General features: G+C 38.6%; 1 protein-coding gene across 1 annotated transcript in view; it reads right to left on the bottom strand.

Moving 5' to 3' along the window:
* Window positions 1-70,235: 70,235 nt before the first annotated feature.
* LVRN (laeverin) overlaps window positions 70,236-72,089 on the bottom strand; it is a 350,458-nt gene continuing 348,604 nt past the window's right edge. The window contains exon 20 of the mRNA XM_053701576.1: window positions 70,236-71,223. Coding sequence (XP_053557551.1) covers window positions 71,065-71,223 — 159 coding nt within the window. The 3' untranslated portion in view covers window positions 70,236-71,064. The remainder of the gene's footprint in view (window positions 71,224-72,089) is intronic.

The following is a 72,089-nucleotide window of genomic DNA, read 5'->3' as shown; positions in this document are numbered from 1 at the left end:
CTAAGGTAGTTACTAACAGGAATATCAATCAAGAGATTGTTGTTCCTTCTTTATGCCCAAATCCTTCTTCAAAGAAGGAACGTCTACTGCACAACCTGGATGTAGTCCGTGCTCTAAAATTTTACTTACAGGCAACTAAGGAATTTCGACAAACGTCTTCTCTGTTTGTCATTTACTCTGGGCAGAGGAGAGGTCAAAAAGCTTCCGCTACCTCTCTTTCTTTTTGGCTTCGTAGCATAATTCGTTTAGCTTATGAGACTGCTGGACAGCAGCCTCCTGAAAGAATTACAGCTCATTCTACTAGAGCTGTGGCTTCCACTTGGGCCTTCAAGAATGAGGCCTCTGTTGAACAGATTTGCAAGGCTGCAACTTGGTCTTCGCTTCATACTTTTTCCAAATTTTACAAATTTGACACTTTTGCTTCATCGGAGGCTATTTTTGGGAGAAAGGTTCTTCAGGCAGTGGTTCCTTCTGTATAAAGAGCCTGCCTATCCCTCCCGTCATCCGTGTACTTTTGCTTTGGTATTGGTATCCCAGAAGTAATGATGACCCGTGGACTGATCACACTTAACAGAAGAAAACATAATTTATGCTTACCTGATAAATTCCTTTCTTCTGTAGTGTGATCAGTCCACGGCCCGCCCTGTTTTTAAGGCAGGTAAATATTTTTTAATTTATACTCCAGTCACCACTTCACCCTTGGCTTTTCCTTTCTCGTTGGTCCTTGGTCGAATGACTGGGAGTGACGTAGAGGGGAGGAGCTATATGCAGCTCTGCTGGGTGAATCCTCTTGCACTTCCTGTTGGGGAGGAGTAATATCCCAGAAGTAATGATGACCCGTGGACTGATCACACTACAGAAGAAAGGAATTTATCAGGTAAGCATAAATTATGTTTTTACAGGCAAAAGAGCTGAATTCTTTGGGGCATGCCCCGCAAAGGGCCCTGTTCAGGGCTGGTAAGGTAAAAGAGCTTTGAACTTTAGTAATTTAGAATAGGGTAGGGCATTTTTTTATTTTGGGGGTCTTTGTTATTTTATTAGGGGGCTTAGAGTAGGTGTAATTAGTTTAAAATTGTTGTAATATTTCTAATGTTTGTAAATATTTTTTTATTTTTTGTCACTTAGTTCTTTTTTATTTTTTGTACTTTAGTTAGTTTATTTCATTGTATTTATTTGTAGGAATTGTATTTAATTTATTTATTGATAGTGTAGTATTAGGTTTAATTGTAGATAATTATAGGTATTTTATTTAATTAATTTATTGATAGTGTAGTGTTAGGTTTAATTGTAACTTAGGTTAGGATTTATTTTACAGGTACATTTTTAATTATTTTAACTATTTTAGCTATTTAATAGTTCTTAACTATTTAATACCTATTGTACCTGGTTAAAATAATTACAAAGTTACCTGTAAAATAAATATTAATCCTAAAATAGCTATAATATAATTATAATTTATATTGTAGCTATATTAGGATTTATTTTACAGGTAAGTATTTATCTTTAAATAGGAATAATTTATTTAATAAGAGTTAATTAATTTTGTTAGATTAAAATTATATTTAATTTAGGGGGGTGTTAGTATTAGGGTTAGACTTAGCTTTAGGGGTTAATACATTTATTAGAATAGCGGTGAGCTCCAGTCGGCAGATTAGGGGTTAATAATTGAAGTTAGGTGTCGGCGATGTTAGGGAGGGCAGATTAGGGGTTAATACTATTTATTATAGGGTTAGTGAGGCGGATTAGGGGTTAATAACTTTATTATAGTAGCGCTCAGGTCCGGTCGGCAGATTAGGGGTTAATAAGTGTAGGCAGGTGGAGGCGACGTTGTGGGGGGCAGATTAGGGGTTAATAAATATTATATAGGGGTCGGCGGTGTTAGGGGCAGCAGATTAGGGGTACATAGGGATAATGTAAGTAGCGGCGGTTTACGGAGCGGCAGATTAGGGGTTAAAAATAATATGCAGGGGTCAGCGATAGCGGGGGCGGCAGATTAGGGGTTAATAAGTGTAAGGTTAGGGGTGTTTAGACTCGGGGTACATGTTAGAGTGTTAGGTGCAGACGTAGGAAGTGTTTCCCCATAGGAAACAATGGGGCTGCGTTAGGAGCTGAACGCGGCTTTTTTGCAGGTGTTAGGTTTTTTTTCAGCTCAAACAGCCCCATTGTTTCCTATGGGGGAATCGTGCACGAGCACGTTTTTGAGGCTGGCCGCGTCCGTAAGAAACTCTGGTATCGAGAGTTGCAGTTGCGTTAAATATGCTCTACGCTCCTTTTTTGGAGCCTAACGCAGCCATTCTGTGGACTCTCAATACCAGAGTTATTTTAAAGGTGCGGCCAGAAAAAAGCCAGCGTTAGCTACGCGGGTCCTTACCGACAAAACACTAAATCTAGCTGAATGTGTTTACCATGTAACTATTTGCATTTAAACTTACTCAGCTTTAAAAAAAAAACACCAAAAAAAACAGGACATAAAATTAAAAAAATCCACCATTTTTATAAAGAACTTCCTTGTCTTTAAAAAGAAAGTATGCTAATGATGATTGCAATAATAATAACTTAAATAGCAAAAACATTCTAATTGTATTTGTTTTACTAGTGTATGAGTTTCCTGGTTTATCAATGTGATTTCAGATTTACATAAATCCCTATACAGAAAATAATTATAAACATCCTTAAAAGGGACATGATACCCAAAATGTATTTAAAGGGACATGAAACCCAATTTTTTTCTTTTGTGATTTAGAAAGAGCATGTCATTTTAAACCACTTTCTAATTTACTTCTATTATCTAATTTGCTTCATTTTATTGATATCACTTGCTGAAAAGCATATCTAGATATGCTCAGTAGCTGCTGATTGGTTGCTGCACATAGAGGCCTTATGTGATTGGCTCACACATGTGCATTGCTATTTCTTCAACAAAGGATATCTAAACAATTGAGCAAATTAAATAATAGAAGTAAATTGGAAAGTTTTTTAAAATTGCATGCCCTATATGAATCACGAAAGTTTAATTTTGACTAGACTGTCCCTTTAAGTCCTTTGTCTTTTGTAAAATGTGCTTTCCTGTCCTGAATACACCAGCCCTTTCTGTGTGAGTCTCTGTCTGCCAGTGAGCAGAAATAGATACCAGGTATTACTTGCACTTCCTGTTGGTTTCACTTAAAATGTAAACAGATTTTATTTAACCTTTCTGAGACAAAAAAAAACAACAAGTTTAACTGCTCTTCTATATACAAGACAGAAAAAAACTACAGTCTTTTTTACACAGGCTTAGTGAGCCAACCTCTGGAACAATATATTCCAACTACAGTTACAATGATGAAGCTGCGCAGGTTTGAGTATATTCCCTCTTTAGCACAGGCGATTTATTCATAATGGACCAGGCACAGTCTGCAGCATAAATAAATAATCCAATAAACAGCAGTGAGTATTACAATACATATATGTGTTGTATAAGAGGTAACATCTTCTGACACTACATATATTGGCAGTCAGCAGCCTGTGTAAAACTGTATTATTTACTGATCTTCCCAGGCTGGAGTTGTGAAACAATTTTCTAAACCACGTCTCAATCAAAATCTTGTTGCACTTGAAATGTCCCCTTGAAATGTAGCTCTTTAAAAATGTCGGGAGCAAGATTACATATACGGCGCTGGCTTCAGCGTAACTGCTGAAACCCGCGTCGCCCGTAATTTCCCTTTGCACATCGGGGAATCACATAAACCCCGCCGGCAGTTCATAAACTGCCGTAAATCGATGTCCAGAGATGTGCATAAATACAAATTTCTGGAGTTGCCAGTGATTTATGGCATGTTAGAAACTGCTGGCGCCTAAGAAAAAAAAAAGTTAAATCTCCAGGAAAAGTCTAACACGTCTCCCAAAAAGAAACTCGACACATAAAAACCCCTATATCCGTAATCCCCCCACATCGCAGCTAATAATAAAAGTATTAACAACTAAACGACAACCCCCACAACGCAATATGCCTAATTAAACTGTTAACCCCTAACCCGCCATTCACCCACATCGCAATCTCCCTAATATACGTATTAACCCCTAAACCACCATTAACCCACATCCCAATTAACCTAATCTATTAACCACTAAACCGCCAAACCCCCACAACACAATTAACCTATTTAAATTACTAAGCTCCCGAACCTAAGACCCCCTAAATTAACCCCAATTACCTAAATTAAAAAATACTAAATTACAATTAAAATAAAAAACCTACTTTAAAAATAAAAATCTAAATTGAAATTAATCTTAAATTACAAAAAATAAAATAATCTAACATTACATAAAATAATAAACCAAATTATCAAAAATAAAAAAATTAAACCTATTCCCAATGAAAATAAAAAAGCCCCCCAAAATAAAAACACCCCCAATCTAAACTAAACTACCAATAGCCCTTAAAAGGGCCTTTTGTAGGGCATCACCCTAAGTTAAACAGCTCTTTTACCACCCACCAAACCCCCCAAAATAGGTACTCACCGTTCCAGAAGTCCAGCAGAGAAAGTCTTCTTCTAAGCGATGATACCTTCTTCCATCGCAGTGACGTCTTCTATCTTCATCCAGGACCAAGCCGACGCAGAGATGAGCGCGGAACAGAAGACCGGGGACCGCTGAGCCATCGAGCGTGGAGATTCTCTTGGTATGGTCACCGCCGCACACTGAGAATTGAATTCAAGGTACACGTTTAAATATGGGGTACCTTGTATTCCCAGTGGCTGATTTGATTCTTCAAATTCAAATCAGCCAATAGGGTGAGAGCTACTGAAATCCTATTGGCTGTTCAAATCATATAATCTTGCCCCACAGCCTTAGAATGTTGCAAATGAAAATGTTGCAAAATAAAATAAAGATTTAGGATGCGGTTAAAGGGACACTAAACCAAAATGTTTTCTTTCATGATTCAGATAGAGCATGCAATTTTAAGCAACGTTCTAATTTACTCCTATTATCAATTTTTCTTCATCTTTGTGCTATCCCACCATAAGGGAGATCTGGGGGCTCCCATCCGCTTCTACTCCAGTGATCGGGCCTGCATAGTGACAGGCATCGCCAGGGCTTCACGTTATGCGGGGTGACGTCACGCGCAATGACGTCACCTCAAAAATGTATTTATACTTAACAATTTTAAGTATAGGAGCAGGGGGCATGCTGCTTAGAAGCCTGTATCTCAGTTAAAAACTTTTTTTTCAAAAAATAAAATAAAAACTTAAAAAAGCTTTAACACCCAGGTGAGAAAGTGCTTAGTACTCAAAGGGTTAAAAAAGCAGGAATCTAAGCTACCACCATTTTTGGTTCAGAACCCTGGATAGTGCTTGCTGATTGGTGGCTACATTTAGTCACCAATCAGCAAGCTCAACCCAGGTGCTGAACCAAAAATGGGCTGGCTCCTAAGCTTACATTCTTGCTTTTTCAAATAAGGAAAGCATAAATACGAAGAAAAAATGATAATAGGATTAAATTAGAAAGTTGCTTAAAACTGCATGCATTATCTAAACCATGAAAGAAAAGAAAATTGGGTTTAGTATCCCTTTAATGTTACACTAAGAGTCACATGTAAAGGGACATAATGGGCCACTAGTTACAAGTAGACATTTGCAGTTTCGTTATCTGCTGAATGAGGAAGGCAGCTGCTTGTGACATTCAGCTTTTTTCGGATTTCTTTTTGTGAAAGTGCCACACACTAATGGCGCAAATCCAGATCGTACTGTGTTGCATTTTCACAAGAGGAAATCCGGCTCTGATAAGAGCTGAATGCTGCTAGCAGCTACCTTCTTCTGCAGCTAACGAACCTGCCCAATAGTTACAAATCTAATGCACTACATCAATTTATTGTTGCACTATTGCTTGAGACGAAGTATGTGTTCAACCCACGCAAATAAGTTCAAGTCAACACTAGATTGCCAAAGCACTGTCAATCCTTAGCTGAACATGGCCAAGTGGTGCTTTGCTGACTTAAACAATCGCCTAGATTTAGAGTTCTGCGTTAGCCATCAAAACCAGCGTTAAGGGGTCCTAACGCTGGTTTTGGCCGCCCGCTGGTATCTAGAGTCAGTCAGGAAAGGGTCTAACGCTCACTTTCCAGCCGCGACTTTTCCATACCGCAGATCCCCTTACGCCAATTGCGTATCCTATCTTTTCAATGGGATCTGCCTAACGCCGGTATTTAGAGTCTTGGCTGAAGTGAACTCTAACGACAAGACTCCAGCCGCAGAAAAAAGTCAGGAGTTAAGAGCTTTATGGGCTAACGCCGGTTCATAAAGCTCTTAACTACTGTGCTCTAAAGAACACTAACACCCATAAACTACCTATGTACCCCTAAACCGAGGTCCCCCCACATCGCCGCCACTCTAATAAAAATTTTTAACCCCTAATCTGCCGACCGCACACCGCCGCAACCTACATTATCCCTATGTACCCCTAATCTGCTGCCCCAAACATCGCTGACACCTACATAATATTTATTAACCCCTAATCTCCCCCCCAATGTCGCTGCTACCTTACCTACACTTATTAACCCCTAATCTGCCGACCAGACCTCGCCGCTACTCTAATAAATGTATTAACCCTTAAAGCTAAGTTTAACCCTAACACTAACCCCCCCTAAATTAAATATAATTTAAATCTAACGAAATAAAATAAATCTTATTAAATAAATTAATCCTATTTAAAGCTAAATACTTACCTGTAAAATAAACCCTAATATAGCTACAATATAACGAATAATTATATTGTAGCTATTTTAGGATTTATATTTTTTTTTACAGGCAACTTTGTATTTATTTTAACTCGGTACAATAGCTATTAAATAGTTAATAACTATTTAATAGCTACCTAGTTAAAATAATTACAAAATTACCTGTAAAATAAATCCTAACCTAAGTTAAAATTAAACCTAACACTACACTATTAATAAATAAATTAATTAACTAAACTACCTACAATAATCTACAATTAAATCAACTAAACTAAATTACAAAAAACAAACAAACACTAAATTACAAAAAATAAAAAAAGATTACAAGAATTTTAAACTAATTATACCTACTCTAAGCCCCCTAAAAAATAACAAAGCCCCCAAAATAAAAAAATGCCCTACCCTATTCTAAAATAAAAAAGTTAACAGCTCTTTTACCTTACCAGCCCTTAAAAGGGCCTTTTGCGGGGCATGCTCCAAAGAAAACAGCTCTTTTGCATTTAAAAAAAAACATACAATACCCCCCAACATTACAACCCACCACCCACATACCCCTAATCTAACCCAAACACCCCTTAAAAAACCTAACACTAAGCCCCTGAAGATCTCCCTACCTTATCTTCACCACGCCGAGTATCACCGATCCGTCCAGAAGAGGGTCCGAAGTCTTCATCCTATCTGGCAAGAAGAGGTCCAGAAGAGGGTCCAAAGTCTTCATCCTATTCAGCAAGAAGAGGACATCCGGACCGGTAGACATCTTCATCCAGGCGGCGTCTTCTATCTTCATCCATCCGGCGCGGAGCGGGACCATCTTGAAGCAGCCAACGCGGATCCATCCTCTTCTTCCGGCGAGTCCCGACGAATGAAGGTTCCTTTAAGTGACGTCATCCAAGATGGCGTCCCTCGAATTCCGATTGGCTGATAAGATTCTATCAGCCAATCGGAATTAAGGTAGGAAAAATCTGATTGGCTGATTGAATCAGCCAATCAGATTCAAGTTCAATCCGATTGGCTGATCCAATCAGCCAATCAGATTGAGCTCGCATTCTATTGGCTGATCGGAGCTGTTTTCTTTGGGGCATGCCCAGCAAAAGGCACTTTTAAGGGCTGGTAAGATAAAAGAGCTGTTAACTTTTTATTTTAGAATAGGGTAGGGCATTTTTTTATTTGGGGGGCTTTGTTATTTTTTTAGGGGGCTTAGAGTAGGTGTAATTAGTTTAAAACTCTTGTAATCTTTTTTTATTTTTTGTAATTTAGTGTTTGTTTTTTTTGTAATTTAGTTTAGTTGATTTAATTGTAGATAATTGTAGAAAGTTTAGTTAATTAATTTATTGATAGTGTAGTGTTAATTGTAACTTAGGTTAGGATTTATTTTACAGGTAATTTTGTAATTATTTTAACTAGGTAGCTATTAAATAGTTATTAACTATTTAATAGCTATTGTACCTAGTTAAAATAAATACAAAGTTGCCTGTAAAATAAATATAAATGCTAAAATAGCTACAATATAATTATTTGTTATATTGTAGCTATATTAGGGTTTATTTTACAGGTAAGTATTTAGTTTTAAATAGGATTAATTTATTTAATAAGATTTATTTTATTTCGTTAGATTTAAATTAAATTTAAATTAGGGGGGTGTTAGTGTTAGGGTTAGACTTAGCTTTAGGGATTAATACATTTATTATAGTGGCGGCGAGGTCCGGTCGGCAGATTAGGGGTTAATAAGTGTAGTTAAGTAGCGGCGACGTTGGGGGGGGCAGATTAGGGGTTAATAAATATAATATAGGGGTTGGCGGTGTTAGGGGCAGCAGATTAGGGGTTCATAGGGATAATGTAGGTTGCGGCGGTGTACGGATCGGCAGATTAGGGGTTAATAATAATATGCAGGGGTCAGCGATAGCAGGGGCGGCAGATTAGGGGTTAATAAGTGTAAGGTTAGGGGTGTTTAGACTCGGGGTACATGTTAGAGTGTTAGGTGCAGACGTAGGAAGTGTTTCCCCATAGGAAACAATGGGGCTGCGTTAGGAGCTGAACGCTGCTTTTTTGCAGGTGTTATTTTTTTTTTCAGGTCAAACTGCCCCATTGTTTCCTATGGGGATATCGTGCACGAGCACGTTTTTGAAGCTGGTCGCGTCCGTAAGCAACGCTGGTATTTAGAGTTGCAGTGGCGGTAAATTATGCTCTACGCTCCCTTTTTGGAGCCTAACGCAGCCCTTCAGAGAACTCTAAATACCAGCGTTGTTTAAAAGGTGCGGGGGGGGGGGGGGGAAGCTAACGCACCCCTTCTAACGCAAAACTCTAAATCTAGGTGTATGTGTTTAATCTATTTTTGAGGGGTTAAATATTTAGGTGTATTCAAATAGTAAGCAGTAATAAGAGCATTAGAGTATTTTTAGTTTTGCTTATTTATGTCCCTTTAAATGGCTAGTGTACTGTATGCTACCCTATTTAGGGCTAGATTACAATTGAGGCGCTAATTTATTGCGTGCCTTCAAACGAGCAAATTTGCCCATTTTCGTGCATGCAATAAATAACCAGCCATAACAATTGGCTGGTTATTGCTACCATGAGCTCGCTGCTCTGGTTCATTTTATAAATGTCCCCAAATGCTGCCAAAGTCAAGTGCTAGTTTTCTTTTTTGTTTAAAGAAAAAAAAAGTAGCATTTAAAAAAAAAAAAAAGAAAAACTGCATGCGGGCTAAAATCTGCATCTGTGGGGTGTTAGACAAAAAAATGGCACTAAAAGGTGCCTTTCTATTGCGGTCATAGGAACTGTGTGTTACCAGTAAATATATATGTATATGCCTATATACATATATATGTGTGTGCTACTATTTGTATATAAAGGGATGTTTCATCGTTGTAATAAAAAGCACTTAGCAGTTGCTTATACTTAGAAAACATTACAATATGTATTATTCATTTATTTAAACAAATGTCTTTTACCTTTTATTTATTTTTTACACTACATTTGTGCTTCCTGTCACAGCCCTTTGCAGGAAGGTTTATCTTAGCCTGATGTCATAAAACTTCTAGGTTAGTGAATAGACTAGGTAACAGGGAGTCAGATTTGCGCATAGCCAGAACTGATAGAATAAAAACTTAGGTAAAAAAGCCAGGTATATCTATATAAAAGGCAAGTGATATAACAAAATATATTTTATCAAATAGATATTCAATTAAAAACACATAAAAGACACCTAAAAAACACATAAATTCCTCACACCAAAAATGTAGATGCTATTCACAAACTGTGGCCACAATCTAAATATTCATAAAAAAATTCATAGAAAAATTCATAAATATAGCTGCAAGCAGCGATAGAGGTGGCCATGCGCATCGACATTGCAATGACATACAAGCAGCTAAGTCACAATATAAAGCTTTATAGAAGTTTTTACAATTCTAACATTAGCAGTTGGAAAGAAAACACATTTTCAAAATTTTTGCGTTTTTCAATATGGCTGCCCCACCATATGACCAATACTTTCATCATGATCAGATGTAACTCTAGGTGACAATATATGGTTATACAGCAAATTTCACAGCTTTAACATAAGCGGTTGGGAAGAAAACACATTTTCAAAACTTTCGCGTAAACCAATATAGCTGCCACAGCTTGTGACTAATTCCTTCAATATGAACAACTGTGACTCTAGGTCACAATATAAGGTTATACAGCAAGTTTCACAGTTCTAACATAAGCAGTTGCAGAGAAAATAGATTTTCAACATTTTCGCATAAAACAAAATGGCTGCCAGATCATATGATATACAGCCTCCATATTATGCACAATAATTTTCACCATAGATGTCAATAAACATTGCAAAAATAAAGCATTTTTGTAAAACGGTTTTTGTTTTATCATTAATTTAAATATATATCGTTAAGCAATTTCGAACAATTCAAAATGGCTGCCAAACCACATGACGTATCAACTTCTCTTGAACAAATCTGAATGTTAGTCATAAGATAACTCTATAAACAAAATTGAAGTCTGTCCCATAAGCGGTTTCAGAGAAGAAGATTTTTATAGTTTTTAAAAATGGCGCATACGAAACAAAATGGCCGCCAAGCTATGCAATGTATGGCTTTCAAATTGCACATACTAATGCTCACTATAACCCTCTACAATTTGCAGAAGTTTCAAAATTTGCAAATGTTTTATTTCACGAAGGCTATTGCGCAATGCGAATTTTAACTGCAATATTGTCTTTAAGGGTTATGACTATGTGTAATCACGTGTCTATTACACTGTAATATTGTTAAATATTGTAAAACTAATGTATAAAGTGCAAAATTACGCAATTAAATGGCGAAAAAAGGTTAATGTCTCACAGCAGCCATGTTGATTATGGAAAAATCGCAGTTTGAACAAACTTGGTAGAGGGCCTTGCAAGGAGCATATGTGCAAAATTGTGCGTCATTGCACTAAGCGGTTTAAGAGAAGAAGATGTTTGAAAATTTTCGCAAAATGCAAGATGGCAGCCACATCATGTGAACAAGGCACTTCTCTTGAGCAATAGCAATTTTAGGTCATAGTAGCACTAAGCACAGCGAGTTTCAAAGTTGTAACATAAGCAGTTCCAGAGCTAAAGATTTTTAAGCGTTTGTCGAAATCTGGCGCAAAAAGCAATATGGCTGCCAGAGCATGTGACCTATGAGTTCAATTTTGCATGAGATGTACCAGCATACCTGATTTTAAGAGCTTTGCAAAAACAGTTAAGCAGTTATGGGCAATTGAATACAAAGCTTGGCGGAATAAAAAGAATAATAATAATAATAATCCGAACAACAACAATAGGTTGTCCTGCAACTTTGTTGCTGGCCACCTAAAAAGTTCATATTCCAAAACAGAGTCCAATTGATAAAGGTAATTCTGCAAACAGAAAGCAGCAAAAGTGGATAATTTCCTCTGTAAACCCGTATCTTAAAGGGATATTAAACAGTGCTCTTTTGGTAGAAACAAATATGTTAAATCAAAGTAAATATAAAAAGAAAAAGATTGTGCAAAAAAACAGCAAATAACTTACTTGTTTTCTTGCAAAATTAGCACTTAGAAATTCTCTGTGTAGCCCCGCCCCCAGTGTGATAAGATCAAGGGATTTTCAAAACCTTCGTTTTTATTCTCACAGAAAAAAAAGAAGATTGAACTAACTCACTGGTTACCATAAAAAACAATGTGGTTAGGCAAAAAAGGTGTAGGGGGCGCTAAAAAACAGAATTTATGTTTACCTGATAAATTACTTTCTCCAACGGTGTGTCCGGTCCACGGCGTCATCCTTACTTGTGGGATATTCTCTTCCCCAACAGGAAATGGCAAAGAGCCCAGCAAAGCTGGTCACATGATCCCTCCTAGGCTCCGCCTACCCCAGTCATTCGACCGACGTTAAGGAGGAATATTTGCATAGGAGAAACCATATGATACCGTGGTGACTGTAGTTAAAGAAAATAAATTATCAGACCTGATTAAAAAACCAGCGCGGGCCGTGGACCGGACACACCGTTGGAGAAAGTAATTTATCAGGTAAACATAAATTCTGTTTTCTCCAACATAGGTGTGTCCGGTCCACGGCGTCATCCTTACTTGTGGGAACCAATACCAAAGCTTTAGGACACGGATGAAGGGAGGGAGCAAATCAGGTCACCTAAATGGAAGGCACCACGGCTTGCAAAACCTTTCTCCCAAAAACAGCCTCAGAAGAAGCAAAAGTATCAAACTTGTAAAATTTGGTAAAAGTGTGCAGTGAAGACCAAGTCGCTGCCCTACATATCTGATCAACAGAAGCCTCGTTCTTGAAGGCCCATGTGGAAGCCACCGCCCTAGTGGAATGAGCTGTGATTCTTTCAGGAGGCTGCCGTCCGGCAGTCTCGTAAGCCAATCTGATGATGCTTTTAATCCAAAAAGAGAGAGAGGTAGAAGTTGCTTTTTGACCTCTCCTTTTACCAGAATAAACAACAAACAAGGAAGATGTTTGTCTAAAATCCTTTGTAGCATCTAAATAGAATTTTAGAGCGCGAACAACATCCAAATTGTGCAACAAACGTTCCTTCTTCGAAACTGGTTTCGGACACAAAGAAGGCACGACTATCTCCTGGTTAAAGTTTTTGTTAGAAACAACTTTTGGAAGAAAACCAGGTTTAGTACGTAAAACCACCTTATCTGCATGGAACACCAGATAAGGAGGAGAACACTGCAGAGCAGATAATTCTGAAACTCTTCTAGCAGAAGAAATTGCAACCAAAAACAAAACTTTCCAAGATAATAACTTAATATCAACGGAATGTAAGGGTTCAAACGGAACCCCCTGAAGAACTGAAAGAACTAAGTTGAGACTCCAAGGAGGAGTCAAAGGTTTGTAAACAGGCTTGATTCTAACCAGAGCCTGAACAAAGGCTTGAACATCTGGCACAGCTGCCAGCTTTTTGTGAAGTAACACAGACAAGGCAGAAATCTGTCCCTTCAAGGAACTTGCAGATAATCCTTTCTCCAATCCTTCTTGGAGAAAGGATAGAATCTTAGGAATCTTTACCTTGTCCCAGGGGAATCCTTTAGATTCACACCAACAGATATATTTTTTCCATATTTTGTGGTAAATTTTTCTAGTTACAGGCTTTCTGGCCTGAACAAGAGTATCAATAACAGAATCTGAGAACCCTCGTTTTGATAAAATCAAGCGTTCAATCTCCAAGCAGTCAGCTGGAGTGAGACCAGATACGGATGTTCGAACGGACCTTGAACAAGAAGGTCTCGTCTCAAAGGTAGCTTCCATGGTGGAGCCGATGACATATTCACCAGATCTGCATACCAAGTCCTGCGTGGCCACGCAGGAGCTATCAAGATCACCGACGCCCTCTCCTGATGGATCCTGGCTACCAGCCTGGGGATGAGAGGAAACGGCGGGAATACATAAGCTAGTTTGAAGGTCCAAGGTGCTACTAGTGCATCTACTAGAGTCGCCTTGGGATCCCTGGATCTGGACCCGTAGCAAGGAACCTTGAAGTTCTGACGAGAGGCCATCAGATCCATGTCTGGAATGCCCCACAGTTGAGTGATTTGGGCAAAGATTTCCGGATGGAGTTCCCACTCCCCCGGATGCAATGTCTGACGACTCAGAAAATCCGCTTCCCAATTTTCCACTCCTGGGATGTGGATTGCAGACAGGTGGCAGGAGCGAGTCTCCGCCCATTGAATGATTTTGGTCACTTCTTCCATCGCCAGGGAACTCCTTGTTCCCCCCTGATGGTTGATGTACGCAACAGTCGTCATGTTGTCTGATTGCAACCGTATGAACTTGGCCTTCGCTAGCTGAGGCCAAGCCTTGAGAGCATTGAATATCGCTCTCAGTTCCAGAATATTTATCGGTAGAAGAGATTCTTCCCGAGACCAAAGACCCTGAGCTTTCAGGGATCCCCAGACCGCGCCCCAGCCCATCAGACTGGCGTCGGTCGTGACAATGACCCACTCTGGTCTGCGGAAGGTCATCCCTTGAGACAGGTTGTCCAGGGACAGCCACCAACGGAGTGAGTCTCTGGTCCTCTGATTTACTTGTATCTTCGGAGACAAGTCTGTATAGTCCCCATTCCACTGACTGAGCATGCACAGTTGTAATGGTCTTAGATGAATGCGCGCAAAAGGAACTATGTCCATTGCCGCTGCCATCAAACCTATTACTTCCATGCACTGCGCTATGGAAGGAAGAGGAACGGAATGAAGTGTCCGACAAGAGTTTAGAAGTTTTGTTTTTCTGGCCTCTGTCAGAAAAATCCTCATTTCTAAGGAGTCTATTATTGTTCCCAAGAAGGGAACCCTTGTCGACGGAGATAGAGAACTCTTTTCCACGTTCACTTTCCATCCGTGAGATCTGAGAAAGGCCAGGACTATGTCCGTGTGAGCCTTTGCTTGAGGAAGGGACGACGCTTGAATCAGAATGTCGTCCAAGTAAGGTACTACTGCAATGCCCCTTGGTCTTAGCACCGCTAGAAGGGACCCTAGTACCTTTGTGAAAATCCTTGGAGCAGTGGCTAATCCGAAAGGAAGCGCCACGAACTGGTAATGCTTGTCCAGGAATGCGAACCTTAGGAACCGATGATGTTCCATGTGGATAGGAATATGTAGATACGCATCCTTTAAATCCACCGTGGTCATGAATTGACCTTCCTGGATGGAAGGAAGAATTGTTCGAATGGTTTCCATCTTGAACGATGGAACCTTGAGAAACTTGTTTAAGATCTTGAGATCTAAGATTGGTCTGAACGTTCCCTCTTTTTTGGGAACTATGAACAGATTGGAGTAGAACCCCATCCCTTGTTCTCCTAATGGAACAGGATGAATCACTCCCATTTTTAGCAGGTCTTCTACACAATGTAAGAATGCCTGTCTTTTTATGTGGTCTGAAGACAATTGAGACCTGTGGAACCTCCCCCTTGGGGGAAGCCCCTTGAATTCCAGAAGATAACCTTGGGAGACTATTTCTAGTGCCCAAGGATCCAGAACATCTCTTGCCCAAGCCTGAGCGAAGAGAGAGAGTCTGCCCCCCACCAGATCCGGTCCCGGATCGGGGGCCAACATTTCATGCTGTCTTGGTAGCAGTGGCAGGTTTCTTGGCCTGCTTTCCCTTGTTCCAGCCTTGCATTGGTCTCCAGGCTGGCTTGGCTTGAGAAGTATTACCCTCTTGTTTAGAGGACGTAGCACTTGGGGCTGGTCCGTTTCTACGAAAGGGACGAAAATTAGGTTTATTTTTGGCCTTGAAAGACCTATCCTGAGGAAGGGCGTGGCCCTTACCCCCAGTGATATCAGAGATAATCTCTTTCAAGTCAGGGCCAAACAGCGTTTTCCCCTTGAAAGGAATGTTAAGTAGTTTGTTCTTGGAAGACGCATCCGCTGACCAAGATTTCAACCAAAGCGCTCTGCGCGCCACAATAGCAAACCCAGAATTTTTCGCCGCTAACCTAGCCAATTGCAAAGTGGCGTCTAGGGTGAAAGAATTAGCCAATTTGAGAGCACGGATTCTGTCCATAATCTCCTCATAAGGAGGAGAATCACTATCGATCGCCTTAACTAGTTCATCGAACCAGAAACACGCGGCTGTAGTGACAGGGACAATGCATGAAATTGGTTGTAGAAGGTAACCTTGCTGAACAAACATCTTTTTAAGCAAACCTTCTAATTTTTTATCCATAGGATCTTTGAAAGCACAACTATCTTCTATGGGTATAGTGGTGCGTTTGTTTAAAGTAGAAACCGCTCCCTCGACCTTGGGGACTGTCTGCCATAAGTCCTTTCTGGGGTCGACCATAGGAAACAATTTTTTAAATATGGGGGGAGGGACGAAAGGTATACCGGGCCTTTCCCATTCTTTATTTACAATGTCCGCCACCCGCTTGGGTATAGGAAAAGCTTCTGGGAGCCCCGGGACCTCTAGGAACTTGTCCATTTTACATAGTTTCTCTGGGATGATCAAATTCTCACAATCATCCAGAGTGGATAATACCTCCTTAAGCAGAGCGCGGAGATGTTCCAACTTAAATTTAAATGTAATCACATCGGGTTCAGCTTGTTGAGAAATTTTCCCTGAATCTGAAATTTCTCCCTCAGACAAAACCTCCCTGGCCCCCTCAGACTGGTGTAGGGGCATTTCAGAACCATTATCATCAGCGTCCCCATGCTCTTCAGTATCTAAAACAGAGCAGTCGCGCTTGCGCTGATAAGTGGGCATTTTGGCTAAAATGTTTTTGATAGAATTATCCATTACAGCCGTTAATTGTTGCATAGTAAGGAGTATTGGCGCGCTAGATGTACTAGGGGCCTCCTGAGTGGGCAAGACTCGTGTAGACGAAGGAGGGAATGATGCAGTACCATGCTTACTCCCCTCACTTGAGGAATCATCTTGGGCATCATTTTCAGTGTCACATAAATCACATTTATTTAAATGAGAAGGAACCCTGGCTTCCCCACATTCAGAACACAGTCTATCTGGTAGTTCAGACATGTTAAACAGGCATAAACTTGATAACAAAGTACAAAAAACGTTTTAAAATAAAACCGTTACTGTCACTTTAAATTTTAAACTGAACACACTTTATTACTGCAATTGCGAAAAAGTATGAAGGAATTGTTCAAAATTCACCAAAATTTCACCACAGTGTCTTAAAGCCATAAAAGTATTGCACACCAATTTTGGAAGCTTTAACCCTTAAAATAACGGAACCGGAGCCGTTTTTAACTTTAACCCCTTTACAGTCCCTGGTATCTGCTTTGCTGAGACCCAACCAAGCCCAAAGGGGAATACGATACCAAATGATGCCTTCAGAAAGTCTTTTCTATGTATCAGAGCTCCTCACACATGCGACTGCATGTCATGCCTCTCAAAAACAAGTGCGCAATACCGGCGCGAAAATGAGGCTCTGCCTATGATTAGGGAAAGCCCCTAAAGAATAAGGTGTCTAAAACAGTGCCTGCCGATATTATTTTACCAAAATACCCAGATTAAATGATTCCTCAAGGCTAAATATGTGTAATATATGAATCGATTTAGCCCAGAAAAAGTCTACAGTCTTAATAAGCCCTTGTGAAGCCCTTATTTACTTTCTGAATAAACATGGCTTACCGGATCCCATAGGGAAAATGACAGCTTCCAGCATTACATCGTCTTGTTAGAATGTGTCATACCTCAAGCAGCAAAAGACTGCTCACTGTTCCCCCAACTGAAGTTAATTCCTCTCAACAGTCCTGTGTGGAACAGCCATGGATTTTAGTAACGGTTGCTAAAATCATTTTCCTCTTACAAACAGAAATCTTCATCTCTTTTCTGTTTCAGAGTAAATAGTACATACCAGCACTATTTTAAAATAACAAACTCTTGATTGAATAATAAAAACTACAGTTAAACACTAAAAAACTCTAAGCCATCTCCGTGGAGATGTTGCCTGTACAACGGCAAAGAGAATGACTGGGGTAGGCGGAGCCTAGGAGGGATCATGTGACCAGCTTTGCTGGGCTCTTTGCCATTTCCTGTTGGGAAAGAGAATATCCCACAAGTAAGGATGACGCCGTGGACCGGACACACCTATGTTGGAGAAAAGCTTGGTATATGTATATAAAAGGCAAATGATATAACATAAAATATATTTAATCAAATGGATATTCAATTAAAAACACATACAAAACACATACAAAACACATGAATTCCTCACACCAAAGATGTAGATGCTATTCACAAACCAATCAGCAATGCTTTTTACACAGTTCTGGTTGGATCGAGAGAAGCAAACAGACAAACGGAGGTCTGGTAAGTGGTATGGTGGGGCTATTTACAAAGAACTGACGATATATAATATACTATATGAACATTTATCTTAAACACCTCGCATACAATTTATACTCCTCGGACTACACTGCCAGAATCTGGAAATATAATGGAATAATTCCCAACTGTTAATACTTACCATAACCCAATACTTTAGTGCAGGTCTTGTGAGCCGAATAGTTCGGGGAAACATATTTCCTCGAATAATCTAAATAAAAATTTCAACCGATATGAAATTTTCTTCCATGCATATTTCTATTATCCATACTCCACTTATTTAAAGGGACAGTCTACTTGAAACTTGTTGTTGCTTAAAAAGATAGATAACCCCTATAATATAAACAACACTGTTATATTACATTTTACCTATATGATTACCTGTATCTAAGCCCCTGTATACCTTGTCCCAGTGCTTTTTACAATCTTGCATTTTAGCCAGTGCTGGTTTTTATATAACCATTATCATTCTCCACTGGAGTTAGCAGAATGTTATCTATATGGAACAGATGAACTAACACAGGGGCGGATCCAGAGCCCAATATCGGGAGGGCAATGTGTCAGATTATTTTGTTGCAACATGGTCAATATAAAAGCAAACTAAACTTTCATCTTTGTTATATAAGAGATTGCTCCCCACTCCACCATCCTCCAGCAGTACTAAAACCCAAAATGTTTATTTCATTACTCAGAGCATGCAAGTGTAAACAATGTACTATTTTACATCTATTGTACAATTTACTTTGTTGTTTTAGTATTCTTTATTAAAAGATCAGCAAGGCAGTATTGGGACTTAGCTAAACACATCAGGTGACCCAAAGACAAGGGGTATATATCTGCAGCCACCAATCAACAGCTAGCTCCCAATAATGCATTCCTCCTCCTCAGCCTACCTAGGTATTCTTTTCATTAAGCATACAAGAGAATAAAGCAAAACAAAACTTTTGGGTTTCATTTCCCTTTAAGTAGTACAATTATGGTTTATATACTGTATATATATATATATATATATATATATATATATATATATATATATATATATACACATACAGTACATGCACATACTCATACATGCATAAATATGCACACACACACATACACTCATATACAAACACTCATAAACATATACACACACATCCAATAGTAGGGTTGCCACATTTAGTTCAGGCCAAACATCTACAGTACAGTATTTGGACATAAACATTTACACTCTCACACACTCTCTTACACACATACAAAGTCTATCAAATACATACACACTCTCTCACACACTCTCACACACAAAGATACTCACACTCAAATACACACACACTGTCACCCACTCATTCTCACAAAAATACAAAGTCTATTAAATACACACACACTCTCTCACATACTCTCACACACATGCACTCACTCACATACACATAAAAAGTCTCTCAAATACACACACACTCTCACACACACTCATTCTCACACACATACAAAGTATATCAAATACATACACACTCTCACACACATGTACTCACTGTCACATACATACAAAGTCTATTAAATACACAAACACACATTCTCTCTCACACACGCACTTACTTTCACAAACATACAAAGTCTATCAAATCCATACACACTCTCACACACATGCATTCACTCTCACAAACATACAAAGTTTATCAAATACATACACACTCTCACACACATGCACTCACTCTCACAAACATACAAAGTCTACCAAATACACTCACGCTCTCTCTCACACACTCTCACACACATGCACTCACTCTCACAAACACACAAAGTCTATCAAATACACACGCATTCTATGTCACACATTCTCACACATGCACTCACTCTCATACACATACAAAGTCTATAAAATACATACATACTTTCACTCACACCTCACACATAAAGACACTCATTCTGAAATACACACACAAATACACTCATGCACACAAAGACACATTCACACAGACACTCACTGACAAACACACAGATTCTACACACAAACCCTAGGATGAGGGCACACACTCCACAATGCCTAGGCTTGCAGTCACAAATGACGATAGACAGCAAGGTGCCAGGACCCACATACAATCAAACCCACGACCAAATATCTAACCTTATAAATGTGTAAATACCAGACAAGTAACTCGGGGAGTGGGGGGGAAGGAGGCTACCAGGGGTGACTAGATACATTTCAGGGGGGAAGTACTAGTGGTCTATTAGGTGTGAAAACACTTGAGGGCAGTAAATGTAAGGGGTGAAATTACCAATGGTGTAACTAGCAAATCAGAAATATTAAGGGTTCACTACTAGAATCTTGAGTATATTGTAATTACATTAATGTCACTGCTGAGATATCACTGGGACCAAAATGAACAAAATGACAGTAGCTACATACTTACCGTATTATTTGGAGAGCGCACTAACCTGATTCTCTTCTTTTACAAAATTAATATTCGATTTTTGGTACTAATGTACATTTGTCCGAAAACAAATGTACATGTCTAATAAAAAGCACTGAGATAAGACACAGCCTGGAAGGGTTTAGGAATAGGAAAACCTAGAGGTTATAAAATATATTAACATAACAATGTTGGTTATGCAAAGCTAGGGAATAGGTAGTAAGCCGTTATCTTTTTAAACAATAAAAACAAGTAGACTGTCCCTTTAAGGTTGACTGCATAATGGGCCGAATCTTCAAAAATGCATCATCATGGAGAAAAATCATCAGCTTAATTTATTAAACACTGTATTGTAATGCAAGTGTCTGTCCTTCAAGTAAGGACAATTTGGGTACTCCCCGTAATGAGGTACACAGTTCTCAATGTAAAAATTGATTTTAAAGCAATTCCTATGGGGCCTCATTGTATTGATGAGGAAGCTTATACAATCTCACCAGACCAGAGAGCTTTAGAGAATCAGGTCCTTAGTCATTTTCTTTTTTCAATGCATTATGGCCTGATGTTTAAGTTGTACTATGGTTTACTAGTTAAATAGGTTTTGGCTACATACTTGTGTGTTATAAGATTTCCTATAACTTTTGCAAACATCAATATGTAGAAACGTGTCCGAAACTCTTTTTATTATTTTATTCTTGAAATCTGAACCATGTTCGACTATTATATCATTACTTATATGGTTTATTCTTTTGGATGACTCTAACATTTGTAACCTTATGTATCTGTATTTTTCTATTTCTTAAAACAAATTAGAGATCTATTTTTTTAAAAGGGTGATATGATTGACTCTTAAGTGTTGCATTCATTTTTTTGTGGAAATCTATTTAAATAAAAAATATTGTGTATTGAGAAAAGAGATACTATTAAAGGGTTTTTTCTTGGCAATGGAAGTTGGTTAATGATGTACTCCCTTCAATGCTAGTGGTCTTTGTCTTGGGGTTGACATGAAGTGGGGTCCCTTAGATGCTGGGGTGTTATTCTGCTTGTACATGACTAAAAGTCTATTGCAGGCTTGAAACGTTGTTCCTTTGTCTTTTGGACCCAACCCATGAAAATAAAGGTCTTTTAAAATATTTTTTCTGGTGGCTGGAGTATCTCTGTATATACCTGTTTGGATAACAAAGACCTGGCAAGTCTATTACTCCGTGCCCCTACATCAGGTGTGCTGTTTTCCTTTTTGTGGATGTTTGTGTTATTCTGTTGCCCCAGTCTTAGGGCCCCTTGGAATGATGCTTAACATGTATTAATGGGTTCAATATGGAATCTTAAAGGGATATAACACGCACTAAGCAGTGGCTTATACTTAATAGAACTCATTGCAATATATATTATTTATCATTTAAAAATATTAACCTTACACTTGAATGATACTTTTATTTTATCACTGACAATCTCAAATTTTACTATGACATGAAGTCTCTATGGGAGTCTAGACCAGGTGCTGGAAGGCAAAGTACTGCCAATGTTTTACCAAGCTCATCACTTTCATGTACAACACCTGTTCCCTAATTGATGAAGTTTCCCTAGATATCCTCTTCTGCTCTTCTTATACATGTACCCAATTTCCCTCTTCATAACATTCTATTATAGTAAAAGTTGGTTAACCTTGTTACAGTTTTATAAACTTTTTATCATGGCAGTATATATTTTTATGTTTTTAGCCAATCTGGGATTTGAGACTGGATGTTGAATATCTAATTTCCTCACTTTTCAGAGTTACTATTCTGGACTTAATTTTTTTTTTTTTTACATTGAGGACAATACAATAAAGGCAAATACAAGCATGTAAAATATTTACATCATATTTTGTATTTTGTATTAAACATATACGCCTAGATTACGAGTCTTGAGTTAGCCTTAAAAAGCAGCGCTGAGCGGTCCCAACACTGCTTTTTAACGCCCGCTGGTATTACGAGTCTTGAAATGACAGACTCACCGCTCAATTTTTTGGCCAGACTCAAAAATACCGCAAATACACTTACGTAAATTGCGTATCCTATTTTTTCAATGGGATTTGCCTAACGCTGGTATTATGAGTCTTCCAAAAAGTGAGCGGTAGACCCTCCCCTGTCAAGCCTGGTACCGCATTTTAAAGTCAGTAGTTAAGAGTTTTATGGGCTAACGCCGTAGTATAAAACTCTTAACTAAAGTGTTAAAAAGTACACTAACACCCATAAACTACCAATTAACCCCTAAACCGAGGCCCCCCCACATCGCAAACACTAAAATAAAATTTTTAACCCCTAATCTGCCGAACCGGACATCGACGCAACTCTAAAAAATATATTAACCCCTAAACCGCCGCACTCCCGCATCGCAAACACTAGTTAAATTTTATTAACCCATACCTATTTACATTTATTAACCCCTAATCTGCCACCCCAACGTCGCCAAACCCTACATTTTATTTATTAACCCCTAATCTGCCCCCCCCCCAACGTCGCTGCAACTAAATTAAATTTATTAACCCCTAATCTTCGCCGCCAACGTCTCCGCCACTATATTAAATGTATTAACCCCTAAATCTAAGTCTAACCCTAACCTTAACATCCCCTAACTTAAATATAATTTAAATAAATCTAAATAAAATTACTACAATTAACTAAATTATTCATATTTAAAACTAAATACTTACCTATAAAATAAACCCTAAGGCCTAGATTTAGAGTTCGGCGGTAGCCGTCAAAACCAGCGTTAGAGGCTCCTAACGCTGGTTTTGGCCGCCCGCTGGTATTTGGAGTCAGTGATTAAAGGGTCTAACGCTCACTTTACAGCCGCGACTTTTCCATACCGCAGATCCCCCTACGCCATTTGCGTAGCCTATCTTTTCAATGGGATCTTTCTAACGCTGGTATTTAGAGTCGTTTCTGCAGTGAGCGTTAGAGCTCTAACGACAAGATTCCAGCCGCCTGAAAAAAGCAGGAGTTAAGAGCTTTCTGGCTAACGCCGGTTCATAAAGCTCTTAACTACTGTACCCTAAACTACACTAACACCCATAAACTACCTATGTACCCCTAAACCGAGGTCCCCCCACATCGCCGCCACTCGATTAAAATTTTTAACCCCTAATCTGCCGACCGCCACCTACGTTATACTTATGTACCCCTAATCTGCTGCCCCTAACCCCGCCGACCCCTATATTATATTTATTAACCCCTAACTTGCCCCACACAACGTCGCCGCAAGCTACTTAAAATAATTAACCCCTAATCTTCCGACCGCAAATCGCCGCCACCTACGTTATCCCTATGTACCCCTAATCTTCTGCCCCTAACATCGCCGACCCCTATGTTATATTTATTAACCCCTAATCTGCCCCCCACAACGTCGCCGACACCTACCTACACTTATTAACCCCTAATCTGCCGAGCGGACCTGAGCGCTACTATAATAAATGTATTAACCCCTAATCCGCCTCACTAACCCTATCATAAATAGTATTAACCCCTAATCTGCCCTCCCTAACATCGCCGACACCTACCTTCAATTATTAACCCCTAATCTGCCGACCGGAGCTCACCGCTATTCTAATAAATGTATTAACCCCTAAAGCTAAGTCTAACCCTAACACTAACACCCCCATAACTTAAATATAATTTTTATCTAACGAAATAAATTAACTCTTATTAAATAAATGATTCCTATTTAAAGCTAAATACTTACCTGTAAAATAAATCCTAATATAGCTACAATATAAATTACATTTATATTATAGCTATTTTAGGATTAATATTTATTTTACAGGTAACTTTGTATTTATTTTAACCAGGTACAATAGCTATTAAATAGTTAAGAACTATTTAATAGTTACCTAGTTAAAATAATTACAAATTTACCTGTAAAATAAATCCTAACCTAAGATATAATTAAACCTAACACTACCCTATCAATAAAATAATTAAATAAACTACCTACAATTACCTACAATTAACCTAACACTACACTATCAATAAATTAATTAAACACAATTGCTACAAATAAATACAATTAAATAAACTATCTAAAGTACAAAAAATAAAAAAGAACTAAGTTACAGAAAATAAAAAAATATTTACAAACATAAGAAAAATATTACAACAATTTTAAACTAATTACACCTACTCTAAGCCCCCTAATAAAATAACAAAGACCCCCAAAATAAAAAATTCCCTACCCTATTCTAAATTTAAAAAGTTACAAGCTCTTTTACCTTACCAGCCCTGAACAGGGCCCTTTGCGGGGCATGCCCCAAGAAGTTCAGCTCTTTTGCCTGTAAAAGAAAACATACAATACCCCCCCCCCAACATTACAACCCACCACCCACATACCCCTAATCTAACCCAAACCCCCCTTAAATAAACCTAACACTAAGCCCCTGATGATCTTCCTACCTTGTCTTCACCATGCCAGGTTCACCGATCCGTCCTGGCTCCAAGATCTTCATCCAACCCAAGCGGGGGTTGGCGATCCATAATCCGGTGCTCCAAAGTCTTCCTCCTATCCGGCAAGAAGAGGACATCCGGACCGGCAAACATCTTCTCCAAGCGGCATCTTCTATGTTCTTCCATCCGATGACGACCGGCTCCATCTTGAAGACCTCCAGCGCGGATCCATCCTCTTCTTCCGACGACTAGACGACGAATGACGGTTCCTTTAAGGGACGTCATCCAAGATGGCGTCCCTCGAATTCCGATTGGCTGATAGGATTCTATCAGCCAATCGGAATTAAGGTAGGAATTTTCTGATTGGCTGATGGAATCAGCCAATCAGAATCAAGTTCAATCCGATTGGCTGATCCAATCAGCCAATCAGATTGAGCTCGCATTCTATTGGCTGTTCCGATCAGCCAATACAATGCGAGCTCAATCTGATTGGCTGATTGGATCAGCCAATCGGATTGAACTTGATTCTGATTGGCTGATAGAATCCTATCAGCCAATCGGAATTCGAGGGACGCCATCTTGGATGACGTCCCTTAAAGGAACCGTCATTCGTCGTCTAGTCGTCGGAAGAAGAGGATGGATCCGCGCTGGAGGTCTTCAAGATGGAGCCGGTCGTCATCGGATGGAAGAACATAGAAGATGCCGCTTGGAGAAGATGTTTGCCGGTCCGGATGTCCTCTTCTTGCCGGATAGGAGGAAGACTTTGGAGCACCGGATTATGGATCGCCAACCCCCGCTTGGGTTGGATGAAGATCTTGGAGCCAGGACGGATCGGTGAACCTGGCATGGTGAAGACAAGGTAGGAAGATCATCAGGGGCTTAGTGTTAGGTTTATTTAAGGGGGGTTTGGGTTAGATTAGGGGTATGTGGGTGGTGGGTTGTAATGTTGGGGGGGGGGGTATTGTATGTTTTTTTTTACAGGCAAAAGAGCTGAAATTCTTGGGGCATGCCCCGCAAAGGGCCCTGTTCAGGGCTGGTAAGGTAAAAGAGCTTGTAATTTTTGTATTTTAGAATAGGGTAGGGAATTTTTTATTTTGGGGGTCTTTGTTATTTTATTAGGGGGCTTAGAGTAGGTGTAATTAGTTTAAAATTGTTGTAATATTTTTCTTATGTTTGTAAATATTTTTTTATTTTCTGTAACTTAGTTCTTTTTTATTTTTTGTACTTTAGATAGTTTATTTAATTGTATTTATTTGTAGCAATTGTGTTTAATTAATTTATTGATAGTGTAGTGTTAGGTTAATTGTAGGTAATTGTAGGTAGTTTATTTAATTATTTTATTGATAGGGTAGTGTTAGGTTTAATTATAACTTATGTTAGGATTTATTTTACAGGTAAATTTGTAATTATTTTAACTAGGTAACTATTAAATAGTTCTTAACTATTTAATAGCTATTGTACCTGGTTAAAATAAATACAAAGTTACCTGTAAAATAAATATTAATCCTAAAATAGCTATAATATAAATGTAATTTATATTGTAGCTATATTAGGATTTATTTTACAGGTAAGTATTTAGCTTTAAATAGGAATCATTTATTTAATAAGAGTTAATTTATTTCGTTAGATAAAAATTATATTTAACTTAGGGGGGTGTTAGTGTTAGGGTTAGACTTAGCTTTAGGGGTTAATACATTTATTAGAATAGCGGTGAGCTCCAGTCGGCAGATTAGGGGTTAATAATTGAAGGTAGGTGTCGGCGATGTTAGGGAGGGCAGATTAGGGGTTAATACTATTTATGATAGGGTTAGTGAGGCGGATTAGGGGTTAATAACTTTATTATAGTAGCGCTCAGGTCCGGTCGGCAGATTAGGGGTTAATAAGTGTAGGTAGGTGTCGGCGACGTTGTGGGGGGCAGATTAGGGGTTAATAAATATAACATAGGGGTCGGCGATGTTAGGGCAGCAGATTAGGGGTACATAGGGATAACGTAGGTGGCGGCGGTTTACGGAGCGGCAGATTAGGGGTTAAAAGTGTAATGCAGGGGTCAGCGATAGCGGGGGCGGCAGATTAGGGGTTAATAAGTGTAAGGCTAGGGGTGTTTAGACTCGGGGTACATGTTAGAGTGTTAGGTGCAGACGTAGGAAGTGTTTCCCCATAGGAAACAATGGGGCTGCGTTAGGAGCTGAACGCTGCTTTTTTGCAGGTGTTAGGTTTTTTTTCAGCTCAAACAGCCCCATTGTTTCCTATGGGAGAATCGTGCACGAGCACGTTTTTGAGGCTGGCCGCGTCCGTAAGCAACTCTGGTATCGAGAGTTGTATTTGCGGTAAAAATGCTCTACGCTCCTTTTTTGGAGCCTAACGCAGCATTTGTTTGAACTCTCGATACCAGAGTTAAATTTATGGTGCGGCCAGAAAAAAACCCGCGGAGCGTTAACAGCCCTTTTACCGCCAAACTCCAAATCTAGCCGTAAGATAGCTACAATATAACTAATAGTTACATTGTAGCTATCTTAGGATTTATTTTTATTTTACAGGCAACTTTGTATTTATTTTAACTAGGTACAATAGTTATTAGTTATTAACTATTTAATAACTACCTAGTTAAAATAAAGACAAATTTACCTGTAAAATAAAACCTAACCTAAGTTACAATTACAACCTAACACTACACTATAATTAAATTAATTCCCCAAATTAACTACAATTAAATACAATTAAATACAATTATCTAAAGTACGACCCCCCCCACTAAATTACAGAAAATAATAGAATAATTACAAGTTTTTTAAACTAATTACACCTAATCTAGTCCCCCTAATAAAATAAAAAAGCCCCCAAAAATAATAAAAAGCCCTACCCTATACTAAATTACAAATAGCCCTTAAAAGGGCCTTTTGCGGGGCATTGCCCCAAAGTAATCAGCTCTTTTACCTGTAAGAAAAGTACAATACCCCCCCAACATTAAAACCCACCTACCACCCACACACCCAACCCTACTCTAAAACCCACCCAATCCCCCCTTAATAAAACCTAACACTAACTCCTTGAAGATCACCCTGCCTTGAGAAGTCTTCACCCAACCGGGCTGAAGTCCTCAACGAAGCCGGGCGAAGTGGTCCTCCAGACGGGCAGAAGTCTTCATCCAAGCCGGGAAGAAGAGGTCCTCCAGACGGGCACAAGTCTTCATCCAAACGGCATCTTCTATCTTCATCCATCCGGCGCGGAGCGGGTCCATCTTCAAGACATCCGACGCGGAGCATCCTCTTCTTTTGACGTATTCTTACTAAATGACGGTTCCTTTAAGTGACGTCATCCAAGATGGCATCCCTTCAATTCCGATTGGCTGATAGCATTCTATAAGCCAATCGGAATTAAGGTAGAAAAAATCCTATTGGCTGATGCAATCAGCCAATAGGATTGAAGTTCAATCCTATTGGCTGATCCAATCAGCCAATAGGATTGAGCTGGCATTCTATTGGCTGTTCCAATCAGCCAATAGAATGCAAGCTCAATCCTACCGGCTGATTGCATCAGCCAATAGGATTTTTTCTACCTTAATTCTGATTGGCTGATAGGATTGGGGGGTATTGTACTTTTTGGGGGGTATTATACTTTTTTACAGGTAAAAGAGCTGATTACTTTGGGGCAATGCCCCGCAAAAGGCCCTTTTAAGAGCTATTTGTAAGTTAGTGTAGGGTAGGGCTTTTTTTATTTTGGTGGGCTTTTTTATTTTATTAGGAGGATTAGATTAGGTGTAATTAGTTTAAAAAACTTGTAATTATTTTATTATTTTCTGTAATTTAGTGTTTCCCCCGCACTTTAGATAATTGTATTTAATTGTAGTTAATTTAGGGAATTAATGTAATTATAGCGTAGTGTTAGGTGTAATTGTAACTTAGGTTAGGTTTTATTTTACAGGTAAATTTGACTTTATTTTAACTAGGTAGCTATTAAATAGTTAATAACTATTTAATAACTATTCTACCTAGTTAAAATAAATACAAAGTTGCCTGTAAAATAAAAATTAATCCTAAACTAGCTACAATGTAACTATTAGTTATATTGTAGCTAGCTTAGGATTTTTACTATAGGTAAGTATTTAGTTTTAAATATGAATAATTTAGTTAATTGTAGTTATTTTATTTAGATTTATTTAAATTATATTTAAGTTAGGGGGTGTTAGGTTTAGGGTTATACTTAGGTTTAGGGGTTAAGAACTTTAATATAGTGGCGGCGACGTTGGGGGCGGCAGATTAGGGGTTAATAAGTGTAGGTAGGTGGTGGCAACATTGGGGGTGGCAGATTAGGCGTTAATACAAATAATATAGGTGTCGGTTATGTTGGGGGGAGCAGATTAGGGGTTAATAAGTATAATGTAGGTGGCGGCGGTGTCCGGAGCGGCAGATTATGGATTAATAATATAATGTAAAAACCCGTAATACCAGCGTTGTCTGTAGGTAAGCGGTGAGCATAAAATGTAATCTAATCTAGCCGATAGTTATCCAGTCCTCTTTTTTTTCTTATTTCTTCCCCTTGTACTTGAAGGGTCCCTCTTGGACCTGCGGTAAAGTATATGTCGATAATATGGGGATAAAGATAAGTGGAACTTACAAAACAACAACAAAAGAAAAAATTGTATCTCAGGTAAAAAAAAAAAAGCAAACAAAAAAAAGGAAATTATATTGGCATGGCCAATTCAAAATATTTGAAGTGAGATACAAGTAGCCAGAACTGCACACAACAAATGTATATATAACAGCATTTGCACAACTACATCATTAAAATAAACTTATAGGAGTCCTACACGGACAGGATAGCCATCATATAATTCATATATCATCCTTGTGGTATTCGCCCATTGAGGGAAGGAGTTATAATGAGCGGTGAGGGTATGTGAATGGTTTGTTCCTTTTCTCTATCTAAGTTACAAGATGTACAGTATCCACAACACAGCTATAGGGTGAAATAAGATATTTGGGCCCACAGTAGTGTCATGCCCGGTGTGGAGGTATTTATACAATCCAGTTTGTTTGTATATTGTCAGTATATGTTACTGGGTTAATAAGAGGGAGATGCTTCCAGATCAGGGGGGACACACTATTATCAAATGTGTTTGTCAGCTTATTGGTATTGTTGGTGCTGTGTTGGTGTCTCGGCCGCAGACAACAACATCATGGGTTGTGCTTTAGTTAGTGTAATTAGTTTTAAAGAGAGCCATCTTAACCCCTTTTCTTTAAAAAAAGGAAACAAAATGGCAGGGCTCTTTTGAGAGCGTAATATATTTATTTTGGTAAAGCTCCACCTCCCCATTTGCTTTGAGTCCTTTGTTATTACTACAACTCTGTAAAGCATACAGTGGGGCAAAAAAGTATTTAGTCAGCCACCAATTGTGCAAGTTCTCCCACTTAAGAAGATGAGAGAGGCCTGCAATTTTCATCATAGGTATACCTCAACTATGAGAGACAAAATGTGGAAACAAATCCAGACAATCACATTGTCTGATCTGGAAAGAATTTATTTTCAAATGATGGCGGAAAATAAGTATTTGGTCAATATCAAAAGTTCATCTCAATACTTTGTTATATATCTTTTGTTGGCAATGACAGAGGTCAAACTTTTTCTGTAAGTCTTCACAAGGTTGTCACACACTGTTGCTGGTATGTTGGCCCATTCCTGCATGCAGATCTCCTCTAGAGCAGTGATGTTTTGGGGCTGTCGCTGGGCAACACAGACTTTCAACTCCCTCCAAAGGTTTTCTATGGGGTTGAGATCTGGAGACTGGCTAGGCCACTCCAGGACCTGGAAATGCTTCTTACGAAGCCACTCCTTCATTGCCCGGGCGGTGTGTTTGAGATCATTGTCATGCTGAAAGACCCAGCCACGTTTCATCTTCAATGCCCTTGCTGATGGAAGGAGGTTTGCACTCAAAATCCCACGATACATGGCCCCATTCATTCTTTCATGTACACGGATCAGTCGTCCTGTTCCCTTTGCAGAGAAACAGCCCCAAAGCATGATGTTGCCACCCCCATTTTGACCCCACGGGGTGAGATCTTGCGTGGAGCCCCAGATCGAGGGAGATTATCAGTGGTCTTGTATGTCTTCCATTTTCTAATTATTGCTCCCACAGTTGATTTATTCACACCAAGCTGCTTGCCTATTGCAGATTCAGTCTTCCCAGCCTGGTGCAGGTCTACAATTTTGTTTCTGGTGTCCTTCGACAGCTCTTTGGTCTTCACCATAGTGGAGTTTGGAGTGTGACTGTTTGAGGTTATGGACAGGCGTCTTTTATACTGATAACAAGTTCAAACAGGTGCCATTAATACAGGTAATGAGTGGAGGACAGAGGAGCCTCTTAAAGAAGAAGATACAGGTCTGTGAGAGCCAGAAATCTTGCTTGTTTGTAGGTGACCAAATACTTATTTTCCACCATAATATGCAAATAAATTCTTTCCAAATCAGACAATGTGATTGTCTGGATTTGTTTCCACATTTTGTCTCTCATAGTTGAGGTATACCTTTGATGAAAATTAAAGGCCTCTCTCATCTTCCTAAGTGGGAGAACTTGCACAATTTGTGGCTGACTAAATACTTTTTTGCCCCACTGTATAACTGCTGAATGTTTCCAACAAAGATGAATGTGTATTATACTGACATCCATTAGACTATTGAATGTATATAATAACAAATAAATACAGATGTAAAAACTTTGAAAAGTGAACACCCTGCCACCTTGAAACGCTGTTCTTTTGACTTATTATGAGCTATGTATATGGATAAGGCCCTCACAATGCTATCCTGACAACTATCATACTTTTAAACATATTGAACACGCAACTACAAACAACAAAATATGTAACTTATTATTGGTTATGCAGATGGATTAATACGCAACAATTTTTCTTAGTGACTAGAACGTTGCCATTAAGGCAATAAGTATGTGTTTATGTGCCAGCTATACCCGGCTTGTCAGGATATGGAGAGAAGGAGTTCTTATGACAGTGCCGGCATGTAATATAGCCACTCTCTATTATGTCTCTACCAGTTCCTGGATCTTTGAAGAGCAGGCTGTCAGCCATTATTAAAAAGTGTGTTCCTGTAGCATAATGCCTTTCCTCTTGATTGTAGAGTCGTTACGTTTCTGATTTTAGATTTGAACTTGTTGGGACTATGATCAGATGTCCTCCTGAAGTATGTCCTGTGCTCAAATGCGTGGCGATGTTCGGAGCGGTCAGAGCCAGAGTAATTGCGATTTGTATAGTTACGAGAGATGAGCCCTCGAATGCAATTGTGGTATTTTTAGTAACAAAGTCCAGCCGGTTCATGTAATCAGGCTTGCCTATATGCGATGCTGCTTTGTTGAGCCGTTTAGATGGCGGGCACCGTAGAGTTGTGAGGTGATCTGTGTTGATTTTTGTGCTGCATCCGTGTCCTTATGAACAGCCTTGTCGCCTGCTGAGTGGTTGAAAGTAGGTAGTGCTTGGGTAGCTGTGTTGTATAGCTCAGTATTTTCAGGCTCATACCCCTGCTTGTGTTGCTGGAAGGCGCTTTTTTCTTGCGCGGCCTGTGAATGTTGCATGGTACCAGAGGCAGGGTCTGTGTAGGAAGTCGACTCCTTTAATGCAGACTGCCCGGTCTTAGGCATATCAGCGATGTCTGCTGTGGTGCTAAAGGCATCTTTTTCGCCTTTGGAGCTGACTCCATATTTATGGTTTTGAAGGTTAATAGTTGAAGCAGGTTATCGTATGGGGCCCTTTCGATTAAAACTTTTCATGATGGCTGTCAGGGCAATATAGTAGTCTGATCTCGTCGGCAGTAACCATTATCATCAGTTGTTCTCTTCCCTCCTAAGTCGTAAGTGCAATAGTCGTACAATGCTTTGTCCTGTGCAGTTAAGGTTGGGTAACCTCGGAAGACCGAAGGGGAAAGCGCTACCTTATTGATCCGCTGCTCCAGGTCTTTGACGTCCGATCCTGAGCTTTAATTTCAATAATACAGCTTGGGCAGTTAGGACCAGGCTCCAGTAATAAAGAAGGGTATAAAGGTCTACAGTACGGATGACTTTGCTGTGAATTTTCCACCAAAATTGGCAGATGGTTGGTGATTCAGTTAGAGCTCTAGGAAATGTGACCGCTCAGGATCGCTGCTCGGACACGCCCCTCATTTTTTATTTTTTCAACATTTTCTCTTCACAATAAATTTCTACAAGACATATATTTTATTTCTTTGGTTTTGTCCCTGACCTTGAACCTGATGTTATTGTGTTATGGACACATGAAGTCAAGTGACTTTTCCTTAATCAATCTGCTGTGTCATAATTTAACAGCCTTATTCACTGTGTATCTAGGAAAGATATGTCTTATTTTTTATTTAATACAATTGTATGTATATGTTTTGTTTTCTGAAATAAATTACTGAAAATAAAAAGAAGAAAATTTCATAAGGCTAAATATATATATAAAATAAAACTAACTAGCTAAATAAATAAATAGATGACCCGAGGGGGGTGCGTAACATTGGGATTTAACCTCAGATCAGACCCTGAATTTGCTTCTTTTACTCTTTGTGCCTGCATTAGATCTCACATGAGAATACTGGCCTTGCAGCCTCTCCTGCAGCCTCCTGTCTAGTCCACATAAGACCTCAAATCAGACACCATGACACAGTAATCCCTTTGTCAGTCATATAGTGATATCAGATCACAGATGAGACCCTGTAATTCCTGTGTTAGCCACATAAGACGAGATTTAATTGCCCTGCCACTCTCCTGTTATCCCCATGCTGACATCAGAACCCAGATCAACCCTTTTTTCCTTACAGCCTATCTGTGAGCAACATGCCCACACTATAGTTATACCTCATATCAGACCCCCTTGCCCCACAGTCCCTGTTTTAGCCACATTAGATCAAACCTGGATGTTTCCCTGATCTTGGTTCGCTGGTGCTTGGGGCACAGGAGCTGTGTGTGCTGTGCAGGGAGAGTTAGAGAATTACTAAATAATTGTATATAGACATACAAATGGAAAGCATGCTGAGCCCTGTATTGTAGTTCAGACATTACCACCTTTTAAAGTGAATTTAAATTGGTTTAAACACTTACATATCCCCATTCACATCTATGTTTATTATATATATACAGTCATGCAGTCACACACAAAAGAAAATTTCTAAACACTCAACCGATGCTATATTTACTATCACACTGTCTGTATCAATATAAAGGAGTCAACAAATATCTAATATAGCAGCAACTTGCTCATAACATATTTGGCTAGGCTCCTACAATCCGTGAGCCAAAATGACCATTTAACATTAACTTAGCAGGTGCCGCAATTAGTAGGAGAACTCCCTCTGCATCATTTAGCCAAATATCCAATATATATCTAACTGATAATAGCAAATGGTTGGTGAATTAAAAATCCCCTGAGGTGTGTTTCACATAACGCTTCCTCAGAGGGGGACATTGGCTCATATCACCTGTTCAGCTAGCTCCCAGTAGCACATTTCTGCTTTTTCAACAAAGGATACTAAGAGAATGAGCCAAATGTGATAATAGAAGTACATTGGAAAGTTACTTAAAACTGCATGCTCTATCTGAATCATGAAAGAAAAAAAAAACTGTGTTTCATGTTCCTTCAAATCCATTATCTTACTTAAAAGATTTAGCTGTATAATTTGTCTTGCCTTGTAATAAGCTTAAACTAGTTTATGAAGGAAAATGTGGGAAATCCTGGATAAAACCCATAAACCAATACAAAATAATCTATCACTATAAGTGTTATCACAAGTCATAACATATCTGTACATTCCTGTATCTAGTTCTCCTACCAAGTACCAAATCAGAATATTAAAATTGATGTTTACATTTTAGTGCTTTTTAATTGTTGATTATATTATTATTCATGTATTCATATTTCACATTCAAAATTCTTTACATGACATTTTTCTATTCATTTTCAGTAATTGTTGTAATAATTACAAGAACAATTCATGTAAGAATTCAATTTCCCATAAGACAAATCACACTCCTGGGAAATAGATCTCAATTTACAGACAGATTGTCCTAATCAGTCTGGAACATTTTTTTTTTCTTTTGTTCATCATAAATTCTAATTATTGAGCATTGTAATTCATCCTAAACAGTTCAACAAAAAAACAAATGTGAAAAGGAAAATAGTCACATTTTCTGATATCATTAATTTATTTGTAAATTGAGCTGTATACAAAGAAGTCTAAAATAAATAAAAACCTAAATTAAATATTATAAAAGTGTCCTTAGATCATATCTGACCCACAACCAACACAGACCCCAAAGGAAAGTCTGGGGTAAAACTGTACAATTCAAATATATTTTTTATCATCAATTTACTATCTAATCTATCTATCTATCTATCTATCTATCTATCTATCTATCTACCTATCTATCTATCTATCTATCTATCTGACTATAATCTATCTATCAATTTAACTCCCCCCTATCTATCTCTCTGTTTCCCATTCTGTCTCTATCTCTCTGTCTGTCTTTATATCTATCTATCTATCTATCTATCTATTTATCTATCTCTATATCTATCATATGTTTGTCTGTATCAAAACAATCAATCAATCAATTCAAAGTGTGTGCTTTCCTTAATGCTGTATAATGGGTTCAAAAAAATGCATTCTCAGAGAAATATGTAACAACATTGCCATTATTTAGAAATACAATATTTTCTAAATGCTGTCTATCATGTATAGAAAGGAAGCTTGAGAAAAAGTTTAGTCAATCTAAATATTATGTAGACAAAAACTTCAAAAACCTTTTAAAGCAGCAAGTGTACTATCTTTCTTCACATTGTTTTACTTTCTCATTATAGATTAAAAATGAAAAAGATCATGAGATGATGGGTATGAAATTGGCATCCTTGGGACACCAGTGCTTTCTGTACTTACCTTACACTCTTTTCTTGTAGACACTTGAACAGGAACAAAACAACTACCACCAGCAATCATTTGTTTAGAATTCTCTCAGACATCACACTTAACACACAGGGAGCAGAGGTGTGTTTAGTGAATGCTTCTATTTTTACAGTGCGAGTCGCCATTCTCAAGGGGATACCTGTATTTACATTTATAGATAGCGATAGCACCAGTTAGCATGTGGGAAACACCAAAGGCACTCCCAAACTCAGCAGCTATGGCAACCTACTCCCTATAGTAAACCTGCCCCTTAGAAAACCCTTATTTGGACCAAAAAAAAAATAAAAATTGTATAATTCTATACTAAATTTTAGTCAACAGCCTTTTGATTCACTTAGTTGTTTCATGTCTACTTCCTATAAATATACATTGATTTTAAAATACTTCAGTAGCAGAAATCAAAATGATTTTTTATCTGCAAAAATGATTTATACAAGGTGATTTAACGTATCCTTAATATTTAGCATCACTATGAAGGCCAGGTAGTCAGTCATAGGTGATGATTCTTATGATTCTAGTTTTTGGGGGTAGTGAAAGTTCACAAAAATATCAGGTACTCTAATAACATAGAGGATTGTTTATGATTATGTTAATTATTTAGGCATGAAACATCTGCTTTCATCTAAATATGTTCAGTAGTTACCAACATAGCAGGGCAGTTTATAGAAATTGTATACATATATAAATAATACAATATTTTATAAAGATATACTTTTCTAGATAGAAAGTTGCACAATATGTTTACTATATGTGGAACATCAATACTGTGTTAAACAAAAGAATAGCATTTGAGGTATAGAGAAGTGCATTAAAGATACCATTTGAGCATGCTACTGAGACTGAATGCACACAGATTCCACGTGCATGTTAGAAGCTATCAGTGTAGCAGCAATAACTTTTAGCAGAACCATTTTTGCAAACAATTGCATTGTATTGCATAAATGCTTTTACTTATATTTGGAATGTACTGCTGAGCACATCAACTACAATTTGTATGTCCCTTTAAGGCACCATTGAGTGTTATAAAATATAATTTCAGTAACATTAGATATAGTACATTATATGATACAACCAGTGGATATATAGGTCAGCAATATATGTATATATATTATCAGATATATATAGAAATATATATTTAAAATGAAACGTAAATTTTTTTCTATGTGAAGAACAGGAATGTAAAAATTGCGTAACGTGCTTTGGGTTGCATGCTTTAGGTGTAACACGGTATCAGGTTAGCGCACATGAAGAATTAGTTATCGTAAGATGCATGATGTAAATATTAAATATAAAATATTGTAAAAAAATAGTAATAATAATTATGAATACTGATTATAGCTACTGTAAAATATATATTCTTTGGATTTTTTTAGAATATTTTAGTACATCTTTAATAATTATTTACAATATTTTATATTTAATAAATACATAACACATCTTATTAAAACTCACCTGTCAGGTTTGTGCACATACGTCCGACTGTAGTACACTAGTTCTTCATGTGTTCTGACCAGACACTGCGGTTGACCTAAAGAGTGCAACCAGAAGCACGTTACTCATATTTTACATTCCAATGTTCTTCACATAAAAAATGTTTTATTTTATTTTTAACTATGATAATGCTAATGTAAATATTTATCTATACCTATATATCTATATGAATATCTACAGGTATCTACAGGTATAGCTATATACAGATATATATATATATACAATAAATTCAATTTTTTTCACATTGCTGTCTACAGTCCAGTGAGTGCTTTCAACTTTTGTTTTCTACATACCTGGCTACAGCACCCTGGCGAGTTGTGGTTTGTTGGTGAGAGTGCATATACTACAACACATTTATATATATATATATATATATATATATATATAAAATATTTACAATAAATACACAGTAAAACATTTTTTAAATATTATAATTGAATTCTAATTTAGACACACACACACATATATATATATATATATATATATATATATATATATATATATATATATATATAGGTAGAAAAAAAGGCACTCGCTGGAAAAGGTAAAACTTAGCCTATAATAAAAAAGTTTAAAATGCATGACGTTTCGGAGGTATTGCACCTCCTTTATCAAATGCGTGATACAAACATTTTGAATAGAACAAAAAGTAGTATGCTCCATACATTATCCCTTCACCTTAAATATCCCCAAATGGCTCCTAACACAGTGCCTTTTTTTCTACCTGTGGATGTTTGATTTTGTAAATGCACCCTGGAGGATGTTACAATTTATGGAGTGCCTCTTCCAAAAGACTTTATATATATATATATATATATATATATATATACAGGGAGTGCAGAATTATTAGGCAAGTTGTATTTTTGAGGATTAATTTTATTATTGAGCAACAACCATGTTCTCAATGAACCCAAAAAACTCATTAATATCAAAGCTGAATAGTTTTGGAAGTAGTTTTTAGTTTGCTTTTAGTTATAGCTATTTTAGGGGGATATCTGTGTGTGCAGGTGACTATTACTGTGCATAATTATTAGGCAACTTAACAAAAAACAAATATATACCCATTTCAATTATTTATTTTTACCAGTGAAACCAATATAACATCTCAACATTCACAAATATACATTTCTGACATTCAAAAACAAAACAAAAACAAATCAGTGACCAATATAGCCACCTTTCTTTGCAAGGACACTCAAAAGCCTGCCATCCATGGATTCTGTCAGTGTTTTGATCTGTTCACCATCAACATTGCATGCAGCAGCAACCACAGCCTCCCAGACACTGTTCAGAGAGGTGTACTGTTTTCCCTCCTTGTAAATCTCACATTTGATGATGGACCACAGGTTCTCAATGGGGTTCAGATCAGGTGAACAAGGAGGCCATGTCATTAGATTTTCTTCTTTTATACCCTTTCTTGCCAGCCACGCTGTGGAGTACTTGGACGCGTGTGATGGAGCATTGTCCTGCATGAAAATCATGTTTTTCTTGAAGGATGCAGACTTCTTCCTGTACCACTGCTTGAAGAAGGTGTCTTCCAGAAACTGGCAGTAGGACTGGGAGTTGAGCTTGACTCCATCCTCAACCCGAAAAGGCCCCACAAGCTCATCTTTGATGATACCAGCCCAAACCAGTACTCCACCTCCACCTTGCTGGCGTCTGAGTCGGACTGGAGCTCTCTGCCCTTTACCAATCCAGCCACAGGCCCATCCATCTGGCCCATCAAGACTCACTCTAATTTCATCAGTCTATAAAACCTTAGAAAAATCAGTCTTGAGATATTTCTTGGCCCAGTCTTGACGTTTCAGCTTGTGTGTCTTGTTCAGTGGTGGTCGTCTTTCAGCCTTTCTTACCTTGGCCATGTCTCTGAGTATTGCACACCTTGTGCTTTTGGGCACTCCAGTGATGTTGCAGCTCTGAAATATGGCCAAACTGGTGGCAAGTGGCATCTTGGCAGCTGCACGCTTGACTTTTCTCAGTTCATGGGCAGTTATTTTGCACCTTGGTTTTTCCACACGCTTCTTGCGACCCTGTTGACTATTTTGAATGAAACGCTTGATTGTTCGATGATCACGCTTCACAAGCTTTGCAATTTTAAGAGTGCTGCATCCCTCTGCAAGATATCTCACTATTTTTGACCTTTCTGAGCCTGTCAAGTCCTTCTTTTGACCCATTTTGCCAAAGGAAAGGAAGTTGCCTAATAATTATGCACACCTGATATAGGGTGTTGATGTCATTAGACCACACCCCTTCTCATTACAGAGATGCACATCACCTAATATGCTTAATTGGTAGTAGGCTTTCGAGCCTATACAGCTTGGAGTAAGACAACATGCATAAAGAGGATGATGTGGTCAAAATACTCATTTGCCTAATAATTCTGCACTCCCTGTATATATATATATATATATATATATATATACACGCATATACTTATAAGCAATGGAATGCACTCACTGGTCTTTTTAAACAAACGTGTTTTTTATTGTGACGTTTCGGAGACCGTATCCCCTTCCTCAGAAAGTCCCCGAAACGCCACAATAAAAAACACGTTTGTTTAAAAAGCCCAGTGAGTGCATACCATTGCTTATAAGTATTGATTCCCTGTTTGCACCCTGGCAGCTGGATTTGAAGTGAGAGTGCTCTTCATCTGTTATTATATATAGATATAGATACAGTATATATATAATAGCCATTTGCTTTCAAATACATGCCACATACCATATACCTTTGAACCCTTATAAATATTTTTTATTAATATGTTTATGCATAAATTTTATTAAATTGTTGAGACAGGATTAGTACTGATGTGGCTTGGATGTACTGTGGATTGGCTGTAGGTGTTTGAAGTGAGGGTGCAGTCTCTGGCACCTGTCTACTTCCGCGTACTGTCAACGAGAGTGATTTGTTTAATTAAATGTTAGGAGTCCATGAGACATTATGTGAAGGAAATTACCCCCCAGACCACTAGAAGGAGACAAAAACACCCCAATATTCCAGCGCTTTAAATCCCTATCTGAGTGGGGTAAATTCTGAAGTGCTGATCTACTTGTTGAGAGGGGTTCTCTAACCGAACTGTGACTCATTTCTTTTTCAGAGTGCATATGACGGGTATAGGGTAGACAATGAATTTTTTCAGCAAGGGAGTGAAAAATCTTTTCCCAGTAAGGAAATGTCACCTATCTCCTAAGTGAAATGGAGATTTATCTGGCAGTCATCTAGTCTACAATGTGCTGCTACTTGTGTGATCCATAGCCCTCTCCCAAGGTTGTAAAATGCTGTTTCTTGTTTGTGACATCCTTGGCATTGTTCTACTGGAAGAAGTAGTCTGGAGCAGAGGTAAGCACAGTGCACATTCATAGCCCATTAGCTTTTAACATGAACATGTATCAGTTTAGCCTGTCTCTAGCATTTGTCTGCAGTACCTTTGTATCTTTTTTCTAGCTTATGTCTGCAGTACCTGTCCCCAGTCTCCAGCCTGTGTCTGCAGTACCTGTGTATCTTGTCTCTAGACTGTGTCTGCAGTTCCTGTGTATCTTGTCTCTAGACTGTGTCTACAGTACCTGTGTATCTTTTCTCTAGACTGTGTCTGCAGTTCCTGTGTATCTTGTCTCTAGACTGTGTCTACAGTACCTGTGTATCTTTTCTCTAGACTGTGTCTGCAGTAGCTGTGCATCTTGTCTCTAGACTGTGTCTGCAGTACCTGTGTATCTTGTCTCTAAACTGTGTCTGCAGTACCTGTGTATCTTGTCTCTACACTCTGTCTGCAGTACCTGTGTATCTTGTCTCTACACTGTGTCTGCAGTACCTGTGTATCTTGTCTCTAAACTGTGTCTGCAGTACCTGTGTATCTTGTCTCTAAACTGTGTCTGCAGTACCTGTGTATCTTGTCTCTACACTGTGTCTGCAGTACCTGTGTATCTTGTCTCTAAACTGTGTCTGCAGTACCTGTGTATCTTGTCTCTACACTCTGTCTGCAGTACCTGTGTATCTTGTCTCTACACTGTGCCTGCAGTAACTGTGTATCTTGTCTCTAGACTGTGCCTGCAGTACCTGTGCATCTTGACTCTAGAATGTGTCTGCAGTACCTGTGTATCTTGTCTCTAGACTGTATCTGCAGTACCTGTGCATCTTGTCTCTAGACTGTGTCTGCAGTACCTGTGTATCTTGTCTCTAAACTGTGTCTGCAGTACCTGTGTATCTTGTCTCTAAACTGTGTCTGCAGTACCTGTGTATCTTGTCTCTACACTCTGTCTGCAGTACCTGTGTATCTTGTCTCTACACTGTGTCTGCAGTACCTGTGTATCTTGTCTCTAAACTGTGTCTGCAGTACCTGTGTATCTTGTCTCTACACTCTGTCTGCAGTACCTGTGTATCTTGTCTCTACACTGTGCCTGCAGTACCTGTGTATCTTGTCTCTAGACTGTGCCTGCAGTACCTGTGCATCTTGACTCTAGAATGTGTCTGCAGTACCTGTGTATCTTGTCTCTAGACTGTGCCTGCAGTACCTGTGCATCTTGACTCTAGAATGTGTCTGCAGTACCTGTGTATCTTGTCTCTAGACTGTATCTGCAGTACCTGTGTATCTTGTCTCTAGACTGTATCTGCAGTACCTGTGTATCTTGTCTCTAGACTGTATCTGCAGTACCTGTGTATCTTGTCTCTAGACTGTATCTGCAGTACCTGTGTATCTTGTCTCTAGACTGTCTCTGCAGTACCTGTGTATCTTGCCTCTAGACTGTGTCTGCAGTAGCTATGTATCTTGTCTCTAGACTGTGTCTGCAGTATCTGTGTGTCTTAAATAACGTCATGATTTTAGAATGTCAGGGGTTAATTTTACTTATTTTCCTTTTCTGCTATATTCCCATGCTATTTACAACTTCTTATCAGAACTATCTAAAGCAGGGCAAGTTTGTTTTGGGAGAATGTTTTTTATTACCTACATCTGGAGAACCAGATATAAGGTGCAATCTGCTTTTCTCAGGACAGTGGGTTTTTTTATGGGCCAACCTGTCAACACAAAGTAACAGAAAATAATGTCGCTATCAAGACAAGTCATCACTTTTATGCTACTGGAAAACTTTTTGTTCATAATAAATGTTCCTTTGTTAAAGGGATACTGAACCCAATTTTTTTCTTTCATGATTCAGATAGAGCATGCAATTTTAAGCAACTTTCCAATTTACTTCTCCTATCAAATTTTCTTCCTTCTCTTGGTATCTTTATTTGAAAAAGCAGGAATGTAAGCATATAAGCCTGCTCAATTTTGGTTCAGCATCCTGGATAGAGTTTGCTGATTGGTGGCTACATTTAGCCACCAATCAGCAAGCCCTACCCAGGTGCTGAACCAAAGATGTGCAGGTTTGTAAGCTTACATTCTGCTTTTTAAAATAAAGATACCAAGAGAACGAAAAAAAATTATAATAGGAGTAAATTGGAAAGTTGCTTAAAATTGCATGCACTATCTGAATCATGAAAAAAAATGGGTTCAGTATCCCTTCAAGTTTTTGTTTTTCTGTAATATTTTACCCACATTACCGAAAGACAAGAAATAACAGTATTGTGTTTTTAGATTGCCAAATTGTGTCCTGGGGTCTTTTAATCTGTTAGTCTGGGTTTCTCATTATAATTGTCCTTGTAATAATCTTAAAGTGGTTGCAGCAGAGAGCATATTAGTGTGGGTGGTATTATTTTGGCATTTTTCTGGGTCTAGTACAGACGAGAGACTGTTTGCTAACCCTTGCACCCACTGAACTAAGTTACAGACCTAAGCACATTTGCTCAACTGCTAAGCAGTTGAAAAGTATGTACAAAAGTAGCACTCAACATCACTATGGGATAAAAAGGACCAATGTGTGAGGAAAATATCAATAGGAAAACATCCAACTAAAGGATGTAGGATTAAAACATAACTTTTATTAGATCCAAATAAAATATAAAAAATAAAACTACAGTGTGGTGGACTTAAGTGAAAAGCAAGTAAGGGTACTGATCCAGAGGGAAATGACTCTGGAGTGGAAAGTAGTTACCCTGTAGTTCTATAGTAATTACCTATCCTGCAATGCTATTGCAGCACCCCCTGATCTAGGCTCAATCTAATATGGGACTACACAGTAAATCAAATTATGGAGGGCAATTGGACCAAAAAGGGGGACAAGTAAATGTGAGCGTAGAAATGCCCTGACAATGAGTATGGTGATAAATAACACTATCTTGTACTGTTGTGTGACTCCCGCCAGCTGTGGAGATTACTCCAAAGATACAGAGGATTCTGACTGGGAGGCTTAATATAATTGGAAATAAAGTTTCCCTCTACCGGGTAAATCCACCATATACATACGTGGGCGTTTTATTCTAGCAGATTTGATCCACTCTAGACACTAGTAGCATTTACATAAATTTAGTAATAGTATAACAAATATAGGTATCCCTTTATTTAGTGGTAAATGACACTATCTTGTGCTGTTATCCAGCTCCCACCAACTGTGGAGAATGCTTAAAAGATAATAATCATTTTTACAGAGAAGATTTCCATCTGCTGGTTGAATCCACTTATTTCTCAAGGTGGCGTTTTATTTTGGCTGATTGTATCCACTGTTAAGTAGACTTATACATTTTATAGTGGTATAACAGGTGTAAGTGTACCTTGCTGCAAAGATAAATATCAATGTCTTGTGCTGTTGTCTAGTTCCCTCCAACTCTGGAAATATTCCAAAGATACTGAGGGTTCTTACAAAGTAAATAAGATTACCCTCTGCTAATTGGTTCCACAATTTACACAAGCCAGCGTTTTATGTTGTACACGCTGTTGCGATAATAGAACTTAACATAAAATGTATATGAATATTGTAAAACCAAAATTACACATTTGCACTAGCTTTGTCCTCGGTAATAGACGCGCAGGTAACGCTATCACATTAAATATGTTCTGCTGTGCAATATGGTTATATTGTATTTGAAGATCTAAACAGCATGATCTTACATTTATAACATTGGGTAAGTTAAGTTAACTTGTATTTTAGGTATGGATGAACTTTAATACGATGGAGAATTACGATTTTGTTCACTGATATATTGTTTCTCTATCTGTACTAGCACTTCTGTAATAACAGAAGACTACCGGTAGTTATATTTGTTTGCCAGTTCAACTTATTTGCTCGCCGTTAAAGATATTTACTGATATTAATTACAAACATTATACGTATGCACTAGCTTTGTCTTCAGTAATATGCATACAAGTAACGCTATCACCCCAGAGGAAGAACTTTTTTTCATTTTCTGCGATGAGATTTTTTTTAGTGAAAATGTTTCTGCAGTGTCTTTAAGAAGCTGGTGTTGCTGTGTTTGTTGCCCTTACTTGGTGTGCATGAGGACAGGTTCATGTACAGCCTGTGTATACACCATATGCACACTATACACACACCCACACACACCATATACAAACACACACCATATACAAACACACACACCATATACAAACACACACACCTACCATATACACACCCACACCATACACACACACACCATATACAAACACATACCATATACAAACACACACACACACCATATACAAACACACACACACCATATACACACACACACCATATACACACACACACACCATACACACACACATCATATACACACACACACCATATACACACACACACCATACACACACACATCATATACACACACACACCATATACACACACACTATATACACATATACACACAAATATCATATACACACACACACACACCATATACACACACACACACACCATTTACACACGCACACACCATTTACACACACACACACTATATACACACACACACCATTTACAGACACACACCATATACACACACACCATATACACACACACACCATATACACACACACACACCATATACACACACAACATACACACACACACCATATACACACACCCACACCATATACACACACCCACACCATACACACACACCATATATACACACACACAGGCGCACACACACACCATATACACACCATATACATACACACAGATACCATATACACACACACCATATATATACACACACCATACACACACACACACCATATATACACACACACCATATACACACACCATACACACACATACACACCATATGTACACACACACACACACACCATATACACACACACAGACACACACCCACACCATATACATACACACACACACACACACCATACACACACATACACACCATATGTACACACACACACACCATATACACACACACAGACACACACCCACACCATATACATACACACACACACCATATATACACACACACCATATATACACACACACACACCATACACACACCACATATACATACACAACATATATACACACACACCACATATACACACAAAACATATACACACACACACCACATATACACACACACACCACATATACACACACACACCATATACACACACAACATACATACACACACACACCATACACAACATACATACACACACAACATAAACACACTCACCACATATACACACAACACATATACATACACACACACCGCATATACATACACACACACCACATATACATACACACACACCACATATACATACACACACACCACATATAATACACACACACACACCACATACACACACACCACATACACTCAAACCGCATACACACACACCATATACACACACACACACACACACAACATATACACACCATATACATACACACACACCACATATACATACACACACACCACATATACATACACACACACACCACATATAATACACACACACCACATACAAACACACACCGCATACACACACACCATACACACACAACACATATACACACCATATACACATACACACACACAACATATACACACACCATACACACACACCACACACACACACCATACACACACAACATACATACACACACACAAAATAAACACACACACACACCATATACACACACCACACGCATACACCATACACCATACACACACACCACACACCATACACACCCACCATACACACACAACATACATACAAACACACACACACAACATAAACACACACACACACTTAATAAAGAACAAAAAAAAAATCTGTCTAAGTATTTTGGTTGGCTCCTACACTCTTAGAATACATTTGTTAAGCCCTGACTTACCTTTTCTGCAATGTGCTGTTCCCTATACTGCACTGGAGATCAGGAAGTGATAGGAAATTGAAAAGAGAAGAACGTAGCAAATATTTCCATTGAGATAGAACGGAACAGTGACACCCGCAGTCAGAAATTAAAACTGCAGGCAATTTTTTTTTTTTTTTTTTAACTGACACTGCCGTTCTTTCTGCAGAGATCCTTCAGTTTCTGTGATAAGAACGCAGATCACACAGAGTTCTGCCTTGGGTCACATTAACTATGTTCTGCTGTGCAATAAAGTTACATTGTGTTTGACAATCTAGACAGTGTGGTCTTATATTTATAACATTGGATAGGTTTAGTTAACTTGTCTTTTTCGTATGAATTAGCTTTAATAAGATAGAGAATTACGATATTATTCACTGTTAAATTATTTCTCCATCTATGTTAGCAATCCCGTATTAATAAAAGGTTACCCGTAGTTGCATTTGTTCACCCATTCAATTACAACTTATTTGATAAAAATATATTTTGCTAATATCAATGCAAACATTTAACGCTGGTTCCCCGCTGGAGATGGCTCAATTGCCACTGGTTACTGGGATGTAGTGCTACTCTTTCCGCTGAGTGCGGTCACTTGTATCAACAGACACCTTTGACAAAGCCGTAAGGCGAAACATGTCAGGGCTCACGAGGACTCCTTGTCTCTTTTTTTTAAAAAAAGCAGTTGTGGAACTAGTGTAAAAGCAGTAATAAATATGTTGATTTAATTCCAAATCTACCCCCTTGAATATAGCCTGTTGATACAAGTGACCGCACTCAGCGGAATTAGTAGCACTATATCCCAGTAACCAGTGGCAATTGAGCCATCTCCAGGGGGAACCAGTGTTAAAGGGCCATAATACCCAAATGTTTAAACACTTGAAAGTGATGCAGCATAGCTGTAAAAAGCTGACTAGAAAATATCTCCTGAAAATCTCTATGTAAAAAAGAAAGATATTTAACCTCAAAAGTTCCTCAGTAGCCACCTCCTATTGTAAAGGATTTTTAAGCAGCATTTTAGTGTGTCTGTCCTGGGACAGCTGAAAGGATGAGCCTTGTGAACTCTCATATTATTTCACCAATCAGGTAAAGGAAGCTTACTATGAAATCTCATGAGAGTTAAGTCAAATCTCATGAGATCACAGTAAGAGTTCATGACCTCAGCACTGCTGATGCTGATTGGCTGCAGTTCATTTCTTCTTTTTTTATTAGTTTTACCTGCAGCTGGGAGCAGGTGAAGTTTAACTTTTTACACAGAACTTACTCTGCTGAGCTGAGGAAATTGTGAGGTAAAATATCTTCCTTTTTTACATAGAGATGCTTAGGTTATATTTTCCTGTCAGCTTTTTACAGTTATACTGCATCAGTTTCAAGTGATTTAGCATATGAGTATTATGTCCCTTTAAATGTTTGCATTGATATTAGAAAAATATATTTTTATCAAATAAGTTGTAATTGAATGGGATTGCTAACATAGATGGAGAAGTAATATAACAGTGAATAATATCGTAATTCTCTATCTTATTAAAGCTCATTCATACGAAAAAGACAAGTTAACTAAACCTATCCAATGTTATAAATATAAGATCACGCTGTCTAGATTGTTAAACACAATCGCCTAGATTTAGAGTTCTGCGTTAGCCGTCCAAACCAGCGTTAGGGGGTCCTAATGCTGGTTTTGGCCGCCCGCTGGTATTTAAAGTCTTGTAGGTAAGGGTCTAACGCTCACTTTCCAGCCGCGACTTTTCCATACCGCAGATCCCCTTACGTCAATTGCGTATCCTATCTTTTCAATGGGATCTTTCTAAGGCTGGTATTTAGAGTCTTGGCTGAAGTGAGCGTTAGAACTCTAACGACAAGACTCCAGCCGCAGAAAAAAGTCAGGAGTTAAGAGCTTTATGGGCTAACGCCGGTTCATAAAGCTCTTAACTACTGTGCTCTACAGTACACTAACACCCATAAACTACCTATGTACCCCTAAACCGAGGTCCCCCACATCGCCACCGCCACTCTATAAAAAATTTTTAACCCCTAATCTTCCTACCGCACACCGCTGCAACCTACATTATCCCCATGTACCCCTAATCTGCTGCCCCTAACATCGCTGACCCCTATATTATATTTATTATCCCCTAATCTGCCCCACCAACATCGCCGCTACCTACCTACACTTATTAACCCCTAATCTGCCGACCGGACATCGCCGCCACTATAATAAATATATTAACCCCTAAACCGCCTCACTCTCGCCTCAAAAACCCTATAATAAATAGTATTAACCCCTAATCTGCCCTCCCTAACATCGCTGACACCTAACTTCAAGTATTAACCCCTAATCTGCCGACCGGACCTCGCCGCTACTCTAATAAATGTTTTAACCCCTAAAGCTAAGTCTAACCCTAACACTAACACCCCCCTAAGTTAAATATAATTTTTATCTAACGAAATAAAATAAATCTTATTAAATAAATTAATCCTATTTAAAGCTAAATACTTACCTGTAAAATAAACCCCAATATATAAATAATAATTATATTGTAGCTATTTTAGGATTTATATTTGTATTTATTTTAACTAGGTATAATAGCTATTAAATAGTTAATAACTATTTAATAGCTACCTAGTTAAAATAATTACAAAATTACCTGTAAAATAAATCCTAACCTAAGTTACAATTAAACCTAACACTACACTATCAATAAATTAATTAACTAAACTATCTACATTTATCTACAATTAAATCAACTAAACTAAATTACAAAAAAAAAACAAACGCTAAATTACAAAAAATAAAAAAAGATTACAAGAATTTTAAACTAATTACACCTACTCTAAGCCCCCTAAAAAAAATAACAAAGCCCCCCAAAATAAAAAAATGCCCTACCCGATTCTAAAATAAGAAGTTAACAGCTCTTTTACTTTAACAGCCCTTATAAGGGCCTTTTGCGGGGCATGCCCCAAAGAAAACAGCTCTTTTGCATTTAAATAAACATACAATACCCCCCCAACATTACAACCCACCACCCACATACCCCTAATCTAACCCAAACCCCCCTTAAAAAACCTAACACTAAGCCCCTGAAGATCTTCCTACCTTATCTTCACCACGCCGGGTATCACCGATCCGTCCAGAAGAGGGTCTGAAGTCTTCATCCTATCACATTGTCTGATTTGGAAAGAATTTATTTGCATATTATGGTGGAAAATAAGTATTTGGTCACCTACAAACAAGCAAGATTTCTGGCTCTCACGGACCTGTATCTTTTTCTTTAAGAGGCTCCTCTGTCCTCCACTCATTATCTGTATTAATGGCACCTGTTTGAACTTGTTATCAGTATAAAAGACACTTGTCCACAACCTCAAACAGTCACACTCCAAACTCCACTATGGTGAAGACCAAAGAGCTGTCGAAGGACACCAGAAACAAAATTGTAGACCTGCACCAGGCTGGGAAGACTGAATCTGCAATAGGCAAGCAGCTTGGTGTGAGGAAATCAACTGTGGGAACAATAATTAGAAAATGGAAGACATACAAGACCACTGATAATCTCCCTCAATCTGGGGCTCCACACAAGATCTCACCCTGTGGGGTCAAAATGATCACAAGAATGGTGAGAAAACATCCCAGAACCACACGGGGGGGACCTAGTCAATGACCTGCAGAGAGCTGGGACCAACGTAACAAAGGCTACCATCAGTAACACACTACGCCGCCATGGACTCAGATCCTGCAGTGCCAGACGTGTCCCCCTGCTTAAGCCAGTACATGTCCAGGCCCGTCTGAAGTATGCTAGAGAGCATTTGGATGATCCAGAAGCAGATTGTGAGAATGTCATATGGTCAGATGAAACCAAAGTAGAACTGTTTGGTAGAAACACAACTCATCATGTTTGGAGGAGAGAGACTGCTGAGTTGCAACCAAAGAACACCATACCTACTGTGAAGCATGGGGGTGGCAACATCATGCTTTGGGGCTGTTTCTCTGCAAAGGGAACAGGACAACTGATCCGTGTACATGAAAGAATGAATGGGGCCATGTATTGTGAGATTTTGAGTGCAAACCTCCTTCCATCAGCAAGGGCATTGAAGATGAAACGTGGCTGGGTCTTTCAGCATGTCAATGATCCCAAACACACTGCTCGGGCAACGAAGGAGTGGCTTTGTAAGAAGCATTTCAAGGTCCTGGAGTGGCCTAGCCAGTCTCCAGATCTCAACCCCATTGAAAACCTTTGGAGGGAGTTTGAAAGTCTGTGTTGCCCAGCGACAGCCCCAAAACATCACTGCTCTAGAGGAGATCTGCATGCAGGAATGGGCCAACATACCAGCAACAGTGTGTGACAACCTTGTGAAGACTTACAGAAAACGTTTGACCTCTGTCATTGCCAACAAAGGATATATAACACAGTATTGAGATGAACTTTTGATATTGACCAAATACTTATTTTCCACCATAATTTTCAAATAAATTCTTTCCAAATCAGACAATGTGATTGTCTGGATTTGTTTCCACATTTTGTCTCTCATAGTTGAGGTATACCTATGATGAAAATTACAGGCCTCTCTCATCTTCTTAAGTGGGAGAACTTGCACAATTGGTAGCTGACTAAATACTTTTTTGCCCCACTGTATATGTGTGTACCTATGTATGTGTATATATATATATATGTGTGTACCTATGTATGTGCATGTATATATGTGTGTACCTATGTATGTGTATGTATTTATATATGTGTGTACCTATGTATGTGTATGTATATATGTGTGTACCTATGTATGTGTATGTATATATGTGTATGTATATATGTGTGTACCTATGTATGTGTATGTATATATGTGTGTACCTATGTATGTGCATGTATATATGTGTGTACCTATGTATGTGTATGTATATATGTGTGTACCTATGTATGCGTTTACAAGTGCAGAGCAAAAATATTTTTAAGTCTTAAAGGACCAGTCAACACATTAGATTTGCATAATCAACAAATGCAAGATAACAAGACAATGCAATAGCACTTAGTCTGAACTTCAAATGAGTAGTAGATTTTATTATAACAAATTTCAAAGTTATGTATATTTCCACTCCCCTTGTACCATGTGATGGCAATCAGCCAATCACAAATGCATATACGTATAGTCTGTGAATTCTTGCACATGCTCAGTAGGATCTGGTGACTCAAAAATTGTAAATATAAGAGACTGTGTACATTTTTTTTAATGGAAGTAAATTGGAAAGTTGTTTAAATTTTCATGATTCAGATACAGCATGTAATTTTAATTTAACCTGAGTGTCCCTTTAAGTTATTTATTATCACTTAGTGTGCGCTGAATCCCTCACATAATAGACTTCTATTGGGGTGCACAGTAATGGTGTGGTTGTATTACTAGATCAAGACGTGCTGTATAAGGAGTTGTAGTGTTACTTATACAATATGTCAAGAACATTTTTAATGGAAAGAATATGATTGCAATATGTTTTCTTTCCAGAGGCACTGTCATCAAAATAATAGAATACTCCATCAATATCGTAGATGTTTATATGTTTACTTTATATATAGCTGGCTTCAAATTGTAAAGTCATCATAAAAAGCTTACTGTAGTGCATATCTTTTGTTCTACATCTGGTCTAGACATGGCTGTCATTGTGAGTGCAGAGCCAGGGTTTATAGAGACTCAGTCAAAGTGTACTAATACGCATGAACCATTATCTCACTTCATCTACATTTATTGAGTGCAGTGTTACTGTACTAGTAAGTATTCTGAATTTTGTTTAGCCTTGGCTGCCTAAACTAAATACCAGTTTAGATACTGCCTTGGTTAATAATGACCTTAATGACCTTAACATTTCAAAAATAAATAGTTGTATTTTATTAATTAATTGATTACTTAATTAACGATAAGACCATTCCCATGTTATAAGATCACACGGTAATTCATTAATTGTGTAAATCAAAATTTATTAGCTAAAATAAATCAAATTGTATTAAAGGTTTATAATAAATCATGTACATATTCCTGAAGTAGAACAATATATAAAATGCCCGTCATCATAACCAGTCAACATAATTATTCATAATGCATCATTACATACAAATAATATGACTTATAGCCGCATGGCATTGAAGCTATAGTTTGAGCTTAAAGGAAAAATATGTGTTAATTACTGATTTTAAAATGTTTATAACATAAATGGGGAAAGGTATTTGGCAGTTTTTATTATCATCATGATCACTACAGATTTTTGATAATGTAGAGAAAATGAGTTAAGTATTGCATACATTGTAGACAAGATTAAAGCAAAAAAATGATATGCCAGAAAGATATACGGGGCATTGACAGCATGGGAGTAAAATTTGGCCTAGTTGTCTTATAATTTGTACACTAATAAAATAGTCTTATCTTAACATTAGAAAGGTGTAGAAGTTTGACAATTAAAGTAGTACACAATAATTACATTTGTTTGTGAATGGTTTAAGCACAAGCAATCATCCACTGAAGATAATTTGCTTGTTATTTTCCAGTGTCTATGAATGACGATGAATATGCTTTGCTATATGATGTAATTAAAAAAAAGAAAGTCTCAGTTAGCACAGGACATATAGTACCTTGCTATACTGATTTTTACAGGTTCCAGGCCTGTGCAACACAGTGTTTTATTATAATTTTTAATTGTCGGATATTGGAACTCAAACTGCATATTTAAAAATAAACAAATGTGTAGTGTAGACGATTTGCATAAAATGTTTACTCCTGAACACATTTAAGCTGTGCCTATAAATTACTTTTCACTTTTCATTGTAATACCGTTATGAAATGGAAAACTGCTATATGGCTTACTAAGAGTCTAAATAGTTCATGGCATTGTGTACCAAGTTTTTTTGGTGGGAGTGCAGAATTTCCAATGTAGGATATATATATATATATATATATATATATATATATATATATATACTGTATACTGTGGGCTAGATTATCAGGGCAATTGTTAGTGTAGGTTTTTAAGGTAGGCCCTTTATTTGGAAGGTGGGGGGTTACTTTAGTTTAAGATTAGGGATTTTTGTGCTTAGAAAAAAGAGCTTAATCACTAATTGATGATTGATCTTAATCCTCTTTTTGTTCATTCTTGTCCTCTCTGTGTAATTTTGTTTTTATGTAAAAATACGCAATGTGCATATGAGGGTGAATTCAAGAAAATGAAAAAAAAAAACAGGGAAATTAATTGCCAAAAAAGTTCAAACATTAAAAAGCAAGGAAATTCCCAACTTAAACAGCCCCTGCCCTGGGTGCTTTGCAGGACATCATCAATGACATCACTGATTGCATCACACAGGCTATTGATGATGACATCATCAATTACATCACTAGTGACATCACCTATGACATCACCAATGGCATCACTAGTGACATAACCCATGGCATCATCCTACAGTTTAGAGAAATTATATTTTTTAAGATCATCAATGACATCACTAGTAACATAACCCATGACAATTTTTTTACACGTCAGAGAAATGTGAAAAATGTATTACAATGTATCACAGATAATATTGTGCAATTTTGTTTATAACATCATATATGATGTAATTAATGGTACCACCATTTACTGCAATGTGAAGAAATGTATGAATGTTTCCTTCAGACAAAAAAAAAGTGTGTAACGAGAGGAGGAAAGGGATTTGGGAGTAGTAATAGACAACAAGCTAAAGATGGGTGCACAATGCAGGGCAGTGGCTTCTAAGATACTAGCATATATTTAAAAGAGGCATTGATGCAGCAGAGGAGAGCATAATTCTGTCACTATGTAAATCCCTGGTAAGACCTCATTTTGAGTATGGGGTGCAGTTCTGGGGACTGATCTCAAAAAAAGACTTAAAAAAAGTTTATAGAAGGGCCACAACGCTAATAAAGGGAATGGAGAATTTAGGATATGAGGAGAGGTTAGTCAAACTGGGTCTATTTTCTCTAGAAAATAGGTGCTTGAGAGCGGACATGATTACTTAATATAAATATATTTAGGGCCGATATACAGAGATGGCAGAAGCTCTTTTTATTCCAAGAAAGAGGACACAATTTAATGCTAGACGAAGGGAGATTTAATCTCCTACAACATAAACTTTTTTTTTACTGTAAGAGCAATCAAATTGTGGAACTCATTACGTAAGAAGGTAGTAAATGCCAATACCTTGGAAACATTTAAAAATTATTTAGATACATTTTTGGCTTGTGTTAAATGGGTCACTTTTTAATGGGAATCATTTAAGATCAACTGAATCTTTTTTGTAAGTATATTAAGATTTGTAAAGGTTGAACTTGATGGACTTCTGTCTTTTTTTTTTTATCTCATCTACAATGTTACTTTGAGAAGACTGATTTCCATAAGAGAGAAAATAAGAGGGTAAGAAAGACAGCATGATTGATGGAAAGGATGAGAAGGACTCCAAATGATAAAAGAAAAGGGTGGTTAAAATAGATGTGTGATGGGTAAAGCCACAGATTACAGGTACATATAAAGATAAAGGAATGAGGAGGTGCTGTGTACCGATGAGGATAGGGTGAGGAAAATAGGGTTAAAAAAGCAGAAAGAAATTGCTGTGTGTTGTGGTGGCTGTTAGTGTTACACTTTTAGAAAAAATAATCTTTCTGATTTGAAGTGATCATTAATGTCACTAGTGATCTCATTGATGATTTAGAAATTATAATTTCTTTGTGTAAGATGATGTTGTGGGTTATGTCACTACTGATGGCATTGGTGATGATGTAGATAATGGTACTAGTGATGTCATTGATAATATAGAAAATATAATTTCTATGTGTAGGATGATTTTAAAGATTATGTCACTACTGATGCCATTGATGATTTAAAATATATATATAATTTCTCTGATCTGTAGGATGATATAATGGGTTATGTCACCACTGATTCTATTGATGATGTCATAAGTGATGTCACTAGTGATGTCATTGATGATGTCATCAACAATGTCATGTGTGATGTAATCAGCAATGTCTTTGATAATGTCATGCAAAGCATCCAGGTTGGTAGCAGTTTAAGTTTGGCATTTCCTTGCTTTTTAACGTTTTTTTAATTGTTTTATTAAGAACTTAAACTCTAGGCATTAAGTATTTAAAGGAATATGGTATATGGCAAGGTGATGGACTGGAAAGTCATACAGATGTTACCAAAATAATTGTTAGCCTTGCATTTTAAGAGAGAAACATAAAATAGCCTGACTGGAGTTTGCCAAAATTCACGTTGACAAGCCACAGTCATTTTAGGAGAATTTCCTTCTCCTAAACATACAAAACAAAAGTAGAGCTTTTTAGCAAATTTCTACAACAACTCCTTTTTCACAGAAGAAAAAAAGAAGCTTTTAAAGAAAAGAACACCATCCCTACTGTGTAACATGGTGGAGGCTCAGTGATTGGGGTTGCTCTGCTGCCTCTGGCACAGGGTGCCTAGGATCTGTGCAGGGCACAATGAAATCAGAAGACTATCAAAGCATTCTGGAGCTACCCAGGAAAAGCTGTATCTCAGTTGCAGGTTATGGGTCCTAGATAGGGTGAACATATTGCCGCTTTAAAAAGGGACAAATATGAAAAATACATGTGTCTGGGCTGTTTTCAGGGCTGTTTGAAGAAATGTTTTGTATAAGAACCCTGACATGTATTTTTCATATGTGTACCTTTTTAAAGCGGCAATATGGTCAGCCTAGTCCTAGAGGAGTATAATGACCCCTAACATACCTCCAAAAGCACCCAAGAATGAATGAGAAGAACACATTGGAACATTCTGAAGTGGCCTTTTGTAAGTCCAGATCTGAATCCCATTGAACATCTGTTAAAATAACTTAAACTTGCAGTTGCAGTTGAGAGAACTGGAGCAGTTTGTTGCAGACGATTGTGCCAAAATTATACAATTATACGATTGTGCAGAAATCTTATTCAGAGCAACAGAAAGTACTTGCTTGCAGTTATTGTTTCCAAAGGCTATGCTATGAAATATTAAGTTAGGATTACCAATATTTTTGTCTCTGACATTCTTATTTGTTTTACCGTTTAAAATAATATGGGAAATTTTAAATCAAAAGTGAAATTTCTGTTCTATTACATTTGAAATAAAGAATGGTGGATACCAAATACTTTTGTAAATTTTTACTTATTTTAGAGATAATTGTGCGTTTTCATAATAAAGTGGAAGGGTGCCAATACTTTTGGCCATATTTGTATGTATGCACGTGGAGTTGTATTTGTGTATGTATGTATATATGTGTGTACCTATGTATGTGTATATATATGTGTGTGTACCTATGTATGTGCATGTATATATGTGTGTACCTATGTATGTGTATGTATTTATATATGTGTGTACCTATGTATGTGTATGTATATATGTGTGTACCTATGTATGTGTATGTATATATGTGTATGTATATATGTGTGTACCTATGTATGTGTGTACCTATGTATGTGTATGTATATATGTGTGTACCTATGTATGTGCATGTATATATGTGTGTACCTATGTATGTGTATGTATGTATACATGTGTGTACCTATGTATGTGTATGTATATATGTGTGTACCTATGTATGTGTTTACAAGTGCAGAGCAAAAATATTTTTAAGTCTTAAAGGACCAGTCAACACATTAGATTTGCATAATCAACAAATGCAAGATAACAAGACAATGCAATAGCACTTAGTCTGAACTTCAAATGAGTAGTAGATTTTTTTATAACAAACTTCAAAGTTATGTATATTTCCACTCCCCTTGTACCATGTGATGGCAATCAGCCAATCACAAATGCATATACGTATAGTCTGTGAATTCTTGCACATGCTCAGTAGGATCTGGTGACTCAAAAATTGTAAATATAAGAGACTGTGTACATTTTTTTTAATGGAAGTAAATTGGAAAGTTGTTTAAATTTTCATGATTCAGATACAGCATGTAATTTTAATTTAACCTGAGTGTCCCTTTAAGTTATTTATTATCACTTAGTGTGCGCTGAATCCCTCACATAATAGACTTCTATTGGGGTGCACAGTAATGGTGTGGTTGTATTACTAGATCAAGACGTGCTGTATAAGGAGTTGTAGTGTTACTTATACAATATGTCAAGAACATTTTTAATGGAAAGAATATGATTGCAATATGTTTTCTTTCCAGAGGCACTGTCATCAAAATAATAGAATACTCCATCAATATCGTAGATGTTTATATGTTTACTTTATATATAGCTGGCTTCAAATTGTAAAGTCATCATAAAAAGCTTACTGTAGTGCATATCTTTTGTTCTACATCTGGTCTAGACATGGCTGTCATTGTGAGTGCAGAGCCAGGGTTTATAGAGACTCAGTCAAAGTGTACTAATACGCATGAACCATTATCTCACTTCATCTACATTTATTGAGTGCAGTGTTACTGTACTAGTAAGTATTCTGAATTTTGTTTAGCCTTGGCTGCCTAAACTAAATACCAGTTTAGATACTGCCTTGGTTAATAATGACCTTAATGACCTTAACATTTCAAAAATAAATAGTTGTATTTTATTAATTAATTGATTACTTAATTAACGATAAGACCATTCCCATGTTATAAGATCACACGGTAATTCATTAATTGTGTAAATCAAAATTTATTAGCTAAAATAAATCAAATTGTATTAAAGGTTTATAATAAATCATGTACATATTCCTGAAGTAGAACAATATATAAAATGCCCGTCATCATAACCAGTCAACATAATTATTCATAATGCATCATTACATACAAATAATATGACTTATAGCCGCATGGCATTGAAGCTATAGTTTGAGCTTAAAGGAAAAATATGTGTTAATTACTGATTTTAAAATGTTTATAACATAAATGGGGAAAGGTATTTGGCAGTTTTTATTATCATCATGATCACTACAGATTTTTGATAATGTAGAGAAAATGAGTTAAGTATTGCATACATTGTAGACAAGATTAAAGCAAAACAATGATATGCCAGAAAGATATACGGGGCATTGACAGCATGGGAGTAAAATTTGGCCTAGTTGTCTTATAATTTGTACACTAATAAAATAGTCTTATCTTAACATTAGAAAGGTGTAGAAGTGTGACAATTAAAGTAGTACACAATAATTACATTTGTTTGTGAATGGTTTAAGCACAAGCAATCATCCACTGAAGATAATTTGCTTGTTATTTTCCAGTGTCTATGAATGACGATGAATATGCTTTGCTATATGATGTAATTAAAAAAAAGAAAGTCTCAGTTAGCACAGGACATATAGTACCTTGCTATACTGATTTTTACAGGTTCCAGGCCTGTGCAACACAGTGTTTTATTATAATTTTTAATTGTCGGATATTGGAACTCAAACTGCATATTTAAAAATAAACAAATGTGTAGTGTAGACGATTTGCATAAAATGTTTACTCCTGAACACATTTAAGCTGTGCCTATAAATTACATTTCACTTTTCATTGTAATACCGTTATGAAATGGAAAACTGCTATATGGCTTACTAAGAGTCTAGATAGTTCATGGCATTGTGTACCAAGCCAAGTTTTTTTGGTGGGAGTGCAGAATTTCCAATGTAGGATATATATATATATATATATATATATATATACTGTATACTGTGGGCTAGATTATCAGGGCAATTGTTAGTGTAGGTTTTTAAGGTAGGCCCTTTATTTGGAAGGTGGGGGGTTACTTTAGTTTAAGAATAGGGATTTTTGTGCTTAGAAAAAAGAGCTTAATCACTTCAGGGCAATGTTCTACAATACACCCTTTTCAGGGAAATTGTTAAAGTAGGTTTTAGTGTTAATATATGTTTTTTTTGCTAAGGTGTTTTTTTATTTTGTGTAATTTTAGTGTTTGTTATTTTTTGCAACTTAGGTGGTGTTAAGTTAGAGGTCTGGGGGGTTAAAGGGACATTAAACCCAATTTTTTTCTTTCATGATTCAGATAGAGGATACCATTTTAAACAACTTTCTAATTTACTTCTATTATCTAATTTGCATCATTCTCTTGATATTCTTTCCTGAAAAGCATATCCAGATAGACTCAGTAGCTTCTGATTGGTGGCTGCACATAGATGCCTCATGTGATTGGCTCACCCGTGTGCATTGCTATTTCTTTAACTAAGGATATCTAAAGAATGAAGTAAATTGGAATATTGTTTAAAATTGTATTCTCTGTCTAAATTATGAAAGCCAAATGTTGGGTTTAATGTCCCTTTAACTGTTAGGTAGTTAAGTAGTGTAGGGCTAGTTTGAGTAGTGGGGTTGTGGCAGTTTAGGGGTTAATAGGTTAGTGGTGTTTGTGTTGGGGGTTTGTGGCGGCTTAGTGTTTAGTAGGTTAGGTTTTTTTTGCTTGTGGCTGGTTGTGGTGGTTTAGGGGTTAAGTAATGCATGGGTAGTTTGCGATGGGGGTAATGCCGTATAAAGGGTTAAGTAGTGTAGGGTTTATTGGGTGGGCTATTGGCGGTTTAGGGGTTACTGGGTTAGAAAGCCATCTATGTATAGTAAAAAGCTTCTTAGCGATGCTGCCTTTAAATAGTAATGTCCGCACTTTTGAATATTTTGTCAGCTTTCTCAACATTGAATTGGATCCCATTTGATTATGTATCGCGGCCTTACAGCACTTTCGATCATCTGGGCCACAATGAGAGTCTATATCTTCTGAGCAAATTGGATGTTTGATAATTCAAGCAAACTCTCTATTTAAATTATCTTCAATGCATATACATTTATCCCCTTCACTACCGGTAACTTAACAAAATACCAGATAATTTTTAGAATTTTTGCTATCACTCCATTTAAACAGAAATATAGCCTTTGGTTTTTTATTGACCTATGAAAACTATATATATTTTTAAAGTAGACAACCTAAGGTTTTCATCTAAGCCCAGTTCAGAATATTTGATTTGACTATTTGGCCACCAAATACAATCATATAAAAAAATTGTTCTCACTAAAATTATTTAAACACAACTATTGCAGTCATAAGACAAATGGTTGTAAAAGCTTCTCTGGGATCCTCTTTGTTCAGAAATAGGAGACATGCATGGCTTTGCCATTGATTTTTGGCAATTAGAAGGCCACTAATTGCAGCTGCGCACCACAGTTGAAATTCCTGGCATTGAAGGGGTTAATCATTTAGCTTGTAACATTAATTTTTGCTGTAGTGTAGAAATTTCCCTCCCACCTGACACCTCCCCTCACTTGATCCCTACCTGATCTCTCCCAAATAGCTATCTTGTCTCCTCCCTCTACAGGTCAAAACCATGTTAGGTACTGGCAGACTGTCTGCCAGTATGCAGTTTAGGGATTTTATTGATCTATTTTTAAAATATTTATTTATTTTTTAAATTTCTGTAGCGTAGGGAACCCTCCTCACCCACCCACCTCACTGATCTCCCCCAAGCAGCTTTTTTAACAATCCCCCTTCCCACTAATCCCCACCATCTTTGTTACTGCAGCTAGTCTTCCATTTTATAATGACATCACATAGAGAAGTAGACTATTGATCCAACAGTGATACAGGTGATATGTGTTAACAAGCAATCTATCTATGCAAAGTTTTGTCAGTAAAGGTTTATTTGTGCTTAAAACATATAAAAAAAAACACTGACTTATTAGATTATCACGTACAATTCTCATATTGCTACATTCCCTAATTTAAAAGCAAGATGCTTTTATAACCATCAACAAAAATACCCTTTGTTCTATGGCAAATAAATCAATTTTAAGGGTCATATAGAAACTAGGCTGACTTTTAATATCATTCAGTATGGCTGGCTGATCTGACCAGAGCAGCCCAAAACTATGCATTTTAAGTATATCAAAATCAAAATAAGCACAAATAATAAATATATTGATCTGATAATGATAAAGATATTTGCATTAGGTCACAAATTTCAATGCAGTTTTCTACTAAATATTTTTGAGCAGTATCACAATAATGAGATTTTGAAACATTATGGGCCAGATTACAAGTGTAGCGCTAAATATTGCCTTTGTGAAAGTGATATTCGCGCTCCACTGAGTAATACCAGCGCATGCTAATGTGCGCTGGTATTACAAACATTGCGCTTAAGAGAGTGCGCTTTCATAGACTCCAATTGACGGCACAGAACCTCAGCGCAGCAAAGGGGGTAAGTAGTGCAGAGATGGGCATCAATATTAAATATCCTATATTATAAAAGGCCAAGTGTGTTTGTCCGAAGCTGTCATGCGCAGTAGAGACAAACACACTTGGCCTTGAGATAGGGAGCGCAAGGTACACAAACAGCTGTGAGGTCTGGGGAGCGCGAGGTAAGCTACTCAACAGCTGTGAGGTCTGCTGCGTGAGAAGCGGCCACGCGCTCCCCAGACCTCACAGCTGTTTGTGGCCGATGGGAGCGTTGCGATGGGGGCGTGGCCGGGCGTTGCGAGGGGCGTGGCCGGGCGGGTGTCGCCGCGATGGGGCATGGCCGGGCGGGGTCCCGCGATGTGAAGCCAGAGAGGGAGCAGGAGAGGGGGGAGAAGGGCCAAAGAGGGGGGGGAGAGCCAAAGAGAAGGGGGGGGAGAGCCAAAGAGAAGGGGGGGGGAGAGCCAAAGAGAAGGGGGGGGAGAGCCAAAGAGAAGGGGGGGAGAGCCAAAGAGAAGGGGGGGAGAGCCAAAGAGAAGGGGGGGGAGAGCCAAAGAGAAGGGGGGAGAGCCAAAGAGAAGGGGGGGGGAGAGCCAAAGAGAAGGGGGAGGGAGAGCCAAAGAGAAGGGGGGGGAGAGCCAAAGAGAAGGGGGGGGAGAGCCGAAGAGAAGGGGGGGGAGCCAAAGAGAAGGGGGGGGGTTAAAGAGAAGGGGGGAGAGCCAAAGAGAAGGGGGGGAGAGCCAAAGAGAAGGGGGGGGAGAGCCAAAGAGAAGGGGGGGGAGCCAAAGAGAAGGGGGGGAGAGCCAAAGAGAAGGGGGAGGGAGCCAAAGAGAAGGGGGGGAGCCAAAGAGAAGGGGGGGAGAGCCAAAGAGAAGGGGGGGAGAGCCAAAGAGAAGGGGGGGAGCCAAAGAGAAGGGGGGGAGAGCCAAAGAGAAGGGGGGGGAGCCAAAGAGAAGGGGGGGAGAGCCAAAGAGAAGGGGGGGGGAGAGCCAAAGAGAAGGGGGGGAGAGCCAAAGGGGAGGGGGGGGAGAGCCAAAGTGAAGGGGGAAGGGGGGGGAGAGCCAAAGAGAAGGGGGGGAGGAGAGCCAAAGAGGGGGGAGAGAGAGAGCCAAAGAGGAAAAAGAGCCAAAAAGGAGAGAAAGCCAAAGAGGGGGGAGAGAGAGCCAAAGAGGGGGGGGAGAGCCAAAGAGGGGGGGAGACCCAAAGAGCGGGGGGGAGAGAGCCAAAGAGGGCGGGAGAGAGCCAAAGGGTGGGGGGAGAGATAAAGGGGGGGGGGAGAGCCAAAGAGGGGGGAGAGAGAGAACCAAAGAGGAAAGAGAGCCAAAGAGGAGAGCAAAAGAGGGGAGAGAGACAAAGAGGGGGGAGAGAGAGCCAAAGAGGGGGTGCAGAGCCAAAGAGGGGGGGGGGGGCAGAGCCAAAGAGGGGGGGAGCCAAAGAGGGGGGGGGGAGAGCCAAAGAGGGGGGGAGGGGGGGAGAGCCAAAGAGAAGGGGGGAGAGCCAAAGAGGGGGGAGAGAGAGAGCCAAAGAGGAAAAAGAGCCAAAGAGGGGGGAGAGAGAGCCAAAGAGGGGGGAGAGAGAGCCAAAGAGGGGGGAGAGAGAGCCAAAGAGGGGGGGGAGAGCCAAAGAGGGGGGGAGAGCCAAAGAGCGGGGGGGGGGGAGAGCTAAAGAGGGGGGGAGAGAGGCAAAGGGGGGGGAGAGAGATAAAGGGGGGGGAGAGCCAAAGAGGGGGGAGAGAGAGAACCAAAGAGGAAAGAGAGCCAAAGAGGAGAGCAAAAGAGGGGAGAGAGCCAAAGAGGGGGGAGAGAGAGCCAAAGAGGGGGGGGGCAGAGCCAAAGAGGGGGGGCAGAGCCAAAGAGGGGGGGAGCCAAAGAGGGGGGGGAGAGCCAAAGAGGGGGGGATGGAGCCAAAGGGGGGGAGAACGCCAAAGGGGGGGAGAGCCAAAGGCGGGGGAGAGAGCCAAAGGGGGGGGGGGAGCCAAAGGGGGGGGAGAGAGCCAAAGGGGGGGGGGGAGAGCCAAAGGGGGGGAGAGAGCCAAAGGGGAGAGAGAGAGCCAAAGAGGAGAGAGAGCCAAAGAGGGGAGAGAGCCAAAGAGGGGGGGGGGGAGAGAGCCAAAGAGGGGGGGGGAGAGCCAAAGAGGGGGGAGGAGAGCCAAAGAGGGGGGGGAGAGAACCAAAGAGGCGGGGAGAGAACAAAAGAGGGGGGAGAGAACAAAAGAGGGGGGAGAGAGAGCAAAAGAAAGGAGGGAGAGAGCCAAAGAGGGGAGAGAGAGAGCAAAAGAGGGGATAGAGAGAGCAAAAGAGGGGAGAGAGAAAGCAAAGGAGAGGGGGGATAGAAAGCAAAAGAGAGGGGGGAAGAGAGAGCAAAAGAGAGGGGGGAGAGTGCAAGGGGTGGAACCGCTGTACTGCAAAAAATGGCCCGTGTACACGGGCTTTAGTACTAGTCCTATATTATAAAAGGCCAAGTGTGTTTGTCTGAAGCCGTCATGCGCAGTAGAGACAAACACACTTGGCCTTAGATCCTCGCACGCGCACCTCCGAGATGTATTGTGACGTTGAGTGAAAAAAGGCTTAGTCGTCACCAACTGGTTGGCAGCAGTGGAGATTTCTAGAGTTTTTTAGTGCTATTTGTATAGTACTAAAAGAAATTACATGTTTTTGAGTAATTTCCCAAAGACAGAACTCAGTGCCTAATTACAGAGACATACAGTGCAAAGAAAGTAGTTATTGTCCCTTTCCTCTTGTTGTGTGTCGCTACTCTGAGTATGGAGGGATACAGGAAAATGCCTAAAGAGTCCCTGGAGTTACTTTGTCAGGAGAGAGCCATCGCAACTTTTGGCAAAATAAAGGAGCAGTTGGTCCAGGAACTGCAGCAGGCAGAAGGCACCCTAGCAGAGCAGGAAACAGACACATAAGGGGTTACTCAGAGGCGTAACTAGAAACCACAGGTCCCAGGTGCAAGAATCTAAGAAGGCCCCCCCCCCAAAAAAAGTGAATTTGATATACCTGTATATCTTTTTTTTTTTTTTACATTTAACACAGAAATCAGAATCAGATTACGTCTGCAAAAAGAGGTACCCTGTGCCCACAGTCTGTGAGATGGTCTGACCCCCTATTACTGTATATAGTGACACTGTTTAACCCACCAGTACTGTATATAGTGAGTCAGTGACACAGTCTGTAATCTGCCAGTGAGATGGCTGGCCTGCCCCTACCTGCCCCAGTACCTTATAAAGTGACCACAGTAGTCTGTGACATACTGTATATAGTGGTACTGTATAGTGACACTGTTTACCCCCTCCCCCCATGCTGTAGTAACAAGGTCACATACATACATACATACATACACACATACACACACACACACACACACACACACACACACACATAAACACCAATGGGTAAAACAGAAAGACTAACCCCTGTAGTCAAGAATGCAGGAACCTGTTCAAGCTGTGTCTCCTAAGAGGAAAAGAGAAAAAAAAACAGCAGAGTGACCATCTCATCTACACCCTACAGCCAGAGGGGCAGGGGCCACACCGGGCTAGGGGAATAACCGCCAGTGTTTCACTTGTAACCAGATGGGGCATCTAGTTATCCCTGCCCAGAGGCTGGGGGACTAGCATCTGTTTTGTTTGTGGGTGGGTTCCCAAGGCAAAAGCGGAAAGATAACCTACAGAGGGTTTCTGTGGGTGACCAGGTGGCAACAGGACTCAGTATAGTGGAGCTTCGGTTACCTTGGTGCATCCTGAAATGGTAAAGCCGGAGAACATTATACCAGGGAGGACTGTGTCCATTCAAGGAATTGGGCCGATATCCCTGTTGATGTTTTGCTGGGGGATGATTTGGGCCGGGTGCTTTGTCAGTATTCCCCAGAAGACAACACCTGCAGCCTGGAAGGGCCAGTAGAGGGTCCTGCACCAACTGAGGTACTGTGTGAAACTTTGGGGGACCCAGAAGGGAGGCTTGGGTTGGACACATCTCTAGCTGCACCATAAATGAAGGTATCCTACCAAAGGATGAAGAATGATTCCCTTGAACATGATTGCTAGGAGGGGGGGGGGCTGAGGGTTAAAGCAGCTCCGCCTGTGTTAGAACCAGTAATGTCTTGTTCTAGTTAAGAGGGATGAATTGCAAATGATTTTGGTAATGTTGATTCTGTTGAACATGGTTGCTGGGAGGGAGAGCCTAGGGTTAATGCTGATTTACCTGAGCCTGTACCAGTAATGTAAGAGTTCCAGTGAAAAGGGATATACTGCCATTGATTATGATAACGTGTGCCATGTGACAGGTCCTAAAGTAGGGAGACTGGTGGAAGAGCTTGGTTTACATCTGCTTAGAAGCAAGAGTGGGGGACAGAGAGAGGATGATGTGCTGGAGGTTGCTGTATGCTGTATGCATGTGATACCTGATGTGGTGTGTGGGAATGTGAGAGGGGAACAGGGCTGGGAAGAAGGGCAGACGAAGTGTGTGTACCCTCTGTGCATGAACCAGTATTGCATGCGCAAGAGAAAGGTATTGAATGTTCAATGTCAGAACTTAGTGAAGGGACTGCTATACTCCAGAAAAAAGGTAGGATGTGTGGAGTGGGGTAAAGTGGCCACTGTGACATGTCTGGTGCCTGAGTGTGGTGTGCCAGCTGAGTGGGATGAGCAGGGGGCTGGAGAAGAGGCTTCTTCTCTGGTTTCCCCTGAGGTAAAGGGCACCTTTAGTGAGGGATGTCAGACTCAGCTATACAGCTGCCAAGGAGAACAGCTGACAGTCTGTCCCTTAATCAGCAATGCATATGCCAGTAGGAGTGAATGACATGGCTGGTGTAGAGTCCAGAGTATCCTCTTTCCTGTTACAGAGGGTAGGACAGGATGGGACCCTAGGTGTGTCTGTAAACCCCCCTACAGTGCTAGCATATGTAAAGAAGACGGGGAGGGAGATGGAACTTCCCCCTACACCTCTCCCATAATTGTGTGTGCCCTGGATAGAGAATGTGTGGGCCCAGCTGCTGCAGTCAGTGGCGTCACTAGGGGGGTGCGGGCCGCACCTGGGTGACACCCTCCAGGGGGTGACACCAAAAAAAAAAATTTTTTTTTTTTTAATTTTATTGAAATTCAAAGAAATACAATGTTGAGATGCATCATAGATTATTTTATTAGAGGCTAGCATTTGTGAACATTTGTGGGACTGGGGAAGTTGTAGACACACAATTTTTTTGCCCCTTGAGCCAGTGCTGCAATTTCAACAAATAGTTTTCCTGGCTGCTTTTGCTTGTTTGTAATTTGCTCCTCCCCTGCCCAATTTCACTATGAATGTTGTGGGTGTGCCGTGGGGCTTGCAAAGTTGCGCTGCTAGCCTAAACCTGCCTGCCTATCTGTGCTCACTGCTCAGTGACATGCGGCCCAGGGCTGTGCACTGACAGACTTGGAACAGAGTCAGAGAGCAGAATTTTCATAGTTTGCGCGCCTAAACCTTTTCTTCAGTGATATATTTTAGTTTGCTCTGTTTACCTTTCATTTGATGTTCTGCTGAGCCAGGGAGCAGCTCTAGGCATGAGCTTCATAATTAATGCAGTGCAGTTTACATATTTTGTATGTGTGTGTCTGAGTTTTTGTGTGTCTCAGTGTTTTTGTGTGTGTGTTTTTGTGTGTGTGTCTGAGTGTGTTTCCGAGAGTTTGTGTGTGCATCTGAGTATGTTTTTAAGTGTGTCTGAGTGTTTGTATGTGTGTTTGCCTGTGTTTTTGTGTGTGTCTGCTTTCTGGGGGGGGGGGGTGACACCATGACTTCCCGCACCGGGTGACACCAACCCTAGTGACGCCACTGGCTGCAGTGACTAGGGAACCTGCAACACCTACAGAGCATACGGGGGTAGGTGTGAACAGTGGGCTATCTGGCCTATGTTTTGCCAGACCTGTCCTTAGTCCCCTTGTGAGTTACCCTGAGGGGGCCCTAGATCACTTCACGAGTGAGAGTGAGTGCAAGGAGTGTATGATATCCTGCAAGGGAGTGTCCTCCACAAGGGAAATTGAGTCAGCTAATTGCTGCAGTGGGCAAATGAATGTAGAGTGTGTGCGACATGGGCAGAACTAGTATTATGAACAAGAAAAGACAGTGGTGTAGGTGGAAGAGGGATTAGCATGTGGCTGACCCCTCTTTCCACCATCTTAAAGGGCAAGGTGTCATGATACACTCATGTAGTATTCAATACCTGGTTTGGCTACCCAGCAGAGGTGGTATTGTGGTCTCAGCCTTGCCAGGTTAATCTGAAATGTTCTTTTGTGTAAGATCTGTGTGTTCAGGAATGCTGTGGTCTCAAGACCCCCTCCCTTCCCCATTCTCTTGGTACTGTGAGTTAAGGACCGGTATGTAAATGTCGTAAATTAAAACAAGGGCAGGGGCCTTGACAAGACAAAGAGAATCTGACTGCCTTTCAGAGAAGGCAGTTAGAACTACCCTGGGACACCAGCAGCGAACATCATGGAAGAAGGTTCTCCACATATCTAAAGGAGCTTGGTAATTAGTTTAGATAGTGTGTATTATTATGTTATGTCCTATTTTATTTTAAAGAACTAAATCTTTGCAACTGTATGTTATTTTGAATGTCTTTATAATTTGGCACTATGTAACCTGTATTGATATTTTTGTTACTAAACACATAGAAAATCTAATTCTGTCTTTGGGCTCTAATATCTGAATTAACACTCTTAAGAGACAAGGTTAAAGTCACGTTACCTAATTGTGTGAGTTATTGGAGTTTCCAAAACACCCCTTTATTCAAAGTTTTGGTGTTGGCAGTGACTTGTTATGCTGGGGTGGTGTGGACAGGATTTGGGTGTTAATTTGGTGTTCATTTAAGGTCCTTTGTAGAGTTAAAATTTTTAGAGACAAGTGGCTTATCGCTATTAATACCTTCATGCCCACACCCCTCCCCATTGTGACGTTGACTGAAAAAGGCTTAATCGTCACAATATAGATAGATAGATATTGCATATAATATATATATATATATATATATATATATATATATATATATATATATATATATACATATCCTGTATACATAAAAATAATTTTTTTTTAGTGAAGAACCTAGGAATTTCAAGTATTTCTATGCAAAACACATTAAAACATATTAATGGTAAATAAAAATGATATTGGATGTTTAAAGGTATTTGATTGGGAATGGCTCAAATGTATATATATATATATATATATATATATATATATATATATATATATATGTGTGTACTGTATATATGAGTTTATATGTGTTTGTATGTGTGTATATATGTATGTAAGTGTGCACATATGTATTTACACATATAAACACATAAATACACATTTATACACATATTAAAAACATATACATAAACACATTTAAGCATATATACATTGGAGCCCTTCCCAGTCAACACTTTGCCATATACCATAAGCCTTTTTAACCCTTTAAAACCTTTTTAACAATACTAAAATTATAGTTTTTATTAATAAGTGAATATATGAGTGTAATTCTTTATTTTAATATGTTTTTGAAGTGTTTTGTGAATAGTTTTAACCCTTACATTCTACTTCAGGTCTCAAGTCGTGCTAAATATTCTAGCACAGTTTCTGGTTGCACTCGAGTGCAACCTATAAATTTCAACTTGTAATACCAGCGCTATTTAGCTCAGTTGCGATATCCATTGAAAGTATAGGTTGCGTTAGAGCGATATTGGTTGCGCTAACCCTTCACTGATAAATGAGATTTACCATGGACTTGTAATATCAAGTTGTGATCTAATGTTAGGGCGCTCCAGCGATATTGCATCCGTTGCTATCATTAGGTCACCAGTTGTAATCTAGCCCTTTATATACAGGTTATTTTTGTTTTATGTACAGGCCTAGTAGAATGGCAAAAGCGGGAGATTGCGCTCAAGAGCTGTCCTACTATGTTGTGCTACTGCTAGTACTGTTGGGTAATTTGCTGCACAATATGGCTCAGTAAAATAGAGAAGGATCCATGACTACTTCATAAAGGCCTATATTATGAGGGGAGCGCAATATTGCCCTTTCACCAGCACGGTATTTGTACTCCACTTGTGCTTCCATAGGCTCCAATGGGAGCCTCATTCTCATGCTGCAAGATAAGGCAAACCAACAAGCACAGCGCAGGGGGCAATTCCCACAGGGTTGGACGGCAATAAAGAAATATATATGCAAAGAAATATATACATATATACTTATGTGTTTATATGTGTATATACACATATTAACACATATAGATATATGTATATAAGTATATATATATATATATATATATATATATACTGTATATATAAAGTGAAAACACAGTCCCCCATTGAGATCAATGTAAAGGCACTTTAGGTTCCGTTTTTTTTCTAACACTCCACATCCCCTCACTTTAACCCTTTATAACTGCTTTGTGCAGATTTCCTTTTTTTAAATAAAAATGTTCACCTTTATTTTTTAAAGTTAACTACTGTACTCTTTATTTTGGGGGCTATTTTTCTGACCTTTGGCGCACGTTAAGATAGCTCTCCAACTAACCAACTCCAGCTAACAGTTCTATAAAAAAAATCAGTCAGTGCCATTCAAATATATATCTTTGAAATTATTATATATATTTTTTTAAATATGGTTTGGCAGATTATAATAGTCTAAAAAAAGGGCCTTGCTTGTTTAGGTGTAATACGTTAACTTTATATAAGGTTATAAATAGCAGCATAAATTAAAGCTTTTACAGGAATATAATAAAAATGAAATATATTGTCCATAGGCTTTAAAAGACAGAGGGCTAGATCCTGTGCAAACTCTATAATGGAGGCTGAAGCTACTACACATCTAGTGACACCAAATTTATTTTATAGGGTCCTTTTGATTGAGAGGATTATACACGACTCACTACTGTTTAGTTAAAGTACACTATCTGCAGGGCATTAAATAACAATGGCACCTGGAGTCTGGTGGCTGTAGCACAAGTACCTATATTAAAAAGTTCTACAACTATTTTAGCATTTGCAAAGGGGGGGGGGGCTATTATATCATAACAACTCCCATAGAAAGCTACTACTGCACATTAAATATTTACCTATTATCACCGGCATCAGCAGTTGCAATATCAACTATTTCAACAGATTTCTTGTAAACAGAATTTTTTTTATATACATTTTGTTTCAGATCACTTATAAATGAACTAAGCATTGTAGAATAGGATATCATTCTTTTCATTTAAACCCAAAATTTAAAAAACCTGAATTATTACAAATTTAATCAAGTACTTAAAATGTGTATAAAAATATATTTATATATATATATATATAATAAGGGTTCTCCTATTTAGGTGGAAAACACTGGAAAGTTTATATACAGGAAGAAATCTTTCGTTCTTCCCCCTAGAAAATTATATATAAAATCCAAGTGCAATATGTTAGAAGTCAGCATCCTCTGTGTTCTTCTGGAACCAGCCAAAAATTCTGGTGTTCATTTTACTGTTCCATTCTATGCTGGCATTCCTTTGAGTCTCAAGCTCGTGCTGGACATCATTACTTTCAGTCGAATTCATTGCACTATTGATGAACAATTTCATCTAAGCAAAAAAAAAAAAGAAAAAGAAAAAAAAGAATGAACATATTACATACATACTTGACCAGTTTAAAATGAACTTAAGTGGCATGTAACCAGTCTCTTATTCTTTGGCCCAAGATTTCTATGGTTGAGATAAAAAGCAAGGGGGATAGTGGGCATGCCTACCTAGTGCAATTATGGATAGAAAAGCTATCTGAGAACTCACTATTAGCTTTTACTCAAACTGTAGACTCTTTATACAATTTGAGAATTTGATTAATAATTTTTTTACTAAGCACAAAATGTCTAATCCATCCTTTCAAAAGTTTTTTCAGCATCAATGTGCAGTAGAAGAAAGTAATAAATCAAATCAATTGAAATCATGATTAAAATCACAGTTTACATCACTAGTCATTAAAAGGATACAAAACCCAATATTTTTCTTTCATGATTCAGATAGAGCATGCATTTTAAGCAACTTACTAATTTACTCCTATTATCTATTTATCTTCGTTCTCTTGCTATCTTTATTTGAAAAGCAAGAATGTACGCTGGGCCATTTTTGGTTCAGCACCTGGGTTGGGCTTGCTGATTAGTGGCTTAATCTACCCACCAATGAGCAAGTGCTATCCAGGGGGCTGAACAAAAAATGGGGTGTCTCCTTAGATTAGATCCTGCTTTTTCAAATAAAGATAGTAAAGAGAACAAAGAAAAATTGATAATAGGAGTAAATTAGAAAGTTGCTTAAAATTGCATGCTCTATCTGAATCATGAAAAAAAACATTTGGGTTTAGTGTCACTTTAAGAATTGATTTAAATACTGATTTTCTACATAAAGGTTTCATTTTTGAATATTTTTTTTAAATTATAATTTTTATTGAGGCAATA

Source organism: Bombina bombina, chromosome 2 (genome assembly GCF_027579735.1).
Source record: "Bombina bombina isolate aBomBom1 chromosome 2, aBomBom1.pri, whole genome shotgun sequence".
Lineage (NCBI taxonomy): Eukaryota > Metazoa > Chordata > Amphibia > Anura > Bombinatoridae > Bombina > Bombina bombina.
The sequence above is the reverse complement of the archived record's forward strand: the minus strand, read 5'-3'. Positions and strand labels throughout refer to the sequence as shown.